The following is a 69,180-nucleotide window of genomic DNA, read 5'->3' as shown; positions in this document are numbered from 1 at the left end:
TCCGAAAATATTGCTTCTTTTGGTGGACTTAACGGAAGTATTGCGCAAGAAGGACTTTTTCTATTGCTCTCCGGTGTGGTGGTACGCTCGAAAAACTTTCTTAAATTGTAAATTATCTTCCGACTCAGATGACTATTATCTACTTTTAGCCTAAAGAAGAAAAAAAAATCTTGAAGTTCGTTAGCTTGTATGCAGACCAAATCTTAAATCACTTCAATGAAACACCTGTGAAGAAGTTTTATGGAAGCCTTATTCATAATGATGAGAAATACATCAAACCACTTGTGAAGTGTGTGCTAGCGAAAGGCCAAGATTTATTGGTAAAATATCATACTGATCAGCGGATTAAGTAACTATTTATAAATTTTGTTTTCTCACAAATTAGCAGATATCCTCGGCCATGGCTCTTTTGAATATAATAGAGAATGTCGAGCTTGCGAATTCGGAAGCGATTCTTTTACATATCATTTCCAGTTTTCAGACAATTTGCAGTGGCATTGTGCACAGAAGAATGTGCAAACTTGTTCTGAACGCAAATTTCACTTCTTCTGAATCTAAGCTTCGTTGTTTGGAAAATGTACAAAAAATCGTTCTTCAGTCAGCTAATCAAAGGTTCTTGGCACTCGCCCACCTACTATCCTACGTTTTATGACGATCTTCAATTTTCTTTTTTAGATGGTATTCCGAGATCACAGCAGTTCCAAGCGCTACCTTTGAAAATAGGTCTAGCATGTTGCGAGATATCGACAAGGCGTTTGTGCTGGATTTTGCGTTGAAAAGGTGGTTTAAAAATGATTTTCTGGTTTTATCTTGCTAAATCGTCTTCATAATTTAGGGAGTTAGAACCTTTAATGTGGAGAGAAATCGTCGCTCAGACAAACACAGACGACTTTCCGTTATTGTGCAGCAATCATAGTTTTCTTTTATATGTCCTTGGAAGTCGAATATTGAAATCTGATGCTTTTTACCATGCCAAGGCATACCTTTTAAATATGGTTACCACCGAAGCCTTCGACAACTCTAAGGTACGCCGATTTCGTATACTATTAATTTTTTGAACGATTTGATCTGTTTATGAAATGAGCATCCCATTTTTTTCCATTAGATTCTGTCAATCGCTCATATTCTCAGTGCATTGTGCAAATCCATCTCACCATCGGAGGTCAACGATATTTTCACTGCATCCGAAATCACCATATTGGCTAAAACACCGCTTACCTTAATTGGTGCGATGGATTCGCTTTCCCATTCGTTAGTTCTTCTACAGGCGTCCTCTGAGATTGTTTCCATATTTGGGCGTGAACTTGCAATTGAATGGACAGACAAAGAGAATCTACCGGCAGTTTACAAGGCAATCCATTGTTTGGAGTCTCTTTGCATTCGGATAAGAAACAATGCAACTCTAGAACAACCAACTATTACCGGTAAATATCCTAAATTGTCTTCTTTAGTTGAAGATTTGATAACAAACGAATTTTCATTTAGGCCTGGAGCAAATGATTTGTCCTGATCCAAACTTTGTTTCAAGTGCGAAACAATTAAACCGAATACTTAGATTTATCGAACAAGAATCAAACATTCCAGGAATACTTCATCAAGACTTACTGTAAATTGTATTTCTAAATATTGATAAATCAATTCATTAAGGTTTTTCTACTATTTTCAGGTCGACTGTTACTGTGTTTTGTCGAATGCCACTCTTCTATTCCTATATTTGCATTCCGCCATCCACTTGGAGCAAAGGCTGGAATCCTGAGCTAAATTTGGATGTCGAACATATCACATTGGATCTACCAATAATCCCTTCACATTTTCTGCATGATGAAGTTGTTTTAAAAGAATTCGTTTTCCGGTAATTTTGGGACATTTTCTTATGAATGGATCTTGGATCATGCTGACTGCTTACTTATTCTTAAAGAATCGAGCGAATTAGCTGGATTACCAAAAAGAAATTTGAAGAAATTTGGATGACTTTTCTTGGCATTTTGAACTTACACAATGAGGATCAAGTGAGACCCGAAGAACAAGCAAGCGTCATCCAGGTATCATAACAGAGTTGGTAATTTTTTCTTACAAGTTTTGAAAAACCATTTGAATTCAAAGGCTACATGTGAAGCTGTGCGAGCTCTTACAATGGTGCTTCAAAAAAATCTACCATTTAAGACGCCAAGATGTGTGAAAAATAATGAACTAGACAAGCCTCCTGAGTTCACGTCAACTGAGTAAAGTCAATGTGTTATTTAATCTTGCTTAATTATAGCTAATTGTCAATATTTTTAATGGATATTATAGAAGGGGCAAGAAGCTGAAAGAACTCTGCAATTTGCTAGAAGAAGATTACACGATATCATCTTCCTGCAGTTATTGGCTCAATCGTCACTCCTTCAGACACATTCAATATAATATTGATCAAGGTTCACCATCCAAAAAGAAGGCTACTAGTCCAGAAGATGTTACAGATATAGATATCCAATCCTGTGTTCGCTTCTTAGTGGATCTCTACTCACAGTGGCTTCAGAATTCGGTAACCTTAATCTTCTATGTGGAAAATAATGATATTTTTCTTCAACATTTATTTTTTTTCAAGAATACGCCGTACCCGCTGCTAGTGGACTTGTTTCAATCCCTAGTGCACATATCAAACTTCTTTGTCGATGTTCAACAGTTTGAGTGGATGCTGGATAACTCCTTAACCTTACATAGGCAACTTCTTCCTGATGATCCTGCGAGCTTAGAGTCCGCTTTAGTAGGGTGCATCTTGAAATCTGCTTCTTTTATACCCATGGTAAAAAATTTATCTGAAATCTGAAGTTTTGTAATAATGTATTGTTATTTTTTAATGTCTCAGAATATGGAATACTGGGAATTAGTAAAAAAGCACTGTGAAACCGCATTGAATTCCCAGCATATTTCCACGCGAACTAGTGGATTAAATGGTCTTTTGTATCTACTTCAAAAGTTTGCCAGAAATCCAGATCTTGCTCGTACAGGCACTCTCGTCAACCTGGCTATGGATTATGTCGGCAAATGTCTCAGGTTGGTGTGATTCATCTCTTTACGTTTAAAGAAATGTGTCTGTTTATTTATTTGAAATATCATATTAAGCCCTGAACACAATGGTCCGACCTGGCATCAGTCCTTCGTTTGGTCAATAGCGTTCTATTGCGGCGAACATTTTGCAGTATTGCCCTATCAGAATTATGCTGTCGTCGATTTTGTTGTTCAGTGCGCTCTTAGTAGGCTTGTGCAAAATGAACAACAATCAAACGAGATCCCAAAAGAAATTTTACAGGTATTTCGTGAATTTATTGAAGATCTTATGTTGTAATCTCGTTATTGATTCGTTATAGGGATTAGAACGGCTGAGCATTCTAGGCGTATTGACTCCGACTTGGCGAACGAAAGTTAAAAAAGAGGTTCTCAATTTAATACGCAATGTTGATTGTGATTGGATTCTACAGCCAGCACTACGAACTCTGCTGTCATTAGTCTATTCAGGTATAGGGTTTCATGCTGACTCTGTTTTTTCACTCCTCTAAAACCAATATTTACTTTTTCAAGATTTTGGTAGCCAATTGTATAAACCTGGAGCAGATCCTGAAACGATGCTCGCCGCTATGGAATGGGTGGGCGCCCTGTTCCAACGGTAAAGCTGAATAAGATTCTTGTTTACTTAGTTATTAATTTGTATCTGTTTCTTAATTTTCCATTTCCTCAGAATGAAGCGCGGAACAGATCTAGAGGCGGAGCTTTTGGGGCGAATTATGCCCGTCATAACCTGTGATATTTTCCCACCAGCAGACATCTTGAATCGTATTTTAAGTGAATTTATAACGGCAAGACCCACAGTTGCCTGTTGTTTAACTCCAACCATTTTCAAAGTAAGTCGTGGAACGTAGAATTTGTGTGGCATTGTCAACTGCCAAGATGTTTATTCTCTGGTTAATTCATTCAGGTTTTTGGAACGGCACGTACTCAAGGACAACAAAGTTTAGTCATGGAGTGGATTCTCTTAAGCCTCAGCAATTTTACCAGGACGCCTAGCGACACAGCGAATGATTCGATCTGGAATATTTTATGTTTTTTCACCGCAGCCTCCAACAACCCATGGTTGCAGTCAGTGTAAGTCATTCATCGTTCGTCTTAAATCTTTCACAGTTTCGGCATTCGAAAAATTTACTATGCTATTGCTGCTGATTCTTTTAGGTTTCCTCTCATAAACCGCCCGGTAAATCATAACGATTCTTTAGTGGAAGACGTATTTGTTGCATCTGCGCTGGATTTCAACTCTCAGGTATTTGACGAGCAAGAATAATTTAAATCTAATTTTAAATGATTCATCTATAGTTGCCTATTTTTTTTGTATATTTTCAGCTTGATGATCAACAGCGATCCACATTAGTTTCTATCTTTTATTCTGCGAGAGAAAAAAGTTCATTTTTTGCCGCTGTTGATGTTGCCCTAAAACGCTTGTGATTCCCATTGGGGATGCTAATATTGAGTCTCGTGTTTTCAAAACACGCATAAAATATGAACGAATGAATCACCCGATTAAATTGCATAGTTACTTAGATGTATCCTCCTGTCCTTAAAAGTTACGCTATATTCTAATATTCTATATTGTTGCAATGAAATTTTCAGTTCCTATATTCATCTAAATTTAATGTTTTCCCCCTTATAGATGGTATAAAAATTATTATTTGTGTTACAGCTCCAGTGCTCCTCCTTTTCATTATCTTCATACTTCGAGATTATATGCCATGCTGGCAAGTGGCAACCTGGCATCCCCTTGGGTTGGGTTGCGAGGTTCTCTCAAGAAATAGGAAATAATCCAACAATATAATTAACAAATACAGAGAAAAAGACGGGAAAAGATATGAATTCTAAATACTATTCTTCCTAAATCTCCTCTTCCAATTCGCCGAGTTCGAGCTGTGTTGTGTCATCGTGAATCAATCAACTTTTTTAAATTTTTATTGTTTCTCTGCTGCACGAAAGTGAAGTTACGTCACATCTAGCCTAGATGCGACGTACGATAACGGTCGTCTTAAATTAAGCTCAACGTCACTGGTCTGAATGAATGTCTAAGACTCATAGAAACTTATTACTGAGAAAAAGAAAGATTTCTCACAAGTAAAAGGCAAAGTGCAGAATGACAGGAATAAAGTTAAAAGTTGAAAAGGTGATACGTAAAAGTAGCAGTTTACGATATTTCGTCAACAATCTGGAATCACTAACAGATGCATAAGCACGTCTCCTCATTGTAGAAGGGATTTCGTCTATTGTGAAGTGTGATTGTGATGCTGTCGTGGTGGCTTTTTGGTGAAGACGAGGTATAAATTTGGAGAGGAGAATATGACGTGAGTATCAAAGTTATTTGCCTTTGTTTGTTAGTTCTTTCAAGTGAGTGTTAACGAGCTAGAGCCGACATTTTTTTCATGTTACTGTTAAACCTTTCTTTTTTCTGACGCTAGACGGCATAGCCTTCGATCATTTTCCGCTCAGTTTAGTAACATTTTTGCACATCTCAGAAGAAATTTATCGCTGCTACTATAAGGAAATTTTGGGTGATAGCTGTCAGTTTCTCTTTCAGCAACAAAGCTCATTTGTTAGATTTTTATAATGAGTTTTTTTTTCTACTTCCGGTTTTCTCTTTTCAGTCAGTAGTTCAGCAAATATTCATCTGACGAACAAAAGAACCACATATTCGTGATCCTCGTTAAATTTGTGGTAAAGTTCATGTTTTATATTGTACGAAAGCGTACTTCCGGTTTTTAGAATTTTCCTGGACTATTATGCATCAGGAAAAATCTCGATTTTGACCAAATTCTGGATTTCGCTTAAATTACACTTAATCGACCCCAAATTTCACGTAGATCACGAATATTTAGTTTATTTTTACGACAGCTTAATGGTTAAGGCGCTATCGCTTACTTCCGGTATACTTCCGGAAAATTTGCATAAAACTAGCAAGTGAGCTTTGTTCTCTGTAGAATTCTAAAGACTCCATGCTAATTTTAAGCAAAGAGAAATGGTATCATCAAGATTTGTGAGCATCTTAAGACCAGTCCTTCAAATACTGAGTTTTGAGACGTGTCAAATAGATGGCGACATGGCGTGTTGATGGTGTCAGTTAGGCTTATGATGTCAAAAGTTAAGCTATCTTTTCTTCGAAAATTATCAATGATTTAATGAATTCATAGGTAAATTCGAGTGATATTTCGTCTGTAACTTGTCGGTGATGTGTTCTATTCCGTGTATATGTTGGATAACCTCAATCTTAATGTTTCTCATCAACTTACAGGAGGAAACGTGAAAGCATAGACTCGTAGTCTATGGTGAAAGGGTCGTGCAGCCTACATCAATGTTCAAAATCATTGTATTCTACTAAATGTGCCATCGAAATGATACAGGCAACAACCAACACTAGCTTTATTACAGTATTGCTGAAACATGTATTCTTCTTGTCTTTTATTAGGACTCATCATAATATTCTGTTTGTATTCGACTTGCTAGATCACCAACCCTATTATGGATCAATCTCTCATTCCATCTTCTAAAGAACCTTGGATAACAGATCATTAGTTTCATGTGTAACTTCACTTCTCATGTCACTGAACTTTCTTCATTGCAGTCTCATATGTATTTAAAGTATTGATCTGCACTTACATCTATCTAATAATTAAGAGACAATTTCAATTGTATACTCATGCTAATATAACTGTTAAATTATTCTTCTAGATCATAGACGTCAAGCACATTGATGACACAAATTATAAACAAGGTGACTTATTTTTCTTTTTTTATTTACAGGTTCTAAACTCCAGGTTTCTAAATTTGCATGGCAGACTTAATGAGAAGTCACGTCCTTTCAAGAAAGTCATCAAGGTCCCTTGTTTACTAACCTTTTGGCTGCTATTTGAGGTATTGCTTATGCTGTCACTACAATCTTGTTTGAATATTATTGCCATCCAAATAAATGTTCATTCTGCTACAGGGTAATCCTTCGCTACTTGTCATGGCCTTCATCCACAGGTGAAAAACCGACGAGAGAATGCTGCAATCCAAGACTGATAAATTGTTTAATCGTTACATTAAATTATAAGTGCATATTTGGGCTCCCTTCTTTTCTGTGGCCCCGTTTCCCAAACTAACCACTAACCAACGCCCGCCGGTGGTCACTCACCCGCTGTGAAACCAGGAGGAGGGGAGGGCTCTGGTCGAACGGGGACTTGGAAGGCGCATGATCCGACGAAAACTTTTGGAGGGTCATGAGTCTAACCCGGAAGCCTAGTATGACTAATCGCTCCCCAGTAAAACTTGCCTCGCACTCTTCTCTCCTCTTCCATTTCCAGGTAATCTCCCTGGATCTACGCCGACACTGCATGTGCGAGTTTTAGCAAGCAATCCGTCACCCAATTTGACAAAAAGTGATAGTTTTGTTTTCACGGAAATTTCGTCAGACGGTTACAAAATTTCTAATTCAACAATCTGATGTAGAAATTTGCATCTAGTCTACTGGTGCAAATTGCGATTATTTAAGCTTGATTATTTAGGTGATGTGTTAAAAGCAATTGTGGGTTTTTTAACACATCTCCTAAATAATCAAGCTTAAAGAATCGCAATTTGCACCAGTAGACTAGATGCAAATTTCTACATGAGATTGTTGAACTAGAAATTTTGTAACCGTCTGACGCAATTTCCGTGAAAACAAACTATCGCTTTTTGTCTAATTGGGTGGCGGATTACTTGCTAAAAAGCCTCGCACAAAAAAAATTGTCTCGAACCGGACGCTCTGTTTAATGAATTGTTTATTTTGTAAGTGTTCCAGTATAAAAATGAGTTTTACATATTATATAAATGGTTTATTTATTTAACAATATCATTTACATATTACAGATATTTGCCATTTGTGGAGAAATGGGGGTTTAAGGAATGGATGTTGGTGGATGTTATGGGGTTTGAGGAATAGATATGGTTGTATAGGTAGGTATATGGATGTGATAGACAAAGGATGTTATGTCTACTTTATTAAACAAACCACGACTTCTTCTAGCTAATGAAAATCAATTTCCCCCTTCCCCCAATCTCCTCCTCGCTGGTTTCCCAATCGCGAAGGCATGTTTATTATTTGTTCAACGTAAAAATTCCCCGTATTACTATTTTTTTTTTCATTCTAAACATATAAACGGAACTTCATAGACGCAAATAGCAATTAAACAAAATACTGGATGTATCTTATGTAGCACAACACTAGCGATTCAACACCAAGGAACTTTTCTGTTCTTTTTCAACATATGAACGGTTAACTGCATAGACACAAATGACCATACACAAATAACCATTAAAACTGGATGTAACTTGTGTGCACAACACCAGCAGTCCGGCACCAAGGAACAGCAACAGCATAACTCGATGCAAAAAATCTTTCACCAGTATAGGCTGCAACAACATGCCATATTGGACAGCAACATCACTGCTACGTAAACATAAACCCATGACCAAAATGAAATTAATGTTTGATCAATGGAAATTTAGTATAAAATACAAAAAAAAAATCACTTCAAATGGAGTTCACCCAAATATTCTATGGCAACACTATCTGATAACTATAGGGCTTATTCACATCGCGAAAATCCGACTTCCAGAAATCTGGCAACGCATGATATGTCTAGTTTTTTTCGTTTACATGGCAAAGGCCATAAGAAATCTAAGTGGCTTCAATAAAAAAAATCTAGTGTTTTTAATTCGGAATATTTCTTCAAAAGAATTACACAGTGCTCTAGGTAAGATATCGGTCGTTAATTTGATGTATAATTTACTAGGACTAAAAAATTGTTTAGGGCTAAAAATTTAAATGTAAAACTTTGTTTTGGTTTTTTTGAGGGAAGAACGGGGAGAAGAGGGAGAATGGGACGAATGGGGGAGAAGAGGAAACGTGGGTCCCCTTTTTTTCGTACGCCCTCCTCCCTCCCATTCTCCCTCTTCTCCCCGTTCTTCCCTCAAAAAAACCAAAACAAAGTTTTACATTTAAATTTTTAGCTCTAAACAATTTTTTAGTCCTAGTAAATTATACATCAAATTAACGACCGATATCTTACCTAGAGCACTGTGTAATTCTTTTGAAGAAATATTCCGAATTAAAAACACTAGATTTTTTTTATTGAAGCCACTTAGATTTCTTATGGCCTTTGCCATGTAAACGAAAAAAACTAGACATATCATGCGTTGCCAGATTTCTGGAAGTCGGATTTTCGCGATGTGAATAAGCCCTATAGTATTAACAAGCGATCCACGAATCAAGTAGACCAAAATCCCGGAACGGCTTTCCAGATCTAAATCCGGAAAAGGCCTTAAAAATATAAAAAAAATATAATCATGTTCGTCTCTGCACGCCGGATTTACCTGCGTTTGCGGAAAGACGAATTTCCCACCCGTTTACGAGATATTAAGCGTTAAAGTGTGGGTTTTTTGAATTTTGTCAGAAATGGGGGGTGCTTTTACATCGCTTTTCTGAAAAGCGAAGGAGCTATAGCAAAAACTAATTGTATAAAAAGGTTTATTGCTATCTCAACTAACAAAATCCAAAAGGAATTTTCTTTCCGGATTTTATTGGTTGAGATATGGCAAATTTACTGAGAGGCTCATTTTTCCCTTTTCCCTCTCTGTCTGGCAGCCATTTTTTTGTACTCTCCGCCGCGATCCTCGCGGAAGCAAGCAGAAGGTTTTATCTGTTGGCCTTCATTTTAGACCCATAGAAGTCATATCGGCCTTCATATTTAGTGGAACCAAGCTGGCTTCCGCAAGGGGCGCGGAGGAGAGTACAATAGAAATGGCTGCCAGACAGAGAGGGAAAAGGGAAAAATGAGCCTCTCAGGAAATTAGTCACAACTCAACCAATAAAATCCGGAAAGAAAATTCCTTTTGGGTTTTGGTGGTTGACATAGCAATAAACCTTTCTATAAAATTAGTTTTTACTCTAGCTCCCCCGCTTTTCCGAAAAGCGATGTAAAAGCACCCCCCATTTCTGACAAAATTCAAAAAACCCACACTTTAACGCTTAATATCTCGTAAACGGGTGGGGAATTCGTCTTTCTGCAAACGCAGGTAAATCCGGCGTGCAGAGACGAACATGACTATATTTTTTTTATATTTTTAAGTCCTTTTCCGGATTTAGATCTGGAAAGCCGCTCCGAGATTTTGGTCTACTTGATTCGTGGATCGCTTGTTAAAAAAAATTTACGTGAAACTAGATTATTCTTTTAATTCATTTGACATTTGTAGTGCTCTGCAGCGAAACAAAAACATTCTTTTTACAGTATCTGCCTATCTTGTTAATCAATTCCCAAAAAAACAATCCGTAACTCAATTTACATATGATTGAAGGAAAGAGTTGTTGTCATGATGAAATCATCCCCAAATGTTAAAATTAAACGATGTAAGCAATTATAGTAGTCCAAGCCTTATACTTCCCAAGTTAGAACCTATAATTTCTATCAAATTACCATTTCAAGGAGTTATCTTGCAGTTCTACTGTATGTCCAACATTTTGGCAACCACAATGCAGCATGATCTAGCGTCAACTCAGATATGGCTGATCCCAGAAGACTTGAAGCATGGAACTCTCCCACACTCCAAGGACAACATCAGCACCAAAGACTGCATGCAACAGCTCAATTAAATCACACCTTTCACTGGATGACAGCAACCAATCGATGTGCACATTAGACTGCAACAAAGAAGCGCAGACTTAACCTGGCTCTTATTCCTACTTATTAAAAAAAAAAATACTACTGATCATGATCAATATCAAAGTTTCACGTTTTCGTAAAGTGTCTCGAAAACCAATGGCGGGTTTTCATTTCAGACGAAAACACGCGCGCCATCTACTGGCCATAATTTTAACCACCTAGTGAAAGCCAACACACTTTATAAATCTTCCACAACTTCCTTTATATATGTTCACTTAATCTAGCTTGAAAGATTTAAAAAAAGAAGGGAATAACTGAATAAGACTCACTTGAAAGTTGTATGACAATTTCCCAGCAGTATAGTAGGCGCGAGTAGGCGAGGGCTCTTCAAGTCTTCAACTGCATAAAGTTCACATCAAATGGTACTAATTATTAGTGATCCTCATGAAATTTACAGCAGACTTAATGTGTATCAAACGAAATCTAAAATGCGATCATATCGAAAATTTCTGAACGGTTAGGTTAGATCCAGGGAACAAGAAGAATGAAACGAAGCTTAGTTGACACCCTTCAGTTGCATCTAGTGTCGCAAGTAAAGAAGATAAAAGCGGTACGTGAGCAAAGAAAAAATAATGGATTATAGTGTACAGTGACTTGTTACAAACATTAGACCTCATATTAATTATGACATTCCTAATTTCAGATTCGAATACGAGACGGCGTAGCAGAAACGGCCTTTACCACTAAGCTACTCTACATGAAATTACGAAATCAAAACATTCCTAACCATTTTCAGCCAAGTACCCTTTAACGGATGTAATCGACATCCGGAAATAGTTAATAACGGATTGGCGACCAGAGTGTAATGGTTTATGGCATCTAGTGTTGTATCAAAAGGCCCCGGATTCGATTCCTACTCCCTCCACACTGTGTCCTATTGTTTCCCATGTCTGTCTGTACAACCTATCCCTGCATGTACAAATTTAACACACAACTACTAACTAAATCTAATTCTTACTCACACATTTACTAACACTAATCCACTGTGGCATTTAAAAGAAACAAACCTTGAGATAAACAATTCAGAGATAGATTGCCATCGTAATTTGTGCGACAATCTTGTACGTCGCTGTACTCGAACATTGATTACTGCTGTAATAGGCTGGTATGATATGGCAAAACCTGAATGCAAACCTTTTTGTTTCTCTTTCAAAAAGGAATGTTAAAATAATTCCGAAAAAATGTGACAAATGGGGGAGGGGATAAATCACATAAATAATGACGAGATGCAATTACCGCAAAAAATAACCATAAAAGTATACATGGTACTCTTACCATAACAAAAAAAAGACAATTCCAAAATTACCCTAGGTATGAGAGAAGATTCGCAAGGGCCCAGCTCTTAATACATCCGCGTTGACTAACACCATAACGTCGCAGACCATTAACGCGTGAAGATGGAATTTTTCACTGATGTGTTTCCTGTTGAAAATAACAAGGATAAGTAACTAGGTAATCAAAATGTTTTCTATTACTTAGCCGTATTTGATGAAAGGACTTCCAGATCTTTGCAAGCTGCAGAGTTGGTGCAAGACTTGACATCCGGCCAGTTCTTCACTTGAAACTATGGATTCTCTTTCGGAACGTTTAAAACTTGTCGAATAAAGCAAAATTTGATTTTCAAAAAAATTTGTGAATATCCAGGAGTTAACCACGGTGTCGTTTGATACGTTTTAAAAGATGTGGGTGGCCAACAGCATGAATTTAATAACCAAATCTGTCACGGGAGCTGCACTTTCCTAGAGCAATGAAAGGATGGACATGACCTGAGTGAGGATTGAATGAACAATGTAGATATCGTTAAAGCCACGGCAGCGAAGTAGGAGTCTCCACTTTGAGGTCACACCTTTCTGTTTTCTCCTGCTCACGGCTGAGGTGATTATTGTTGCTTCTTGGCTGATCGTCACCAGCCAGCATCCGCTCCAGCTAGTTGATTGAAGAATAAGGGAACCACCTAAAAGATTATGCACCAGCAAGATGACCGTGACGATGGAATTCTTCAAAAAATTAAAATTGTCATTCGTTAGGGAATCAAATGTAAATCAAAATATTTCTCTATTACTTGCCTTTGGTGCAATGCGCAGTATGTAGTTAATATACCTTCTAGTTCATAATTCTTCTTCCTTTCTTGTTCACCATTTTTGCTCCTCACATTCAAGTGTAAAACAAGGGGGCATATGCAAGCAACCATGATTGAGATAACATGGTCAGGTTGGTATAGTCGCTTTCACTGACGTCTTGACGATCGTTCAATAATCCTGGTCCAATCAAGATCCATGACAATGGCAGGCAATGGAGAGTAGAACTAACGGTCTGCAGCATGGTGGCATGATTGCCAAATGTACTGCACGATCATTTTAACTCGCCAGACAACCAATAATGGAGAACTTGCGCGACATTTATAATTTGCAGTGGCTCTCCTCTAACGATCGGGTCTTGTTGAGCGAAGACGTATTACTACTTGCTAGTTTAAATACGCTTGCTCTTGCACTGGCCATTCATGACCAACTTGAAAATATTGTCAGCTGTTATTGGGAATTTTGAATTTGGAGAGGGGTGCCAAGTCTGCTTTCTTCCTTGACAGTGACTCCTTCAGAAACAATAGTGCACACCACCATTATATGCCAGTCTCGGGGAGTGTAGATTAAATCTTGTTGGCTCTTCTTCAGGCTCTGCTATTGGTTCAAATTCCACCATCTGAAATAATTCTTTGCTGCCTAAAATAAAATATTAGCTCTTTTATGAGAAAATGTGTAGTTTATTTAATATACCTCTATGTTCTTTTGTCCAAAGAATATGGGAGCCACCTGACTCCTAACTGATTATGTACAGCTCTTGACAAAGGGATGTCTCACATTTCGTCTTGGCCCCAACTGCAAGCAACTGCTGTTCAAATTGATGTGACTGCTAACCCTGGCATAGACTCGAGATTAGAATTCTTGTTATTTCAGGTTAAATAGGTTCTGTCAGATCAAATAGGTAGGGAAGGGTGACACTGACTGTTTGAGTTTACTTCATTAGGTACTTGGCCCGATAAAGACACAAAGTTCAAAATTGTCTTGTATCACTCACTCTTTTTCTGCGTGGCGAGATTGCTTATCCAATTCAGGCGATACAACCATTGCCTCACTTCTGCGCCGATAGTTACAAGGGAATCCTAAGCTTTATAAAACATTTCCCTTACTTGTCTGCTTTCTCTCAACCACGTGTATGGGGAATGGACACCAGTGGATAACACAAACTGGCAAAAGAGAACTTTTTGCGAACGGACTTGGTTTTCGTAATCCTTACTACAATCATCTAACACAAGGGTTGAAACATTTCCAATACCACTCTGCGTAGGGAGCCAGTCCTCACTGTCGAATTGCCGATGATTTTAATATGCTGCTTAACATTCTTCGAAGTATCAATGGTTACATGGTCGGTTACTCAATAATTTTGTGCTCGAAACTGCGGCTGCTGCAGTCATAGCCTACTCTATATAGGAAGCCGAAAGGTTTGGCCTTTTTTTGGAAGCCAATTTGGGTTCCCTTCCTCTTATTTGGCTCCGCCCTAAGTGGGCCCACGGGAGCCAATTTATCGTCTAGTGGCGATATTTGAAAACACGGATTTGTTTACGTTTCTATCGATTTGATTGTTAAATGGCTATGAAAGGCCATTCACTAAACAATAATGTCCACCGTTCCATGTAACATTGTCATGAAATCCCTCACGGCAACATATTAATGGTGTGTTCATAAATTACAGGGTAATCCCCCCAAACCATAACATTCGAAATTTCGGAGGGCGTGTCATTATTTCGCTCACCAGATGGCCCCCCTGGGTCCACTTGGAAGATGCGAAATCGGAGGAAAGGTGAGCAAAGTAGGCTTCACTTTTCCAACACGCGAGAGATATCCTTCCTTTCGGCTTCCTATATAGAGTAGGCTATGCTGCAGTGCTGCTGCTCGAAGCATGGCGAATTGGCGACCAGTGAAGCCATCTGGGGACGGCAGTTCAATACCAAAGCAACGCCACCTATTGGGGGAAATAAATAGTACGCCATCTATTGGGAACAAATCGACAGCGTTCCACTGAAAAACATGGGAAAGGGGAACTCATTTGTGATCTGATTGCCAGATGCAGATGCGACAACTAACTAACAGGCTAACAGCTAGGACCTTTTTTTTCAGAATATTTTTCCGCGAAACAATTCTGACTTACTGTAATTTGATTTATTAATTCTCGTGGCTATTTTCTGCACAATGTTAATGGCACGAAATAGTCGGTAATATACTGAGTAATGTTAAGGCAACGGCTTTCTTTGAATGCAATGCCCGGAGTCGAATCAGCGTTTTGAGACTAAATACATACCTCCTAAACACTTTTTTAGTAATTAAGGTAATCCTGATACGGTAACTAATACGACGATCCGTACTTTAATGGAAACTATTACTTGCAGTTTCGAATAACAATTGCTTCGTAATTGCTTCAATTTTTTCGTGAAGTCGTGAACTGAGGCATAGGGAGCTTCGCTACTACGGTTTACTTTTTCGCTCGTCATAAATGATGTCACTAGTAGGTTGCCGTGGGATGAGTTGCCAAACTTCTTAAACTATACGAGGACAAAGACTAATCAACAGCTCGGATTTGTTTCTGCGCCAAGTTAGAAATTCGTCGCCTAGGATAGCGGGTATTTAATGGTGCCATTCAACTGATGGGTCAAGAGGAATTGGACGCCACCCTCGCGCTCGACACTTTTCTCGCTATCTTGATTTCCTTTGTGCTTCCCGTGACTTTTGCGAAGGAAGAAATATGCGAGAGAGCAGCAGATATCCATCGATTCACCAGGATAGTCTATAAATTCACATTTCTTTCGTCAGCGAGGAGCGCAATTTATTTCCGTTTCGGAAGATTTCTTCCAAAAAAGGGGGGTGAATGTTCCGAAGAAACTAGAGGGGCATATGTCTCTAATGCTCCGCTAGGAGAAGACTCTCTCGCTCTGCAATGAACTCTTTCGTCTGGGGGCTGATGCAAGCGTCGCGCGCAGGAAATGGTATGGTGTGTTCCAAAGCTCCTATATAGTCGCCAGCTTCCGAAAGTCGCTCGCAAACGGCGTGAATATAAGGAAAACAACCAGAAAGGAAATGGGAGAGGATGGCATTGAGGAAAATGAGGATGCTGTAAACTAGGGAACTAAGGCGGGAAGTAACGTGCATAATGTCGCGGAATTGGTAATAATATAGCTCATGGAATTTGGTGTTTTCTTTGCTAGAAAGCTGTGCTTTTCTTGCTGTACTTGAGAAAGTTTACGTCCCAAAAAAAAACGTTGGGCGAAGTAGTTTCTCCACGAAGAGCGAATAAGCCGACAAAAGATAAAATGGTAGCTTCAATGTAGATTTCTGAAAGCGAAAGAGTGGGTGTGGTTCATACGAAGAAAGAAAGGGAAAAAGGCTGCGTATATACGTAGCCGTTGTTATATACATTTGATAGTATCGATCTACCCCGTTGCCCTTCTCTCTCCTTAAGCTACACGGAGAGGTTTACAAAGTGTTTGCGCATCAAATAGTGTCAAGGTGTGGCCTTTGAATGGATTTTGATCCGCTGTATTATTTAATTCAAATTTCCCGCAGACAAGTTGATGTGATGTTCTTAACAAAAAAATTGCTGTTGGAAGAAACTTGACATCATCAAACTTTGTTGAAAAGAACAGACTCAATCGGAATCGCGTTATGCGCCAGAGAAAAAGTCTCCGCATTGAAATAATTAAAATGGCAATAAAGCAGCGTGTGCAGCACGCACACGACGAATATTGAGTTTCAGCGAGTATTTTATTAATAAAGTGATGCGGAGGTATATAGCCTAAACTACTATATGTTGATGAAGTGAGTTTTGCCGCCAAGTGCCGCTTTTAGGAACTGCCGCACGTCACGCCAACTTTGCTTGGCACCTCAAAAACTAATTCTTTGTCTGTGATGTGCGTAGAGGTATAAGGTGCAGAAAATCGATGACACGAGACACGGCCACCAACAAACAGCCAAGCGCCGTATATAAGAGTGCGTGCCACCAGCAGCAGAACTTTTGTTTGTGCCCCTTTTTCAGACGTCTCTGGAAATTCGTTGATTTTATTTCGAGCTTTTTGGCACAGTTTAAACCTTGTTTTAAACGGAAAAACGTTCACTTGTATGCAAGTAATACTGCGCAGTCATTTTCTGTCGACCGAAAATTGCTTCTGTATTATATTTATTATATTTTTTTTAATGACCGTATTACTACAGTTTAAACTTGAATTAGCGATGGGTGTGTGGTCAAGACAAGTCGTCTTCCGCAGAATATGGTAATGACAAGGGGATAAACCGACTGTAGCGTATAGAAAGTCTCCTGGGGATCGTTAGCACCGAATAAGACAGTAAACGACAGAAACATCTGGTGCCGCACATCAGCAGCAGTGGATGGTCACGTGGAAAAATTAAGCGCGATGATATTTCTTGTGTGTTCATATAACTGGTATACAGTTATGCAGTCTTACAGTTATGCTCAGAGGGAATCATTGAAATTGAGACACTTAATTCGTTCTAGTAGTATTTTGTGCAATTTTATAACTACGCCATTCATTCATCGTATATCTATTCGTTCTTTTTTTCTCTTGTTTTAAATTAAATCACTCGCTTTTTTATACAAATTATCAAAAAAAGGAGAGGAAATTGCTAATTGGAATCATCTTATAACTGGCGAGCGTGCCATTTTCCCACATTTTGCTTCGTGTCTTATCTCAGTGTCAATAACTGGGACTCGTGCTGCGTGAGTATCATCTGTCAGCTGTCATCGCCGATACATGAGCTCAAATGATACACTGACAAAATTACGCCTGTGGCACTAGCTCTGATGCCGTATACCCTACTGCTCTCTACAGGGTACGTGCGAAGGAGAGATTAATTGGCAGTGGTAAAACCCCATTAGTCTTTTCACATATGACTATAATTATTTAGAGTGGACTATTTAATTTAACGTCGCAACATAAACAAGGGCAACGTAGACGCATGTGTCTCACTCGTCGATGCACAATGTGTCTACGTCATACAGCGGTACAGCGGGTAGGACAGTAAGATCCTCGACAATGGCGGTAGGAATAGAGTCAAATAAAGAGAAACATCGTCAGTCTAAGAGTTTTCCACGAGACTTGATGGGTGCGCACATCGTCTTGCACTTCAGAGCTTTTTTCAATTTATTAAAAAGATCCGCATCGCCATTGCTCTGCTGGTTAAAGACCGGCAGCACTCACACCACGTCCTATGTGTCGTTTAATTTATGCGACAACGTTTGAAGCTTATTACGTATACTTTAAGTTTTCTTCTGCTGTCGCGAGCTGATTTGGCACACGCAGACTTATTTTGCCTAAGTGAATAATGAAAGTCCTTTCTCTCGTTCTCAGATGAGCGCACGCTGCGCTCTGAATGCTAACAACAGGAGCGAAAAAATCGACTGCGACAGCTGACAACTCGTATATTCTGTTATTGAACAACTTATTCTTTGCAGGTCGGGATTTATAGCGACACTTTACAGGCGGAATTCTAAGGAAGACTTATTCGGCTGGTAGTTATAAATTAATAATACGCCATACATACGATTTCAGTATTTTTATCAGTTGCGCCCTATGTCCGTATAATTCTAAATACCCCAACAGGCAAGCACCTCGGAGTCATTGAACATGTCCAGTTTATTTTGATACAAGTCCATCCTGCATCATCATCTTGCCATATAACGATGTATGTTCAGAATTGCCTATAGACCCGTAGAAACGGAAGTCATTTGTCTTTGTCCTAAGGCAATTCGATTCGTCGACGAGAGAGGCTAAAATTTCATTTGGGCAAAGTACTTGCTCGCCCTGCTGGCCTTGGCGATGGCCAGGACACGATTCACGTGAAGCTGGTTAATATGATAGGGGATTGGCTCGTTCCCGAAACTCTATTTGATTATTCATTCCGTGATTTATTGATTCGACATGCTATTCTTTGTTCCCTCTCGCTATACACCCTGATGGCCGGCCATGAAGCATGTCCCGAATAATACAAGCTGTTTGACGATATACAAGCTCTTTTCAGCAAGCTTTCTTTTTTGGTTTTTGCCCTATACTTAATAACGTACTGTACGTGTCAACATTTATAACGTGAGCTTTTGCTGGAGCTCCGCACGAACTGCTGGGCAAAATCTTAAATGTCCTAGGTATATTTCGGTTGAAGCCAAAGCTGAGGAAGTTATTCAGCTGCGCTTCAAAGTTCTTTCACCTTGCAAACTTTGCTGGACAAATAACATGTCAGCAAAAGCACTCTCAGCTCAAAACCGTTTGCAGCGGGAACGCAGGAAAAGCTTGTTGGTCTATAATACCTTGCCGTTTCCAAAAAGGTGGTCTATACTTGGGTCTATATATACAAATCACGATATCTTTAGCGCGGAAACCATGGCAAAAATCACAGCGACATTCCCAATTCATAATCACCATCCTATAGCGCAGCAGCCTATGTATATAAGATACAAAAGCAACGGAAATATGGATCATCGCGCGCATCCAAAGATCAAACGATGACTTGAACGAGTTGATTGATGGCAGCAGCACACGTGAGCGCCAGTTCCGGATGGAAAAGCAATCGTCCTCATCAGCATATTATGCGGACGTGCATCAACCCGAAATCTTTGATTTTCAGAGTTTCTGGCTTAGTCGAGAGATTGTAGAGAGTGGAAACAGGTGCTGGGGGCGCATAATATAGCCTAAAAGCGGAAGAAAAAGTTCAAATGATTTTATGGCTTCCGCTTCTTCCGCTATAATAACCAATCGCAAATGCTGTGAAACAAACGCAGATCGATAAATGTACGCATCAGAGTTTAGGTGCGCTTATTGCGTACACGTAGTACTCTGCGCCCTTTTAATCCTGTATGTTTTATAGTCACTTTTTTTAACAGCCAACAGCGGGGACATTAACGAGCCCTTGTATAGCTCTTCGGGAATCAGACTCATTTGGGGATGGATTTCAGCTTGAAGCGAGTGAAACTCTATCGGGAGATGTATAAGAGCTTAAGACCCCAGCATGATGCAGCAGTCGAGCGTGAGGCCGAGTCAAAGTGATTTCAATCCATGATGGGGTATATGTCTCGTGCTCTGTGCTGTTGGTATTTACCAAACTACCAATGCGATTTTTCTTTTGTCTCGATAAATGGATTGACCTTTCCTTCATTTTCAACAGTTAGGAGAAAGGCGCTGGCACAGCCAACAGACGAAAAAGGAAGAAGAACGAGGGACTAAAATCATCCGGCTGTATTAGATATAGCTTTACTTAGACGCGGATTTAGCAGGAGGAGCGGCCGAAAATGGCCGCCAACCAATTTATATCAGGCCGCATTAAGTTTGTCTGTCGTCGAGGGAAGAGATGTTAAGCCCCCCTTTTTCGTATATATATATAATAATCCCGAACCTTACGAAATCCGGTAAATCCTTGAGAGTAAATTGTTGCTATAGAGCTGTTTGGAGCCTGCAGCTTGCAGCTGGCCTCTGCTGCTGCCCATAAAAATGACCTTCCCCCTGATGAAACAATCATTCATGTAAGTTGCTGTGCGGCCGGCAGCTCCAATGTCTCCCTCTGGTATACGCTGCTGGTCAAGTCGCATCACGGCGATCGGCTTTATATTCCCAGAGTGGGAATGAAGATGAATCGTTTTGTTGCTGTGTTACGATTTCACGAGATGAGCTTTATCACGTACGCGCGGTCGCATAGTGGATCACGTCCTTCAAGTAGCCTATACTCGCCTATACTACCCTATATATTACATGTATAATGACGGCATACGCGTGACATTAGTCATTGATACATTTGGCAAGAATCGGCGGTGTAATGGCCACATTGTTGCAGTTGTCAAATCCCTTGATGGACTTTATCCTGATGTATACCATAAGTCTATAACACTAGCAGTTTAGACTATAGTCTATATTCCTTATCCCTTTTCAATCAATTTTATTCTTATTGTCTTTTTCTCTCTCGTTCTATTCTTGAAATTGACACGGCTGACTGGCGAAGGGGGCGTGTAATATAAATGGGGTTCCGTTTGCTATACCTATAATCAGGTTAATCAATATTGCGACTGCTCTGCAGCAGCAGCAGAGTGGGTTCATTCTTCTTGGCAGCAAGCAGCAGTGGCTTGATTCCTTTCTATCTATGGAACACCTATAGCTGTATATTTTTTGTCAAGTCACTAGCCCTCTCTTTGATCTGTTTCCATGACGACGCCCATGGTCGTATCACCGTCTCCCCCAACAACAGAAACGCAATTGATCAATTCGAGTTGCCGTACATATAAAGTCCAAAGTAGTACAACATGCACACTGTGGGCCAGCTCTCCCTATACACACAGAACGCGCTTCACAACGATTTCGAAACGATTATTAGAAGCCAACTGGCGTACGTTGCCTTATAGACGATGGTATATAGTAAAACATAGGCTGCACTTGCACCTATATACCATCTAATAAACGCTTGAAGCAGCACGGTGTATACAGTCGAGTATAACATAGTCCAAAAGAGCAATCACGACGTTTAGACTATGTATATACGGCTGCCGAAATTCCGGAAGAAAACGCAGTCTGGCAAATGAAGGACGGAAAATTTACGAACGTCGCAGCAGGGCGGAGGCATCAATCGTCAGGAAGTGATGCAGTGCAATCCGTCAACTGCTGCAGCACGTCGACAGAAATCGTGCGAAAAATAAAAAGAGCGGTGAAAATAGCAGGTACAACATAAGAACCAACGCGAGCGCGTTCTGTTTATACATCCATGGGAGAGGGTGGAAAGTGAATTCCTCTGGTTATGTGAAAGAACTAGCATATACAATATGTCTGGCTTGTTATATACTCTCCTGCTGTCTGGTTTGGGGTGGGGCAGCACAGGGATCCTAGTCTGAGAAGGGTTCGACGCGGCTTAGGAGTCGCCGTGCCTTCAGTCGAACGATCGGCGCTCGCTGGTACGGTTGATACTGCGCTGCGTTCTTGTCCTCACACAGTATTATTTACAAGAGGAAACAAGGCCGCCGTCCCGTCCTATACACACGCACACATAGTCCGGTGCTTCGTTCAATCTATCGTTTTCATCCAGCGTGAGTTTCTATTTATTTTCACAAGTGCTTCCGCCGGTTGGTGATCGCCCAGAGTGGAAAATCGGATCAAAATTAGTATTATTGGACGAGAGATACAATCCAATCAGCCATCATCACAATTTTTGCGGTGGGTGAAACCAAAAAGGAAGAAAGAAAAGATCGTTGCGAGGTAAGCTCTTTTGTTTAGACAGCAGCAACTATAAAGAGCCTCTCTCGTCCGCTCGCGCGTACATAGGCCGTGTAAATGCGCGTGTTTTGAATAAGTCATGAACTCGTTTAGAATGATTGCGGCGACAATGGTTGGCTACCCCACGAGCTCTGCTGGGCTGCTCTCTCCGCCCGCTCAAGTTTCACGCCAGCGCGTTTTTCTTTTTCCTACTTCCGTTCAGAGTTTGTTTCTCTACCGACCGCCATTGCTCTGCTCGGCACATTTTCTGTTTACCCGTTTCTAATTCTGATTCCCAGTTTGAATCAACAAGAAAATGGGGGTTCACATGATGTATACTCCACGTCAAAGTATAGAGTCGTATTCGATTAAAAGGCTTTTGCGATTCGTGTAACACTGCGGTTCGCCAGCTTGATTCCGGGATATTATCTTTTAATTGCATTAAATTGTCAACATGAACGGCGTAATGTAACTTGGCGCTTTTGTGGGAATGAGGAAGTGTCAGGATCCGACTAGGGAGCGACCGGAATAAGAAAGGAAAAAAAAATAAAAAGTTTCCTATTCATTTTTGGGATTCCTATATAATAAGTAGCAGTTGCTTCTAGAATGTATTCAGACATGGCATTCCGGCACTGCAATGCAATGGGAAGTGCCGAGAGGTCGAGGCGGAGAGATAGAGGACTTGAATAAGTTGCACAGGGTCGGGGGGGGGGGACGAATGGCGGGTTCAACACTACTCGTCGATTCCCCCCCTAGCTCATCAGAATCAACAATCCACTTTTAGAACGCGTTCACTCGTGTTTACTTCGGTCCAGTCGATAAAAGCGTAGGAGCAGTCGAGTATAGGCTACAACCAGCAAGCAAAACATGAACGCCGTTTCATTGGCGCGCATTTGCGTGGGCGAGAGCAACAAGAATTACAAGGAAAAGTCGAGAGTCCTCGCAGTGTTTTTTGAGCAGCACTGTCCGACATGTTTGTTGAGCTCAACTGTAGACTCCTTTTCACTTTTGACTTTTCTCGTCGTCCCGCGAGGTCCATGTCCAGTCCATTCAACGTGCAATAGCTACTAGTCAAGAGTGCTGCTGCTGATGTGTCAAAAACAAACGAGCCGAAAGGCGATGGAAAAAAAGACCGGCGCAGCGATAAGAAGCGAGCACTCGTCCCGGAAAGAGCCCCAACATTTTCATAAGAGAATGAGAAAGAAAGAAAAAGAAATAGGTGGGCCCCACCCTGAAGTGGCCCATCGAGCGCTAGGCAGGGTCCCCATAGGGATGGAAAGTGAACACGTTTCCAAATTACGTTGCAAAAGCTCTCGCGTCCGCGCTCTCTTGGCTTTATATCTGCTGGTCTATATACACTAGACTATATACTCCGTATTATATTTGTCGGGTCACTTCTGTTTTGCCTAACTGCTGCTGCTGCTCTCGACTGTTTGGCTGCATCATGTCGTCGCTTTGAAGTACCCAGAGTCATATCTCTCCCGCTGCGTGTCTGTGTGTTCAACTCCGTGCGTTTGATACCAAGTTGTGAAATAGAGAGAGTTGATGCAGCATGCGCACTCACAGCAAGAAGAGTTCTTTATTCTCCCCCATCGAAACCGTCACAAACAGAGAGATGCTGAAGATGGTATAATGACGAGGGACCGCATTGTTCTTCCACTCGGACTGCCGTCACCCCCGACGGGTACAACATCTGTTGTTTGAACCCCAGACATATTCACCAGCCAAACTTTATTCTTGTTTTTTTGTTGGAGATCGATGGCCAATTTTCAAACGCTCAAAGAAAAAAAAGAAGTTTTACAGTGAGGCAGGAGCAAGTTGGAAACCCTGTCGAAGTTGATGATCCTCTTTCTGTATACATGATGGATCATCTTATGCTGCTGGATAGATCCGGCCTGCTTATGTACGCTTGTGATCACTTGAGCTGAACAAAGTGTTGCCACTCGTTGTGGACCCCGATGGGTCTGAGGGGCGAAGAATAAGACAACACGTAACGAGAACACTCGCCATAAGGTCTTGAAGGAAAGAACATTTATGATGGCCAAAAAGAAAAAGAAGACAAAAAAAGATGAAAGCGGGTCGTCTTGGCTCTAGGCTCATACACATGCAGAGACACACACACACGCGGGACTTGCGACAAGGACTATACACACAGCAGTGTGTGGGCTGTGCTCAAAAGGACCTTTGCATAATTCCGTGAATCGAATTCAAGCTCTCTTTCCAGAAGACATTTTTTCCCCCGTCGAAACTGTATACATAGCTCTATAGCTGCATCTGACTCATTCAAAGCACTGGCTAGCCTAAAATACAATCACCTTCACAGAGTAGCAGATAGGCTATATATATATGTAAGACCAATTTTCAGTCCAGAGACATACTATAGAGAAGAGCCTTGATGCTTTTGAGTCATTGTATACTCAACATACTATAGTACATCTATTGAGAATGACGAAATAACAGAGTTCCAGGTTCGATCGATCATCTACATATATGAAACTTCCTTTTCCTTTTGGATTTCCAAAACTCTTTTCAAAGTTACCCCATCAGTTTTCTTTCTTTCCCTTTGTTCTTGATATGTCTTTTCTACCGTTTCTTTTTTCTCGGAAAACTACCCTGGTGGTTGGTCGGTCGGTCGTCGTCATTCGCTCGGTCTAACTTGTGCTCTCGACATCTTGCTTTCCATTTCCGACTCAGCGCCTGCTGCTGCTGCTGAGACTGCCATTACTTGCTCGTTGTAGCGCATCCCCTTAGCACGCCACTTTTTTTTATTCATACACTTAATCCCCAAGGGCTTGGCCGGGCTGCTGAGTAAGGCATATATATATGAATTCCACGAAAGAAATCATTTCTCGACTTGCCTACCTCAATTATAACTATTTAATGCATAGCTGCATCAGCTGTTCCTGCTGTATATTCCCGATTCTTTCAAGGCATTTAGACCAAGTGACATTGCTCAAGTTCGAATATCCTTATTACTACATGGAATATTCCAATTGAATGAACTCCGAGACTCGGCAGCAGCGCTCGGACTCGCCTTTCCTTATTGGTATTCTGCATTGGCGACTGCAGCTGGTTTCACTCCTGCCGGATGAATCCTCTGCGGGGACGCAAATCCAACAGAGAGACTTTGGACGCAATCGATAGAAGAGTAGCGCAGTACAGAAGAGCTGATTAGTCAGAATGTATACAAAATGCATTCACAGCAGTCGTCATTTCAGATGATACCCCATATGTATACTACTCCGCTGATGGTACGTCATTCCGTCCAGCTCGGCCACTGCTCCGGAGATTTCAACGACCCGTAATAACATAATCTATTGGCAGTTTCTGACTGTAACCCGTGAAAGCACGGAGCTCTAATACATGCTGGCCAACGAATGATGCCCTCCTCATGTTGAGACTTTTGATGATGGGTTTATACCGTGTCCGGTGGCCCCCCCAAGTCTCGAGCTAGCGAAATGCACGCAAAATCAGAGTGTAATAAACGCACAAGATCGTAAACGGATATCCTAGACATGCACACAGAAAAGACGGATTGTATAACGACGTATCGGCTCTCGTCTGTGCTGCTCTGGATGGTCGTCGTCTATAAAATATAACCCGGACTTGATCCGCCAGCAGAGTCACGTCACTCTTGTGCGCTCTGCATGTGTCTATAGTATCCTGATGTGCTGTGCGTCAAATACCAAAGGTATAACAGTTACAAGACAAACTTTTCTTTTTCCGCCCGGTGTTACAATCTATATAGCCTCTTTCTGTCTAGTGCTGAGGTCGCTCAAGCCGCTTCGTGCTGTAGTGGTAGTAGCCGAAAGGCACACAGCCCAAACTGTATCTATCTACACAATAGATCTATATATCGATTGTTTTGTCAAGAGGGAGACCGCCGTCGTGGTGTGGTGCAACATCACGAGAGGTTGTATATGTTTAAACGAACAGCTCTTCTCTCTCTGCTCTGCTCTCTGTCTCTCTCTCCATGTTATTATGCAGATATTTCGTGCTCGCCGAGCGTGAGCGTCTCTATACACATTTTTTTAATTTTCGGTTGCTGCTGCTGCTGATCTTTCCGCCGTCGGGCGAAAGTGGAGGGGGGGGGGAGACAATCATTTCAATCGAGTTGGATTATTTAAAACAAAAATAATAAAAAGGGGGAAAAAGAAGAGAATTTGGTTTGATTGAAATTTGCATAAAGACGTAATGCTATATTCGCGGCTGATTCTGAATTTATACACAGACAACCATTTTCTTCTTATTCTTCTTCTTTTATGTAGACGCCAGGGCGAATCAATTTGGTTGTTGACGCAGCTCGTTTGTTGATTGTTTGCGCTTCTGCCGACAATTGCCCTGGGTGGCGCTGGGTGGTCTCCCATCATCCCACCCGCGACTATTTAAAATTCACGGAAACATTTTTGTGGCTTTGATGATGGGAATCGATCGACATTTTCTTTCCTTTTTGAAAATCTCGGTCGACAAGTCTAAGGGTCACACAAAAAATGAAAAGTGGCCGATAAACGCGCGATAAAGGCGACTGAAAAAAAAAATCGATCGTCAATTACCTGTCGATTCTAACGATGTCAAAACGGATGAGCAGCCACCGTTTGTTAAACGCCATAATGGGCGAACCACCCGCTCAAAATCGATGTGAGCGACCAACGACGTCGATGGTAGATAATAATTGAACGTCTACCGCTGCTGCTGTCCGTTTAGACGGTCTAGCGGAGCGGAAGAAGAACGACAACTCATCAAACGGTTGTTGAATATGTACAACTAGCAATTTGCAGTTGATGATGGGACGACTCTCTCGAGTTGACGATCGCTCAGCGCGCGGATGCAATCAAGCAGCTTATCTCTCTCGCTGTGGCATTAAAGACATGCTGAGCCATCTGTTATTATTTCGTACACAGTATGTTGCGTCATTGATCTGGAATGAATCCCGACGTTCGATCACTGTTGCTCCGAATTATAAGATTCTCTCTTTTCTTTATTTTTGCGATGCTGTCGCTGTAAATAACCAGTGCCCGGGGTAATCCATAGCGTCGCTAGTTACACGACGTGTGTATCATCATTACCGCAACGTCTATAACATATAGAGAGAGTACTAACTAGATATAGTGCATACACACAGCATGTCCCCCCCCCCCCCCGCCCACCCCCCAGCGAAAAAGGGCCTTCGTAACGAGATATAGTTGCCCTTAATGTCACGGATGTTACTAATCTGATTTGACGGCCTTTCCTCTCCCGTGATAGATGATCCGTGCAGTCGACTCTAGCTAGAGCTAGGCCCTGTTGTCTATATAGCCTAAAACATATACAGGAACAAGAGACGGACAAAAAACGCAACGATAACAAGAGAAATTATTTCGCTTACATTGGCCAGGCTGTATATGTGTGTGTATGTATTCCGGTCGTCGCGGTTCAGGGCCATCTGCACAGCTGCTTATACTTATATTCTTGGCATCAGCGTTGTTTGCTTAGACAAAAACTGCCTTTTTATTGCGTAATCCTAACTTCTTTCTTTTTTCACTTCATCAGGAACTGCAGCTGCTGGAGAGGGAAGAAAACAACCAGAAGGTTTTATTTTTATTTTCGTCCAAACTGCTGCATCAAATTTCATTCCCGAGTTTGACGTCATGAATTTACCACATCACCATCCGCCGCCGTCGCACTCGTCGTCGGTTACCTCATTCCAAACTTTTCGACTGTTGACGACCCTCTTCTTGGTGCTGGTCGTCTCGCAGTTTTTCCTGTCGACAGGTATAATTTCAGAATCAAAGTTCATTTGATGAAATTACCTTTTTTACACATTATTACATAAACCTTTGGCGCTGGCGGGTCCAACAGCAGTGAGCGCTATCGATTGCTTCAAGTGCGTGTCGGTGAACGGCGAGAATCCGGCCTGCGAAGATCCGTTCCACAATAACTTCACCAGTGATCTGCTCGAGTCGCCCTGTTTGGGCGGACGTAAAGGACGCAACGGCCTCTTTCCGGCCACGGCTTGTCTGAAGCTCGCCGGTCGTTACGGTATACACTATTATCATAATAAATTACACGCATCATCAGATAAAACGCTGCGCTGGACTTTGGGGCTTCCGCCACGAGCCCCAGGACCCGCCGCTTTCATTTCTATATTATATAAAATAATATAGACCCCGCCTTTTTTATGGGCACGCATCATTGACTGTATGTGTACGTAGGCGCGTTCGGATATATGGCGGGAGCGAGCCTATCTCCTCTTCTACGTGAAAAGAAGAAGGAAAAACGTTTAAGTTGAGGTTGCATATTGGAAAGTATATGGTGCGGATGCCAATTCGATCATTTCGGATCAAAGGCAAGGATGAAGGGGGAAATGCTCACTCATCCGTGCCGCACCTGACCCGCCACCACACACACACACACATATCGAACGACCGCCCCAACGTTTACTCTTGTGTGTTGCAGTCACCGGAAATGTGTGTGTGTGTACTATAGCCTACTATCATATCTATATGCGGCGATAAGAAAGGCAGGATCAATTGAAGATGACGTCCGCGTGATAGATGTTTTTTTGTTTGCTTTTTTATAGGATACTATATACGTGTACATATAGCTCAGAGGCAGCAATAATCTGATTTTTTTGTGTTGTGATAAAGTTTTATGACGATTTTTTCTTGTTAAAAAGAAAAGAAATAAGGCGTTTGACGTGATGGCAATAGCCGTTCCTTTGGCCGTATCATGTGGGCTACACGTAACCATAGTGGCTGTATATTTCGCCATCCCACACTTTTATATTTCCATAGATATCAAAGAAAAGGGCGTAGTCTGTGTGTACCTTCTTTAGTATTCAGTTTTTACCAAGAAACGCGATGCTCGCCGCCGTCGACCCTCCACTCCTGGAGGGTGGATTTATGAGAGTGTGTGCTGCTGCCCCTGTATATATAATATGCGCACCGCACACTGTATTGCAGTAAAGTGTCAGAATTAATCAAGACGAAGGGAAACGTACCGCGCGCGAATATACCCCCGGAAAAAAAATGATGACGTAAAAAGAAAAAGGAACCGGGAAGAAGGACATCTGGGGTCCCTTGTAAGTTTGATCAAATATCAACTATAAGGCGAGATTTATGCAGTATTTAGTTAGACGCGAACTCGTTCTATAAACTAATATTTATGGATAAAATATGAAGCGCTCTAAATTGAATAGTCGTGAGATTAAATTTCAGTATTTTTTTCTTTCCACTCTGCTGTGTCTTTTATAAGATTGGGTTGAATTTTTCATTTCTTGACGTTGATGCGATATTGCGGAGAGAGAGTCCCAAGAACAGCTGAGCTCAACCGTGGACCCGGCGGGATCGATCCAGAGTTACACGGAAGTGGCGGCCTTTTCTATAAACGCGGAGAGAAGAAGAATAGAAAAGATCCGCGCTGTTTACGCATGCAAATGCTGTTGGAAAATGAAGTGGGCTCTACAGCTTTCGTTAACCAAATCTTGACAGTCGAACAACAGAAAAACAAAAGGGGCCTTTCTACCGCGAGTCCGTTTCGTCTCTTCTTCCGCTTTTTAATTCCCCGAACGGGCTCCTTCATTCACCAAGGTGAAGGAACTTATGAATTAATCAGCTTCAATCTTAAGTGGCTTTTCCTATTCGTCCTATCCGTCAGGTGCAGTCACGACGGGGCTCCAAGGACGCGCATTAATGGCGCATCATTCAAAATCTTATCCGATTATTTATTTTTTTACCGTGGTCGTTGTTGTACAATTTTGGATTATCTAATCTGAATGAAGATGTGAATCTGCTCAGATAAAAAAATGTAGACATACTTTTTTTTTTCATTTTTATATACTTACGCATCGTTACGTCTTTCCGTTCGCCGGGGCGGGTGAAATATATTGGAGAGAGTAAAAAAAAAAGCGGAATTGCCGGAATCCGGAGCTCATAAATTCTATTCCATTCTGACGTGGAAGCGGCACCAATCCAGAAGAGACTATAGCAAATGCAGAAAAAGGGATTATCAGCCATTCGTAGGGAAATGTAAGAAGAAACGGAGGGGAAAGATATCAAAAGGCGGATCGTTAGTTGTATAATAAAACATATTCAACAGATTGGTGACGTATGTTATCGTATGTTATTAACCGGTGGATTCTATTTTTTAATTTTTTTTAATTTTCAAATCTAATCGAAAAGTGAAATTGAGGATGTAACGTTTAAGCCACTTTTGATTTAATATGCATAAAGTAATTGTACTTGTGCAGCGTACACACCCACGAAATGAGCATATGAAATTGTACTTTAGCTATCTTTATACTATCTCATTACTATACCTTTCTTCTTCCTAGAACTAAAAGCCTTGCAAGTTTCAGGAGAAGAAAACTTTTGTGAATCGTCAGCGTCCAACTTGGTGGTGGTAGCTCTCCATCGCAGGAGCCGAGCCTCAGCTGCAGACTCGCAAAGCCTTTACCTTTTCATATTGAACTTGCATGTGAGCTTCAATAACCTCCCTTATAGATCAAAGAATATAAGGGACTATACTCTTTACTTCTTTAGCTCTTTTCTTTCCCATATGGAGTAGTTGCACGGTGGTTTCCCAACTCTATTGTTACAATAAGGGCAGACGTCGTCAACTGCGCGCACCATTTATTATATATCTCTCGGTGCAAGGAAATAATGGATGGAATATATAGTATAGTATATCGACTAAAATCAAGTTGCCAAAAGTCTTTGACAAAGATCGAAGAGAAAATGAAGAAACTTTTCGCTTTGATGGGCTTATACTTCTGACTTGACTTCTGACGGCATCGAAACTTGAGTTGTTTTCTTTCGTTATTAACGTACGAGTCTAAATTCATGTTGGGGCGGCAGGTAACCAGGGCACTGTTTCTTGAATGGCTTTTATCAAATCGAATCTTTTCATTTTCATTTCAAAATGGCCGAATATAAGGTTGAAACCTAAACAAACTGTCTAATCAAATTGAACCTGCTGTTTATTTTATTTTGTTTTTTTCACATCGATTTCACGTCGACCAACGCCCCGCGTCCATCCAACAAATCATCAGCCGACGGTAATTACGAGAAGATGGTGATTCGTACCTGCGCCCTGGACTCTGGTACACTGACACTTGACACGGAATTGGTCCGAATGTCCCATTGTGGCAGTTTCGTTCTGGATGGAAGGTCAGACTGATAGCCATCCAAGTCTAGCTCTTTCCCACATACATGCAATTCAACGCGATCAATATTATCATACGCTGTAGCAACACACACATATATATATAAAGTGTGTTTTAACAGAGAGAGTCAATCCCCTCCCCCTCCAAAAAAACCGGACCGTTTTCCCCAGTATAATAGTCCCCCCAGCCCCAGTGATGAATCCACCATTTTCCCGGCCAGCAATTCATCTTGTGGATACAAAAAGGCCTTGCGTGAGCAGCGCGAAAGAGAAGAATGGATTGAACACACAATAACTTTCTTCGCTCGTCTATGTATATCCACCCACAAGCCCTACCCCCCCACGGCCCTCCTCCCATATTAAATGGAGGAAAAAGAAAGTGAGTGTATATATGGCGGCGGCGGCGGCCGGTAATCGAAAGAACTTAGACGAATAGCAGCTGTCGTGGTCCGTCTGCTGGGCCAGTAGCTATTAGGCGCAGTTGAGGTTTTCCCGTGATATTGGCCCGATATCGACCTGTCGCTGGGCATTTCATTCCATCGATCAATCGCATGCGAAACCGAATTCATTTCGGATCTAAATGATCTACAGCAAAAATATCTATCTAGCTATACAAATAATAACAATACAATCTAACTGGTTATATTATACTATACATGTCTTTTTTCGTAGAGAGGCCAATGTTATCATAATCTAGATTTGATTAGAGAGAGATGGTTGTTTGGTTATATTTTGATACGCATCAGCAGAGAGCTGGTCATAGCCTTTTTGTCATCATTTGATTATATTCTGATCTTTCTAAGTTGTGTCTCGTGTTTTTCTTTCTCTCTTTCTCTAATTTTGGTCTTCTTCGATCAACACTTCGTCCACACACCCGATCGTTACGCCCGGCACCTTGTCTTTTTATATTTCGTTCTCTATATAGACGATACGGGCGAAACGATTGTAGGTACGTTCCACAATTTCGATACTTGCTCATTTTCTATTCATATTTGATTATTATTACAACATCTCTAAGCGTCGATCTAATATGTCTGTTCATTAAATGATGCGCCGTTAGTTAGAGGTTGTGCGTTGGACTCTGGGACGACGACAATAGATACAGAAATCATTCGCATGTCTCACTGTGGAGGATTGTACTTCGACGACAGGTAAAAAAACGACCACCGAAAACCTTTCATCTTGACTGTTTGTTTGTTTCATATTGGCAAATCGTGTCGTTTATAGTTTTGGGCATCCTCGGAATGGGTTGTGTGTGTGTATGGAAGCATGCGGGAAGAGAATGCCGGAATGCGCATGATATATGTGGCGGTGTCACACATATCTGAGAGGTCCGTGTTAAGCGCATCTCAAATGGCTGTGCCTGTTGTAGAGGGGAAACGTGTTGTGTGTCTGTCTGTTGGTTGTCTTGTTTGTGTTTGAGATGCGCATAATGTTGGCAGCAGCACACTGGTGGTGATGTGGGGTGGTACTCGCTGGATGTGGTTGTTTTTTTTTTTGTTTTTATCCGGCGGATGTTGAGGCTATATACACTCAGCAGCCCGGGCGTACTCGGGATGTTGTCTAACCCATACTAATAATATAAGCTCTGCAGCTATATAGAGTTACACGACCCATCAATTTATTTATTTGACACGAAGAAAAGAAGCCGAGAGCAACAGACAACCAAACAAAACAATTGGGAGAGAGAGGAAACTTTTACTGTCATCTTATATTGTCGGCTGTTTTCGTTTTTTTCCGGATTTCCCAACGATATATAGACTATGCGTCGTCTAGCAACACATCGGGATCGTGCTCCTCGTACTCGTGTTCCAGCTTATAACAGCCTCTCACTCCCGCGTCTATTATACCAGTATAGTGGGCGGGTGGAATATAAAAAGTCTCGTCGGCCGTGCTCTGCTGGATGCCGAGTTATCCAGCTTCGCCAGTAGTACTATACATCCGGCCATTGAAATTCAATACGCGGGGGTTTGAAATGCTCGTTGAAGCAATTGATTGAGCCTGGGCGTCGTCCTTTCTATAAACGAAAGAGATTGCCAGCATGAAGTTTTGAGACTATATCCTCCTCGTCGGCATGGCTTGATGGATTACAGCTAAGCATCGCACATCATCACTCTATACTATAACAGACACTCTTATATTTCTTTGCTCCCAGGCAGTGCACAACCCCATTCTGCATTATTATTCTACACCGTGCACATTTCACTTTCTATTCCTTACATCACTCCGCCTCTATACACCCTTTCACTCTTCATTTGCCTTCAAATTGTATACTTTCAACTGGATCCCATATTTTTCTCACCTTAGATTTGTGTTTTGACAGAGAGACCGGTGGTCTATTTTTCACGACACCTAATGGAGTTTTGACTGTTCCGAATTTGATTTTATAAAAATAAATTCGAAGGAATATTTGATTTATACCTTGTCCCGTTATATAACGAAGAAGAAACTCTCTCTGTTTCCCTCCTTAATAATAATTCAAGTGCGTGTTTGCATATGCGTCTGAAATCACAGAGTGATATGTTTGGTTTGATGTGTTTGTTGGTTTTGTTGGAACGATGGCTCTGATGCTGGCCAATTGCTGATGCGTCTCCGTATGCTATATTCAGGTACGTTAATGGCTGCCTTCAAAGCTGCGACGACGGCGACGGTTGCAACAGTGCGCCATCAGATCGACCCGGCTGGCTGCGGATAGTTACGGCGGCCGCATCGGTCATCACGATATCCCTCATTTGGGCTAACGCGATGCCCAGCTATCACGTTTTCCGATAATCCATCGAAGAAGACAAAACAAAAAATATTTAAAAAAAAAATTAATTTTTAAAAATGCCGCCGAATATTTATTTACTGCTAATTCGTTTCTGAAATTATATTCTTCAAAATAATATTCCGCTCGCGTGTAATTCTCTCGACGTTTTGATCATTTTTTTTTCCAGTTAATTCTATCCTCTTTTGATCAATTTCCGCTTCGTCTTCTTTCTTTTCTACCTACCAGTCCAATTTGATTGGATTCTGTCTTTTCTCTGCTCTGCTCCCGATTCCTTCTTGGCGAAACTTATTAATTTCTCTCTCCCTCTTGTCAGATGAAAATGGTATAGATATATTATACATGCCGTCGGTATTATACTGTGTTTGTGAACTTTGAAAGTTAATTATTTCGTTTTTTTTTTTATTTTTTTTCGTTTCGCCGATGAGAAAAAAAACTAAAATAAAATCTAAATGTGTGGTTTATAATTTATCAAAAATATATCCAACCAAGCTTATTACCGGTACATAAGTAAATGTAAAAGCTGTATAGCGTTCTATATGATGTATAAGGACATAGCATCGACATATTCTTATTTACCTAAAAAAGTTATAGCATATTAGTTGTATAACATTGATTTATTTGTTCGTCTGTTGGCATTGTTTCTTATCATTTTATCTTTTTTGAAAGAAAACTCACGTCGAAGAGGCCATTCACGAACGTTATATTTCAAATAAAACTGCACACTTTTGAAGGAAAAAAAAAGAAAATTTCAATTTGGGCAATGCTCCTTATATATATATTTTACATCTCCTTTTGCTCCCGCAATAGACGAGAGAGAGAGAGTCAGATGGCTCCATTATCTTGATGGATTTATTCCTCGTCAATTCCTTTCCAGTTATTGTTATTGGTATTTTCCACGATCGACAAAAAAAAAAAAAAAAAACCCAATAAGTATAGTAAAAACACTCTAGTTGGCTGTGTCGGTTGTCACACATACTGTACATGGCCCGTGCGGCAGCAGTAGCAGCTGGGCAGCCCAGAATTCGATATCCCAAATGTCTATCTACACATGCTGGTATTACCAGCAGGATATGGCCTCAACAACATAATATATCCGATGCAAAATAACATAACCAAAAACAGACAGACACAAAAAAGAAAAAGAATAATCGATGGCTCTTTATTATTCTTGGCTCATAAAATTCTTGTTTGTCAAGTCCCCACCGGGACTCTCTCTCTTTCTCTCTCTGGGTCGACTGTCTTCAAGTTTTATTTCATTTGGTTCTTTCTCTCTCTCGGTTCTGATCGAATCACGTTGTTGAACATCAGGTTCCCCACACAAGCCAACGACCGGTTCTCCCTGTTTGATCGAATCAGGTTCCACCTTGCGCACCTGACTGTATATACAAACACACGAGTCTTACTAGGCAATAGCCGACGGGGGTCATATATATATAAAGAAAAGAGAGAAAGGGGGGGGGAAATAAAAAGAGGCCAAGTGGACTGTGTAATAGTTTGACGTTGTAGGAAAACAAAATAATTTTCATGAAAATACAACATTGCACAGCAAATGAAATATTATTTCCAGGGAATATAAGGCTTCGTATGTTATACGCAGAGTGTTGGTGAATTATTTGTATGGGGTCCGGCGTTGTAGCGTACAGTACCCACCAAACTATTAGGTACACCCCCCTATTTTCAATGCATTCTTATGGCACTACGTGTCCTAGAAAAAATGCAATAACTCTTGAACCGCTTGGGCTAGATTTTTTTCCTTTTGGCCCTGAGTAGATCTAATGATGATCTACATTTTTTCTACACATGAAGTTGTCGTAGGATTAACCCCCACGGCGCTACGGTATCGTTCAGTTTATTAGGTACACCCGTTTTCCCCCCATATGCGCCGTGTTAAATACGGCGTTTTCCAAAATTTACAAAAAATACTAAAAATCAAGCTAAAATCTTTTTCTTTGTGCCAAAAGATGCAGAATTCTTCACTCTATACGAATATAAAGAATAATTTACAATCAAACCAACTCAGAGAACCCTCCCCTATACCTCAAAGTTTTCCACTTCAAAATTTGGCGAAATTGGGCGCCCTCTGCTGGCGAAAGTGCAAGTTTGTTGAAAAAAGTACAAATTTTGAAGTGGAAAACTTTGAGGTATAGGGGAGGGTTCTCTGAGTTGGTTTGATTGTAAATTATTCTTTATATTCGTATAGAGTGAAGAATTCTGCATCTTTTGGCACAAAGAAAAAGATTTTAGCTTGATTTTTAGTATTTTTTGTAAATTTTGGAAAACGCCGTATTTAACACGGCGCATATGGGGGGGAAAACGGGTGTACCTAATAAACTGAACGATACCGTAGCGCCGTGGGGGTTAATCCTACGACAATTTCATGTGTAGAAAAAATGTAGATCATCATTAGATCTACTCAGGGCCAAAAGGAAAAAAATCTAGCCCAAGCGGTTCAAGAGTTATTGCATTTTTTCTAGGACACGTAGTGCCATAAGAATGCATTGAAAATAGGGGGGTGTACCTAATAGTTTGGTGGGTACTGTATATCTGATGATTGGAGTCAACGGGTACGAAACGATTTAACAGCGGGGACGAGGCAACCCAGCATGTGTGTCTCCCGCGTTCAGCTTCCAAACCATTTCTTTTTTTGTGTGTGCTGCATACAACGTACCGTACGGCACGTTATTTGATTATAGATTGGATCATCACTGGCGAGGACTTGCCTGGTGCTTTGAGAGATATTCCATCGTCATCGCCAGGCAACCGCTTTGTCTATTTGAAAGCTGGTCGAGCATAACGACGAATAATAACAGCACACACACACACACAAAGTACATAACAGTTAACAAGGCTTCTTCTTCTTCCCACCTATACACCCAGCAGCAGCATATTCACACCAAAAGAAATGCAGAGAGAAACAAGCAAGCACAAAAGCAGCGTCGAGTGGCTCATTAGTTGAAGACGCGACTCGGATGATTACATTCGCTCATTCACCCGAGTGTGTAGCAGCGCAGCATGTGTGTCGTTGCCAGTTTTCGCTCCTGCAGCTTCGAAAAGGGACGGGGAGAAGACGATTATCAAATGGAAAGAAGAAGGAAATAAAAGAGGAACTTCAGTTTCAGCAACCAATTACGCTGAACAGGTTACCCCCTCACTCTGTTTCTGCGCTCTTGGAAATTGTTCGTTATTAGATGACGTGATTTTCAATCTAGCGCATCGACCCGAGCCATTCATTATCAATGGAATTAACCGACGAGGATTTTCGCCATTGGTTCTTGTTCAAAAATTGGTGTTTCCCGTTGCGCAATAACAAAACGAGTCGAAGAGGGACGGCTAAGAGCACACAGAAAAAATGGGAGCGAATTTCTGAGGATTCCCGGAACGATCGTGCCATCTGGCGAGCGCCAATGGCAGCAGGATCGTCCCGAACAACAAATTCTTGACGATAGCAGGGAGAAGAATCCAGAAAAGGTATTTTTTAAAAAAGGTAATCCAAGATCAGTTCGAGGTGCACACTCATCTCCCACTCGAATGGAAAAAGGGTCATTTCTCCTTTTCCATTTGGATCAATGGGAATAAAGGATGATGACGTAACAGTCAATCCCTCGCAGCTCGGGGGAGGGGATTTATAGTGTGCCTCCAAACAGAGTGGACACGCGCGCGTATGTATTTATATCCTTAAAGTTTCTGTTTGGTGACCCAGAAATGATCGATCCGTCCAAGAGTAAGTATAAGACTGTAAGAGAGTCGTCCCACATGACTCAACTGAGCTCCTTCGATTCAAACTCCTCCTTCTTTTGTTGTCCGTACTATTCCCGTTTGGCGGACTCGCCAAACATAGTGTACACACATTGATTGTGTGGGTGGTGTGTTTACTGTACACAGACACACAGACGTTGATGTGAGATGGCGGAGTTTGATCTCCATCTCGACGGTCGGGTGATGTCGGCCAGCTTCCCCAAACTTCGTCGTCTTGGAGTAGGAAAAACAAAACAAAAAATATATACCGACGACAGAATCGCAGAGTTCAGTTGTTTGGACGGAGAGCAAAAGAAAAAAAAGAAGTCAACAAGTTCTCTCGCTGTGATAAGATGTTGATAGCACCAAACCGTCGGGCGATTGCAAAATCAAATAAATATTTTTTTCCCGTTGCAAACTTTTTCCGTCGTTTAAACTTCTTCTTCTTCGTTTGCCCTGCTACTGTTTATAATAATAAACACAATCAATGATGTTGGGCCCCTGTTGTTGAGTCGGCCAATGACGTCAGAATGCGCCCGATAAAAGGATAGACTAGAAAAAAGAAGAAGAACCTTGATGATGACGATAATAAAAAAGAAGCGCTCGGCGACATCACACACATTTCTATTTTGTGATTCAGCTGATGTGACATTGCGATGACGTCGTTTGCCTTTTGGTTGCTCGGGAAACGGCCAGGGGGGTTTTATTCGCTACTGCTGCTGTGCCGAAAGTGGTGTGGCCATGCCAAACGTTCATTTCCTTTTACCATTCGGGCCCTCCTTTTTGGCTCCGCCCAGCATTTACGATGAGATTCACCTGTGCGATCCAATTTACTTTTTTTTTTTTCCCTTTATTTAGATTCAAAGAAGTTGGGCCCCGTGTTTTTCCTTTCTTTCTCTTCCAGCTCTCTGCCGATCCACTTTATTCCTTTAGACCGCGGTACAATCCTGCGTCTAGACTTGGCCATGTCTTTGATTCATTATTCAATTTGCTTAGCGCTTATACATATAGCGTACGCTAATGGAATAAGCGCAACTTTTCCCCAAATTTCTATCAAAGTTGGCCCTTTCTTTTTATTCTTTTCTTCATTCAATGTCGATTTTCATTCGCCGAAATGTGCATACACCGTATACGTTTAGACAGTCTTTTATATCGGTAACTAACCCCACCCTTGCCAGCCCAGTCCAACCTTTCGTTGGTTTGATTTGGTTGGTGCCGTGGGCTGGCAGAGTGCGCTGGCGTCGTCGTGTCGTGAGCCCGCGCACCGCGCGCCGTCGCCGCCCGAGTCCGCGGGTGGGCGCTCCGCCGTGTTTGGTCGTCCAACTTGCCCATTTTCCAACAGTTGGTCCCGGTCGGGCATCAAGACAAGCTTTGTTCTATCTGCGTGTCCCGCGCGCCCTACTTCAAACAACAAAACAAAATAACAAGCTGCCGTTCGTTGTTTTTGTTTCTCCCGCCCGCCCGCCCCCCCCCCTTCTTTCCTTATTCAAATTCAAAACAACAACCTCTTTTCACGAAGAAGAAGAGACCCTCGTCGTCCGTTCTATAGCTCTTTAGTCATATCACGCGTCGTTCATCATCATCATCATCATCATCAGACGTGATAATCTCAAGTTCATCCGGTGTTGCGTCGACCGAAATCCGGGGTTATACGGATCGTTATCATTAGACACCCGTGCCCGGGAGGGAGGGAGGAAGGAGAGAGAGACTTGAAAGGAGAGAAGGAGGAAGTCGTTTTCACCGGAGAAATATTTTTCTTTCGTTCGATCAAAATTCCCATCACGCCGGGCTCGGCATTTGATATAGCCCCCTGCCTTATCTATTCCTTATTGGACAACGCCATGCTACTCCCGTTCCTGCGGATTTGTCACCACCTCAAATCCATCGCCACGTCCATCAGTACCACCACCTCGCCAGCAACAGCAGTAGCCGATGCAAAGTTATTCCCATTCCCGGAGTCGATCCATTGCTGACCGCCGAGCGCGTTCACCTTTTCCTTTTTTTTCTTTTTATTTTGGTTGTTTGTTCGGGTTCTTCCCGATTGAGTTTATTTAATATTTTCCCGTTCACTCGGTTGACGTTCAACGACAGTGACGCAAAGTGAAGGCGAACTCCCGCGTGCAATCGTCACGAAACAAATTATTATTTTCTGTTTTTGTTTTTGAATTGGTTGGAATATTTCCACCGGCGGCTGTTGATTCGCCCGCCATCGTAAATCAAAAGGGCGTCCGCCTCTTATCGACGAGTGTGTGGATACACGCACAGCAGCAGCAGCAGCACAGCACTTATTTCTTTACCAGACCTAATCATCGGTCGGTGTGGCTGTCGTTTTTAATCACCAGACGCCGTCGCCGACGACAGTTTGACGCTCGTCGCAACTGCCCAAAAATCAAACGAATTTTTTCTCTCCCGTGTGCGTAGTGCGCGAGTTGTTTCATTCACGCACTTACATCATCTCCTTGTGACAATCTCTAGTGGACAAGAAAAATAAAAAATAAAGTTACTCCACCGTCTCGCCTCGGCGACATTTTCCTAATCGAATTTCGGCTGGGATTTTTATGACTACGTTTCTTACATCACAGACGAGAGGTAATGGCCGACACGATTTCATTTTTTTCTTTTTCCTTTTTTATTTCTTAATGTTTCTAAGTTTTCCCTTTCTTTTGTTTTGTCAATGGTGTAGTACATATATCGGTTATGCACATAACTTCCCTCCCCCCCCCCACCCCACCCCTAACGGCTATTATCCGCTTGAGTGGCCGTCTCTACCTACTATACTTCCCCTTTCTCTCTACTAATTCCGGCCTCCCCCGGCGCTAGACATTCGTAATCATCTAGACGATGAAGGCAATTAGCTAATTAAACTCTGATTCAGGCGAAAAGAAACAACAACAAAAAACACTCTCAAGCAAAGGTTCTCTTATTGCCGTCATGCACACACACACACGGCAGTTATTAGATATTCGGCGTGTGCCGTCATTTCCGTTATTCGAGGCTTCGTGTAAACGCTAATGCGCATTTTGTTGACACACACGCTTGTCCGTTCGAGACGATGCTGCCGGACAAAAGGTGGTGCCGTTTCAGCTCTCGTGTATATAGCACTAGCACAGCAGCAGCTATACTCTGCGTCTTTCTTCGACGACAACAACAGGCCGGGCCCAGCTGTTTTTCTCTCTCTCAGCGCTTTGTGTTGTTTTCTTCTTCTTCTGTTTGAGTCTGTCTGTCTGTCGTCGCTTATTCCCTGGAAAAGTTGAACGAAAATCATTTCCAATTCGATTGGCGCAGCAGCAGCGCCCCTTTTTTTTATTATTGGCTTGGCTTTTTTTTCCGTTTCAAGCTGTTGGATTCACGTTACAATTGTTTCTTCATCGCCTTCATAATAATAATTTTAAAAGAAAACGAGCGCACGCGCCGGCAGACTCAGCCGAGCGCAGCAATCACGACCGAAAGAAAAGGCATCCAGTTCTCCTCGTTCCACTTAAAGTTGAAACTTCTTCTTCTCGTCTCACATATACAGACACACCGGGCGCGCTCGAACCATTGTTTTTATTTCGTTTTGGATTTTCAATGATGAAATCAAAAAAGAAAAAAAGGACACAAATAAATAAAAAACAAACAAATTTGGAAATAACAAAAAAGAGAAACGGTTGAACCGCGTGAGCGTTCCGTGTCGCCGTATCACGCGGGACTTTGAACTGTCTTTTCCAACCAGCGCACATCTAAGCAAAGAAGTATAAAAGTATAGATTCAAGCGACTCACATAAGGGAGCGTGAGAGACAGTCACGCTGTTGTACAGAGCCATAGGGGAAAGAGAGAAATAAAGGCAACAACAACAACAAGAATTTGTGTTTTTCTTTTTGCCTTTTTCGGGAGAGAGAGAGAGAATGAACGACATGCAATCCCCCTTCTTTTTCTTCGTGTTTTTTTTATTCTTGTTATCCAAATTTTCGTCTCGACATTTGAATGAATAAGAGAGAGAGTTGTTTTTTTTGTTTTTTGGGGGTTTCGGTTTCCAGGTGATACTGCTATATTGCATTATACGTTGGGACGTGATAAGAAAAAGTTTTCCCGTTATTAATCTAGACCTCGTTTGTAATACTAGTAATAGTTGCGCGGGAACCCCTTTCTCTCTCTCGTCCTGGACTCGACTGGCCCTTTTTTTCCTATATCATATCAGAATCTATTACTATTCTTTCTCTACTATACATGGGGTTTGAGCTGGTGCCCATTTTCTGTCGTCGTGGATGCAATTCAATTTCCCTGCGGTATTTATTGTTATTACGTGCATCGCCGCTCCTTGTTAACTTCGTCAAAGTTGAAACAAAAGACCCGTTATTGCATTATAAGGACGGCTCGATAATGTGATCACCATCCAGCAGCACATAGAGCCTTGCGGTATTATATCTGAAAGGGTCGACTGCTGAATAACGATATAGTAGTCCGTCAGGTAGAAAATGCATGATCAAATCAACTCAATGCAGACCGAAACCTGTGACTTTTCTGATGGGAAGCCAATTGAAAAAGAAGAAGAAATCTAATGATGTCATGTGTGTGCCAAACTATTAACAGGGAAAAGAACCGAAGAGGTGAAGAAGCCCCTTTGCCATATTCTCCGTGTCCTACTTGTCCTTATTATCTTTCCTTCACGTCGTCGAGGATCCACACACACAAAGCCTAAAGGAGAAGGAAAGAATATATAAGGAAGCCTGTTGTACAATAATGACGACTTTATTATCTGGAGGGAATCTACATGTATGGATTAGTCGACCTTTTGTCCTATCGAGTGGAAACATTTTACGAGCGGCTAACGGCATAGAATTTAAGACCCGTCAGATTAAATGTCCGCTAGGCAAATATTGTGTAAAATTTTGGTCAGTCGACTCTTTTTATTCAATCTTTCCTTTTTTTATTTCAATTTTCTTTTATATTATACGATCGAGACGTTTTTGCGTTTGACAACTCGAGCTTTTTTTTTAATATATTGCCGCCCTATCTAGTGACTTGACAAGTGTCACGGCAAACATCTCTGTGCATAACACACTTGGCCTGCAACCAATGATTATGCAAGCCTAGTATATCTTTATATGGCTTGCCTAGACCGTTTGATAAAGAAGCTAACTTTTTATTTTATGGCCATATTAACCTCGACACTTTGATTACGCAAAGGATGACCCACTTAAAAAAAAACAAAAAATGTGTTTGTCTGTTTTGGCGGTAGTTTCGAATTGCGTCAATCGCCGAATTTTAATCAATTGAAATTCAAGTTGGAATAAAAAGAAAATCTGAAAGGGAGCGATATAGAAACCTGTTGTCACGAATGTCGCAATCAATGCGAGCAGACAGCCAAAGTGAAACAAAAGTTCTCAGCAGAGAAAAAGACTGAATCGAAATGCTCCAAAAATAAAAGACAGGAGCTTATAGACGTAAAGTCTTTGTATTGCATCGTGAATTCAATCGCACAATTCCGAACGAGCAAACAACAACAAAATAAAATGGCACACACATGTAGTATAGGTATTGAAATGCGAATAGTTTTATTTCAAAATAACTCGATCGTTCGTGACAACGTCAGATCCGGAGCTCGCCGAAAAAAGAAAAGAAATGGGGAGGGGGGATCCAATCAAATCAAACATGAATTCAAGTCACAGCACAGGAACACACATAACCATAACAACCACACACAGCAATATAGAAATATTGAACGTGCCCATATCAAAATGAAAGTGACTGACATATTGAGTGAACTTCGGGAGAAGCCTTCCTTAAACTATTAGGTATGCGCATCCCGGTGCGCTAAGCCGAAACCATCGAAGCGGAAACCAAAATAAAAGGGAAATATATATACCTACAGTAAACGAACGAAAAACTTTGTCTCAATTTTCGACGTCTAGGAAATAGAAAGAACGGCAGCAGCGCAACAACTTATATAATACAGAGCAGCGACGTAGTATATACTATAATACACACAGACAAAGTCGTAACTACGCCGGGAAACAAAATCTATACGGCGGAACTTGTATATTCTTAGATATATATACTATCGGTTATTGTGTAAGTGTTTGTTTAGACAAGTTCTGCGAGAGAGAGTAGCCAAAGAAATCAATTTCTTTGCGACAGAGAGAGAGAGAAATAAGAGAGAGGATGATGGATCACCTCATTTCTCTTTTATTTGTCTTTTCATCTTATTTAGACTATTGCCCCCCGCTTGTAAAAGTTTTCGAGACCGTAGCAGGGCGCGGCTTTACAAAAATGAAACCTCAGCAACTCTCTCTTTATTTGATTTGATTTGATTTTCTTCTTCCACTCTTGTGGAAGTCTGCACCTTGTTTGAAGATCTCTCTCTTATTCTGCCGCGACGGTGGCTCTCCACAACGGGACAATCCACTTGGAGTCTGAGGAAAAGAAGAACGTCATCCGAAATTGTCAACAGCGAGTCAACAGTGTGCCGAGAGTTCGGTTTCTTTTTATTGACAACTTGGGCACTTGGCTGAGGAGTGTGTTTGCCATTTGTCATTTCTTTTTGAGTAGAGTCCGATGACTTAAACTTCTTACTTTCGACAGATTATTATTATACTGACGGCTCAAAATAATCAGGCAGCAGAACAAATAACGTCATTTTGAAATGGATGTCGTTTGGGTTTTTTTCGGTGGAAGATTTTGAATTTCAGTTTTTTTCCGCATCTAAACACGGGGCTCACAAGTCGTAACATGCGACGCTAGACAACGAGAGAGAGAAGTACGTATGTACACTATAGTGTTTACACGGAAGAATCCAAGTCGTGAGCATCCAAGTGGGACAGGGAGACGAATAATGGGGCAAAGAAACTTGATAGCTAATGCGTTTCAGACGAACGTCAACTTCTTTTTCAACCATTATTGACGCAGCTAGAGTGGAATGACGTAGTATTGTCGTCCCGATTCACCTCCTCCCCCTTCCGGCAAGAGAGAGAACAGCAGTCAACACTATACACACATCAAGAGGACGAGGATGATGACCTTTCATTCAGATTGGCAGTTTTCGATTGATGGGCGAAACACGTAATCTCGAACGTATCGATCTCTGATTTATTCGAGAAATAAAATTGAGCCGAAGAGGTTCTTCCCCCCCCCTCTCCACTATAGCAACGATGGCAAACAAAAAAAAAATGGAACGATACACAATAGGAAGATAGGAAAAGATGATTGAAAGATGGAAGAGATGGATGTCTTATATCGATAGAAAGTCTATCTATCGGGAGAAAAGCCTTGTTAGATTTTCCGAGGGGAGGGTTTCATTTCGATCCTGTCTCTCGTTCATCATCGAGGAAGTCTCCGTTATTTGCCTCAATTTGATGATCTCTTCATCTCCCAATGTGTACCAGCTCCGGAGTATAGAAAGTCTTATTTGCGTTTTGTCTTCCTTCCTTCCATATTCCTCCGGGTTGGAGCTGCTGTATATAGTATCCGGGTAGTAGTAGTATATCCTCTTTCGCTTTTGCCGTTCATCTAGTAAATGCTGTTTTTTCGCCTGCATGTACTCACCAAGACAACCGAGGTTACTTATTATCTTGCCCACCTTGACAAGAGGAGCGCGATATATCCTTTCCTGGCGAGATATGATATACAGGATTTACCCGAGGTTGATTGCCGGCCTGGCCTCCACTCAGTGTGTGTGTCTATAGTAAATATTGATCGGCCGATGGATATATGTCTCTTGACTGAAACGATTTTGCACCTCTCTATATATATATATGTATTATGGGTCGTTGCCAACCCAAACAAGCGAGATCCTCCCCCGTGAAGCGATCCTTCCTCTCTCTGTCATTGAGTATATATAGTTGAGATCTTGGTGGTTGATCGCTTCTCTGATCCAATTGTCTCATTCGAGTGGTTGGGCTGGTGTCACTCAGCTGTCACCATCAACGTCTTTTGTTAGATCCTCACGGCTAGTCTGCAAATGATGACTGGGACCTGATCCAACTCCGTCCAACTCTCGTCTCGGGCTTTGATCTCTCCGCGAACGCTTAGACAAGAAAATAGCGGGAAAGAATTTTATCGAACCTGCGCCTCCTATAAAGGGTGGCTCCTAAATGAGTTTAACTTTAACTTTTGAGTTCCTTCATATAGAAAATCGCAGGAGCAACAACCCAAAAAAAAGTTCCGTAGAGACGCAGTCGGTGGTGTGTCCATTGGGAAAGAAAAGGGGCGATCGATCCCGGCCGTGAAGAAAAAGAAAAATGGCCGAACGATCGGACAAAAATGAAAAGTCTAAAAGTGAACGGAAATGAAAGAAAAGGTGCCGAGAATTTAATTTAAAAATAAAAGAATGCCGAATAATAGCCAACCCGGGAGAGAGAGAGAGGTACAGACAAGAGTCCGATAAGTGCGCTGGCATGAATAACCCAACAAGGGCGGAATAATTTGTAATCAATTGAGATATTGTGCCGGTATTAAGATGCACGGGCAGGAAACGAACTTTACAGCATCAACTATTAAAAGTGCGGAGATTGTCGTTCCGCTGCTGTTCTGTGCTGTCCACCTGGCCGACAGCACACAAGTCGAGTCTTGGCATCGATCCTTGGCTGGTTGGCGCATTGGCTTCAAAGGTCATACGTGTATAGCTCTCTCTCTCGTCGCTCCGTGTCTCCTAGCTGGTTGCAATCTTTTATAGTATATATGCCTCCTGGAAGCAGTTTTCATTCATCGATTTCTTTCAAGGGAAAACTGTTTGAATTTTTCGGCTGGGATTTTCCAGGCCCAGCAGCAGCAACTTCTTGGTATTCTGTGCCGTATACATAATCTTCATTTGAGGCCCCACCGCCTACTACTGCTGCTGTGCGGCCATTAGGAGCCCGCGTTGTTTAATCTATTAGCTAAAGCACTCAAAGCCTTAAACCGGTACCGAACACAAAGTACACATTGGGGCCATATAGACTCGGCTGTTGTAAGCTTCTCCTCTACACACAATGACGTAAGAGAGAGCCAGGGGTTGGTTGCTTTTTTATCTTCCCTATTTTTTCTTTGGGGTTTATTCTTTTTATAAAAATGCTCTGCGGCGCGTAGTATATATCCTATCGAACTGAAACTTATCAGCACATCCTTTTCGTTGCCCGTTACATGTTTCATGTTTTTCTACCTTTACTTCCCTTTCCTCACACTTACCGAAACTTGAACCCCCGCCACACTAGTTTTATCTATACGCTTATTCTCTCCTTAAAAGTTAAAACTAATACCAAAAGATTTATTTCTGTTTTTTTTTTAATAGTTTGTTAACTTTTGTGGTTCTTTGAAAAAAAGAAATCATATCAACGGAGCACTTTGCACTGCTGGTGTCTAAAGTAGTTTTGTATTATTCTATTTTGTGTGTGTGCTGTGCCATTCTTCTTTGTGTAATATAGAGAGAACCTCACTTAATGTTTAATCTTCTAATATGGAGCATCCAGCATTCAAGCCATTGATGATCCGCCAGTCCAGCCTCACCCGCTTGGGCTCCATGCTGAACACGGCCGTTGGAAACAGCAAAAAACCAGGTGAAACAATTATTTTAATGACCCCCCCCCCCCCATTTTCTTAATTAATAATTATAGAGCCTTTCGCCGTAGCTAATAATTTTTGGGGGTCTCCATCATACGCCAACCGAATTAAAAACACATTATGCTAATCGTCGGCAGCAGCAGCTCCAGCACCTGTATGCATATACGACGACTGATCATAGAATAGCTAGTATACATTCACTCCCGCAGTTCTTGTAATATCACGCTAACATTTAAGCGCATCCCATAGCAAAAAGTCAGTTCACCATTTTCCTTTCATAGTAGTTCTCGACCGTAAAGGACGGGTCATAATTTAATGAATGCGGGAAGAATGACAACCGTCGGGATCCACACCGTCACGCAGCGTAACTGTCTTGTGTGTACATTATTTAAAGCTATGGCCGTATAGATCGATCACACACACACACACGCGCACCGTTTTATTAACCACCAATGTATTACGTGCGGTGTCTCCTTTCGCCATGTCCTATTCCTCCCACCCATTTCCGTTTTGCGTTCACGTCGGCTGCTATGCCCAGCGTCTATACACAGCACCGGTTCGGCGTCGGCAGCCCTGGCAAATCTAATTGTTTGGGAGAGTGAAGCGCCATGGCGATGACATTTCCCCCCATCACAAGGAGGTCGACCGTGCTGGCCAGCTGTACAGTACACGTATATGTCTTGTATTATTCAGTTTGTGGGAATCTATCTACTGCTGGTATGTAGGCAGTCACGGGTGGTGGCATACATCTCCGTACCGTCGTTGGCTCTGGCCAGCAAGCGGGATTGGATTCCTAATATAGTATAAGCTCTCTGCATCTAACCTGCTGTCTTTATATCCTGCTGGACGAGAACCAGGAGCCAAGGAGCCGTGTTTGTCCCCGTAGGGGAAAAAAACAGAAAAATTCAAACCGCAGGACACGCAATGGCCAGCGCCAGCCAGACACGCAGACATCAGGACAATCGAATTTCATTTGGGGATTGATTCGATTCTTCCATGTTTGGTCATTATTCTTTGTTATATATATTATTTGTTTGTTATTATATATAGTAGATATATATTTCCTGTCTGCCCGGTTCGAAACGAGGAATCCGGTTTTTTATTTCGATGTTTATAGCGCAGAGAGTCCCCCACCAGTGCTCACATATCTTTATTGATTTCGGTGGTTCATGTGTTGTGTGCCGATCTATATAGCTTGGCAGTTGTTGGTAGACTACATCTAATATGTGTAGGCCTATTATTGTGTATTTACTCTGGCACGGACGGATCGACTATACACTCAACAGAGAGCCCGTCTGAATGTATTATTGTACGTACATATAGTCCCCCCATTCCATAAGATATTCCCAAGCCGTAAATGGGGAGGACGGGGACCTGATTAAAAATTCTCACGCTCTCTGCTCTCTTTCGCTTATAAGATATCGTCTTTCACGGCGGCCATTATCTCCCTCTCTCTCTCGTCTGTTTGCCTTTTAACAACTTCACTGGAAAAGAAAAAAAGGAAAACCTTGCATTCCAAATCGCGTATCTCCGTGTCTGAGACGGCCGACGATGACAAAGCGAATTTCGTAAAAATCCAATTGCCAAGCGAAAGAAAGTCACACGCAAAGATAAAAAACTAAACCAGAGTGAAATCGACTAGATATTTTCCGCAGTTTCCTTTTCTCTCTCTGTGTAGACGTTCCAGAAATGAGTGAGACGCATTTTGTATATGTAGATGTGGGTGGAGAGCGACGATTGGATCATTTCCCGCATAGTTTGAACGCAGATTCCAACAACGGCTGACCACGATTTCCTTCTTTCCTCTCTAGCGGCTTTTCCCGATCAATCGTATTATCCGGTACACACAAAAAAGGCACTGCTGGCGGCACATTTTTATTGACTAGCCGCAAGTTTGATGCGCTTGTCATGTTCTCGGCCGTCTTACACGACAACGCTCTTTATTTTTTCCACGCACTCACTATAGAGATATAGTGCTCTCATTCTTCTCTATACTTTTTCCTTTCTCTCATTTTCCTCTGGGCTCTTTTGGCACATTTCACCCGAGTTATTGGAGAGGCCGACAACTAACACACTAGCACAGTTATACAGTCTACACGTCTCAATATATTGAGTCATCGAGTAGCTCTATACTATACTACACAGCGCACATCAGAAAAATACTAGATCTGAAAAAGAGAAAAGAATAAAAAGGACACACACGATGTTGATGGAGAAAGAGAGCGAGAGAGAGAGCGCTTGAGCGCACTCTCTGTCCGATCGATACCTGCCGTGCGAAGAGCGCGAGTGATCGATATTATTTCTATTCTGTTAGCGAGATGTGTATTTTCCCAGGATCTTCTTTCATTACCAGGAGGTGTTAGTCTCTCCCGACTTCGACTCCATTTTTAAAATAATGGCTCCTGGTAGACTAGATCCATGTTTTATTGTCATCCGCCTTATTCCCAAGGACACACAGCCAGCCAGTGAGAGAGAGGAATGATTTACATCTCTGTTTTATTGGTTGAACGTGCCGAAACAAACTTTCCACCCTCCATAAGTGTCGACTTCGAAAATGCGACGAACGTATGTCGGGGTGGCGGATGAAAGTCATGTGTGTGTGTGTGTGGGCGGGGTACCGTTCAACAAGTCGTATCTTGTTTTCGTTTTTTCTTTCACCGCGGGAAAAAAATAAAAAAAAAGCGACGTGGAAGGGAGGGGGGTCCCGACGTCAAACGCAGTTACGTCTATCGATTGAGTGCGCGCTCTCTTCGTCGTGTAATCATGATGCCCAGTTCTCGTTTGCGCTGACGGACAGACAGTTTTCTGAAGAGGCAAGCTCTCGGCAATATTATATCACAACTTTAGGTCAGAAGTCTATAAACTTATACTCTTTTATCCTGTTTGAAATCTATTTTTTTGAATTGCGAGATTTTTCTTCTATCTACCTTTTCTTTCCGCTTTTTTAAAACCAGGAATTCCCAGCATTTCTGTTTAGTTTTTTTCTCTTCAAACCAACTCGTTTTATCTTCTTCCTCTCGGGATCGGGAGCCTTTTAGAAATTGTCCAGGCACATTTAGTGCTGTCGTTTCTTTATATTCGTCTCGCCGGTTGTCCGACGACTCGTCAATGAACAGTCAGACGTTATGTATAGAGATTACACGTTAGAGGAAAATTGGATGGATCGGCTCTGGACGACAGCAGTCATCAAATTATTCCGCCAGCCGGAGAAAAAGGGCCTCCTGACGGTATAGCTACCTACTACTATAACGCTTTTTTCTTTTGTGATGTACTAGTAGAGCATATGTACATGTATGAATCAAGCGGCATTTGAGCACATATACTTGTGGCGCAGTTCCGATGGACGTCATCCACACAAGTCTGTTAGATTGACGGACGAAAAATATAGTCCCATTGTGTAATAATATCTAGAGCTGAGCCTCGTTTTGTGTGTGTGTTCGCTACAGCTCGTTAAACACAATCAGACATGAATATCGTCTTCTTTTTTCTTTTTCAACAATTTTCATGAGCCTCATCATCGTCTTTATTCGATGAGCCTCTTCAGTTTTTCCGCTCTACTGCGGATGCCGGTTAAGACTCGGCAAGAAAATGTTTCCGCGAAAGAATACATTTAAATATCTAGCGTGTACGTATACACGCAATCGTTGTCGTTATTTTTTTTTATTTTAATGAGACGCAGGCGCAATCATAGTGGCAACAGGAAGTACCACAATCTCCAAATGAGAATCACAACTTTGATATTGCTGTTTATTTGGACGTGTCATTTTTCTTTTCTTAATTTATTTAAACTACGCGCTTCGAGAGAAAAAATAAAGTTTCGCTCCAACTCGCCGCCAAGTAATTACTAGCGCTCGATACGCTGCTACTACACTAAAAAAAGAGAAAAGGGAAAAAAAAGGAGGGATTGTTGATATTTGGCGCAGTGAGGTTCACGGTGTTACTCGGATAGAAAGGGCAGAGCTTACTAGTCATCTGGCAATGCTGCACCGTGTTACTCTTTTTTGGAATAAATCGGGCGCCCGCCATTGGACGACACTGGAATTTTAGAGAAAATTTGTTTATTCCCTCTCGAAGTTATCCGTTTTCATCCAGTTGTGTTTAGCTCTTGACGGCTAATTACTATCAAATCTGGAGGACGAAGAATTTTGTGATTCCAGTGAGAGGGGTGAGGTGGATGAAATGGCAGGTACAAAAAAGTTGGAAAAGAATTTCACCCGAAACTTTTTCGTGTTTTTTTTTTGGTTGTATTTCACTCATTACCACTGATGCAAAACTGCTTCCGTGTTAACGGATATGTCTAGATAACACTGGTTTACTTCCGTTTTGAAATACGTGTTGAGGCGTAATTTATCACTGACAACCGTCTTGTTGACTTCTTTTACAGCTAATGGCGAAATTCAGTGGTGCTTCTCTCAAGTTAAAGGCACACTAGATGATGAAATCACAGAAGGTAAAAAACAGCATTTCTGTGCTATTCCATGTAGAATGCTTTCTTGACTGATAATGCCATATTGCTGTATCTGAATTTTCAGCTGACATCATTTCCTGTGTCGAATTCAATCATGATGGGGATTTGCTGGCCACTGGTGATAAGGGTGGACGGGTTGTCATCTTTCAGAGAGATCCAGTGGTGAGTTTGACATGACAATTTCATTTAATTGTTTCATCAAGTATACCTTTGTCTAATACTCCTTGTGGTCCATTGCAGTCGAAAACATCAGTACCTAAACGAGGAGAGTACAATGTCTACAGTACTTTCCAGAGTCATGAACCTGAGTTTGATTACCTCAAGTCATTGGAAATTGAAGAAAAGATCAACAAAATCAGGTGGCTAAGACGGAAGAACCCAGCTCATTTTCTCCTTTCAACCAATGACAAGACAATCAAACTCTGGAAAGTATCTGAACGAGACAAGAGAGCAGAAGGTTACAATCTGAAAGATGAGGCAGGTGAAATGAAGGACAGGGGAGTTCTAACAGGACTAAGGGTAAGATTCACTCACAATTTTATATAAATTGACTTAAGCTGGAAAGAAGTTTTCTTTGAGAAAGTTCTGAAATTCAACTTTTCTCTTCCCATCACTAGGTTCCAGTGTTAAAGCCAATGGAACTAATGGTTGAAGCATCACCACGTCGCATCTATGCGAACGCACACACGTATCACATCAATTCGATCTCCGTCAACTCAGATGCCGAAACGTATTTATCTGCTGACGATTTGCGTATCAATCTGTGGCATCTAGATATCACGGATCAGAGTTTCAACATAGTCGACATAAAGCCGGCCAACATGGAAGAGCTGACTGAAGTCATCACGGCTGCCGAATTCCATCCGACCGACTGCAACCATTTTGTGTACAGCTCCAGCAAGGGCCTCATCAGACTCTGTGACATGAGGATGGCCGCTTTGTGCGACAGACACGCTAAACGTAATGCACTCTTGTTTATTATCCTTTAGTTAATTAGGTTTAAGGTGTACAATTTTGTGGGTTACAATGTGAAGGCGGGTCAGGACCCTGCTCTACCGGACTTGAGATTAAATTCATTAATATATCTTATCGGGGATGAAGGAGAGATTTCGAACCGAAGCATTTTGGTCCATAACGTTACTTTGACAGATTAGTTGGGCGGCATTTCAAGTGATCTCAAAGTCTAGCCAGCCGTATGTCTTTTATGGGATCTTGGGAAGCTTGACTTCAAAAGTTATAAAGATTGGGAATGCTGAAACGACCCAATCTAGGAAATTTTATTATTTTTTCGAGAGCTCTGTGTGGTCATAAATTTTTAACAACTTTGTATTTACAGGTGGTCGTACTAGTCTTTATTTGTCTTTTAAAGTTAAAATTTCATTTGTATTTATGTTATTTCTTTTTTTCTAAATATTTAGTGTTTGAAGAGGCGGAAGACCCAGCCAACCGCAGTTTCTTCTCTGAAATTATTTCTAGCATTTCCGATGTGAAGTTCTCCCGCTCTGGCCGTTACATGCTATCTCGAGATTATCTTAGTGTTAAAGTGTGGGACTTGCACATGGAGACGAAACCGATTGAGACATATCCAGTGCACGAGTACCTCCGTTCCAAACTCTGCTCACTCTACGAGAACGATTGCATCTTTGATAAGTTCGAGTGTTGCTGGGGCAATAACGACCAAGCCGTTTTGACGGGGTCGTATAACAATTTCTTTCGCATGTTTGACCGTACTTCCAAACGCGATGTCACATTGGAGGCTTCGAGAGAAATTGCCCGGCCCAAGACGACACTCAAAGCCAAGAAGATTTGCTCGGGAGGCAAACGAAAAAAGGATGAGGTCAGTGTCGACAGTCTGGATTTCAACAAGAAAATTCTCCACACGGCCTGGCACCCGACTGAGAACATCATTGCCGTCGCGGCCACCAACAACCTGTTCATATTCCAAGACAAGTTTTGAAGAATTACGGGGGAAAGAAGGAGGAAAGAGTCCAGCCGGAAGTGTTCAGAGATTATTAAAAACGAGACTTAAAAAAAAAAAAAAAAAACTAAATTGAAAGAACAAAAACAAAAAAAAAAACAAACAACAAAAACAAACAAAATAACAAGTAATAATTTGAAAACAAAGAGAGGAGTTGGCTCGTCTTGTTTGTTGCCTGAGAAACGCTTCCGAATGACAATTCTTCATTTTGTGTTCGATGATTGATGGCGCAGTCGTGCCAGCAGCAAAAGAATACTGTAAAGCAACACAGCCAAATCGTTCATCTTTTGCCATTGGACGACTTTGCCCTCGTCATGTCTTTCTTTTTGTTTGTTTTTTTTTTTCCTTTTTTTTTTTTTAAATTTCGTGTCGGAACAAAAATGGAAACGGCTGACTATAGCGACTATACACCTTTCCCGTCTTAAATAACTTCTAAGGCTCTTCTTCTTCCACTTCGTCTTGAAACGCTGCGATAGCGTCCGTCTATGAATGTTCTCCACGGCCCCTGAAAAACCTGACTGACCGACGGTCAAACTATGTCAATGGTCCCAATTTTTCTTTATCTTTTTTTCTTGCAGCGTGTCAAAATGTTTTATTTATTTATTTTGCCTCCCTCCATTGGCCTAGAATTCCGTCTCTCTTGCCCCCTCCCAGCTCTCGGCCATTTTTGCTCCTTGCTCGAGTCGCTATAGTCGAGCAATCTACCACGCAGATCTGACAGTTTCTTTCGTCGTAGGACATCATCGTCTTCCCCGAAGAGTTTATATCGAGAGTGAGGTTTAAAGCGAATGTGAGAGATCGTGAATAGATGTGATCAAAAAGGCTACAAATGGTTCAATTCCCGCCCTGATGCACGAGATTTGATTCTTCCCACGAGGCGTCCATTTAAAGCCTAGTCAGCTCAAGAGACTTCTTTTTTTTTTTGTCTTCAGCGTGCGGTGGTTACGTGTTGGGAAATGGGAGATGGAAATTGGAATTTGCTAAAGGAGAAAGAGGAGCCAAGATATTAATTTCACGAGGAAAAAAAAGAAAGATATCAAAACAAAAAGAGAGTGGCGAATGCTAATTGTGCTCGACTGTCATGCCAAGAAATTTTGCTTCAGTGCATCCCTTTTACCGTGTTTTCTTCTACACTCCTTCCAACCTCTTTGTGTGATTGGAGGGACTGTCCGAAACATCGTTCAAGGTTCTTCTTTTAAAGAGCTGGATTCGAGAGAACGTTCATAACTGGAACAACAAATCACGTCATTTTCCGATATTGAAATTCAGTTCCCTCCATCAGACAAAAATGTATCCATCACCTTTTTTTTTCTCTACCACACACCGGCACTTAACCTTTCGCCATCTCCCCGCGGTGTTACACCGACATGCCCTCGTGTAATTTCCCCTTCACCCCCTCTTCGTCTTATTTTTCCAATTTCTTCATTATTATTTTCTAGAAATGGCCCCCAATCCATTTCTTTATTGTAATTTTTTCGATATTTAGATTCACTTGAAATCCAATCTTGCGTTGATGAAATGATTTTCTTCTTTTCACTTCTTCCCCTTCTTCCTCTCATACGTGTGAAGTCGGCCACGTTGTACGTTGTACAGATGTGTCTTTTTTTGGTAGCATGTGGAACAATACACTGACCTTTTATGATCGGGTGTTACTCGTGCTCTTGCCTGCCTACTAAACCTACACTACAGCAAGGGCCAGGGTTCATTGGGTACGTTTGCTTTCACCTGGATATTGTTTCTGCTGTTGGATGGTCTTCAGTTAAAAGGTCCAGTATTACGAAATTGCGATTGTTAAAAATGTGTTGGCGAGAAATTGAAATCACCAACTTGTTCATGGTTGATTAGGTGTCTGAACTCGAAATCGATATTCTCCATTTGGAATATTGGCTTACAAACGCGGATGTAACCTCGTATAGGTTATAACCAGTTTGGCAGAAGGATAAAAAGCCATAAAAATTTGCTTTGTTTCTTTGGAGGGGGTGTGACTTGACAATGTTTGAAATATTGGGCTCCATTAAAATAAGAAATCAACTGTTGTGTATTCAATTTTCCGAACATTGATTTCAAGGTTTTCGGTTTATCTCTAATTTTGTTGGAGTCCATTTGGCTATTTCCAAAGAGTCTTACAAAATTACAAAGTCACATTTAATGAGAGGAATTTCAGAGGTAATTGGTATGTTGAAACTACTTTTTATCGCTTTTTATTTAATTCGCGACCTTTTTTAATTTTCACATTTAGAACTCTCTCCTTTGCTTGACTTGCTATGCGACCATGGTCTTATTGTAGTGGGTCAGTTTTTAAGGAGGACAAGGAATCCAACCCGGTTTAGAGGACTTTTTGACTTGATTAAGGTAACATCAATTTTACTTTAAGCCCTGAACTCATTTGAGTAACACACAATAAGACACGTATACCTAAAAGGGTGCGAATTTCAGTCAATGCCATAAGAAGAAGGGAAGACATAAAGGAACATCATTGTAAGGCATCCGGCTGAGAATAGCTGATTGTGCAATGGGAAGGAGAAACAAACTCCCCGGATTGGCATGACGTCATTCGCTGACGGCCCAAAGGCATCGAGCTAGAAGAGAATAAGACGAACTACGTAAGTTGGGAAGAAGAAGAAAGCTCTATGGCAGCAGGGCCCTCATTAAGAGGCTCGCTTGTATTATTAAATGCGTCTGTGTGTTGGTAACGTTGTATAGTCGTGTGCTCTTCAGAGAAATCACTAGGATAGCAACTCGTTGTTCAGAAGATGAGAAATGGGACGATGCAATAAGATCGTACTGCGCTATTACGGAGGCGAGCAATACCTTAGAGCTTCTCATTAGAATGCAAACCATGCACGTAGACAAATTCAAAAGACGTGCGACTATCTAAACATCAACACAGAGTTTCCACGAAACGTTCGTTTGAATATTATTCGTGAAGCCCGCGAGCAATAATGGAGTGCTGAGGCTGTCTGTTGAACAGGCACGCAGCCATCACGTGATGCGTTTATCGTCCGTTAGGCTTTGAATCCGTTTCTGCGGGGAAAACCAAGAGGCAGTGTAATCACGATCGCTTCCTTCCCTTTTCAAGCTCGAAGAACGTCAAAGTGTAAACTAATTGTAGCGTTTAAACGATTAAAAGCCTTTGCATATGGGAGAAAGCGTTCCTGAGAAATAGCAATGCTAAATGATAAGTAGCAAGTCATGCACGGAAGTCGAAAAAAAAAATGCGAGTTTTGTGTTGAAGGAGTTAGACATTAGAACCCCCCATGACAAAACTACTTTGACTAACATGGAGGACAAGGACAAATGCCGAATTTGCTTTCGGTTGCTTAAAATAAGAGACTTTTTAAAATAACTCGTGAGCCAGATTTCCTTTCCACTTTCATTTCTGTTAAAATCCCCCTCTAGATTTGTTTAAGTTAACCTATAGAAATAAGTGGATCGAATGACGACGTTACACAGCCATCAAGGCTATCCAGCGAATTTCAACCGTACAATAGGATGCCAGCCCATATAGAGGATTTGTTTATCGTCGAACTAGTAGTAACTGGATCTATCTGGTCTAGATTGCCGTCCGCGATCAAATGTTGCTATAAAACTTGTGTTGCTGTTGGCTGCAGACATGGCCATATGGCGAACATGTCGTCTAACTCGGCAGCGCAGTTTAAACAGCAAAATTTGTGATTAGACATGATGAAGTGGGTTAAGGCTGGAGGATGTCGGGAGTTGAGGCAAGGTCAGCTTTTGCGCATAACTAAAGAGTCTGTTTCTTTTTTCGAACAAGGAGAACGCTTTTGCAAAGAAAGAAAGAGGAAGCTTGTTAGGATAATAAAGGCCATTTTAAAATCTCACTCTGCAAGGCTAGTCACGTGGACGGTGAAAAGACTTGTATATATAAAGCGCCATCCGAAGTTTGTCTTCGTGAACGGTGAAAGACACGCGTTCGTGGAATAACGTTTTCACGCCCAATGAGCTTCCAAATATGAACGTCGGCTTTCTCCAATGCGGCAAGAGCAGCAGATCTACTAGCGAATCAATACTTAATTTCAATCGCTTTTAAGTGGATTAAAAGTAGCTTTCTTGAATCGTGAAATTGGCAGCAAAAACCCAGAATTATGTAACTTGTACGTGATCTTTTGCACGTGTAGTACACTATATCTTCAGGGGGATAGCAACAGCTGGTCAGATGACCTTTTATTTTTATTTTTATTTTCAGAATATAACCATTCCCTGTACCTTTGTTTTCCAGTTACTGAGACACACAGGGGCGTTTTCCTTAAAAAAAAAGTCCTCTGCTGGTCTCTCCCCATCCTATTAAACCACCTGGTTTCTATCCTCCTCCTCCTCCACCACACTAGGAGCTTTAAGTCACAGCACACCTTTTTAGAGTGAACGGCTGCCCACCGCTGGGTTCGGCGTGGGGGTATAAATGGCCGAGCCTTCCCTCTGTTCCAGCACAGTCAACTTCCCGACATTGTTTAGCACCGGTCAGTCAACTTGATTCACCTCTTTCACGAGATTTTCGCTGATCACCGACGAAAGCTTTTTACTTGACAATCATCACTGAATTATGATTTATTAGTACAAAGCATTCGTGTTAATGAAGAACTTTCCCCTATCAAGTCACGACTTGTTGCTGCTACTTAACGCCAAGTAAGATACACTTTTATCTATATTCTTTGTCACGAATCGATTTTATTTAAAAATGAACACTCATTTCCGATTTATTTGGTTAAATTTTTGTTTGATTTTCTTTAAAGTTTACACCTTAACCTCCAATCCCTCCTGGGCAGTCGTCTGGGAAACTCAGGCAATCAGAAAGAATTGAGAGTAAGTCCGCTATTAAAGTAAAAACTTTTATGTAAGCAGAATAGAAATTTCAACTCTCGCTTTCTTTTTTTTCGCAGGTATTGACGCTGCTTCACTACGTCCCTTGAGGTAAGCTACCAATTCAATTTTTATTTTCAATGTTGCTACGTTCTTGTGCGTCGTTGCTGAGACCAAAAATGGCAGGTTCAAACAACCGATAAGAAAAACTGGAAAAATAAGAGAACTCATCTGATTCGTTAGCCGAGCTTTTTACCTTTTTGAGGTCACTCGAAAGCCTCAAGCGATTTGCTGTTTTAAAAGTTATGTTTCACACATTTTTCACGGGGAAAGGTAGGAATGGGAAACGATAACCAAATGTAGCTGCTGTCGGTTATTTTGGCTCGCTGATGACCGTCCTCGGCCGGTTTCGCTATCACGTGCACATTTCGTGTTCGTTTGGTTCGAAAGTCTTTTCCTTTTTTTTCTAGCTTTGTTATCGCTTTAAAATATACGCCTTCAACGCTTTGCGATATGTTGCGACACCGTAAACTTCCCATGGTAACTCTGAACAAGGAAGGAAATGGGGAAATGGAGAAAACCCTGTTAGCAAGTGAAACCGCGGAAGCACTGAGGTTGAACTGAGACCTTGTTCCGCTCGAGAGGATTTCCGTTTCGACTCGTGTTTTTGCCAAAGCGGTCCAAGGCCCACTAATAGGTGAAAAAAGCGGGGATGGGCTTACATATAAAAGACATGCTCGTCCTACATCTCGAAAGTCAGATCTTGCTGGTTGCTAGTCAAGACTCGATGCAAACTTAGTTCCTCTCCTGTACAATAACTATCACTTAATTTAATTCTTCACGTCCTACTTATGCGTATTTCAGTTTTGCTAAACAACTACATACTGAAAATGGTGCAAGAATCTGGATCAAAGTCTTTCATGAACGTCAACACTGCCGTCTCCCGCAAAGACACTGGATACGTGAGTGATCCAATGGCTGGCAGGTAATCTGAGAAACCCTTTAGTGGCTGCCCTGATTCGCTTTACTACTCGATTTGTTCTGTGTGTCAAACATTTACAGGACCCACAGCCAGGTTGGCGTTAAGCAGCAGTACGGATCGTCGAGCAGCAGCTCTTCATCAAGCCAGAAGATGGACTCGCAAAAATACGGAGCATGGGGCCCGGTCTACAAGAACAAAGATCATTTTGCCAACATGCATCTCTTTTAATGAATTCTTCGTTTCAGTTTTCATATTAATTCCCTTGTTCACACCATCCATAATTTAAAAAAAGAAAAACATTGTAGTATTCATAAACAACTTCACAAAATAGAAGGTTTTTTTAAACATGGGCAATCTTAAATAGTAGAATAAATAAACGATAAAGATGAAATTCTTAAATACAATTGTTTCAATTTGCGATTAGTTACAAGGGTAAACAACCAAATCTTTGATTGGCTTACGGATGCCGCCACTAAAATCGAAACCTAAAACGGAGCTGTCGAGGGCTACATACAATTCTGATGAGTCAAAATCCAAGCAATACACGGGCGAACGCAATTCCGGCTTGACAAAATAAAGCTGAACACAGCGGGTTTGTCTTTTATCCCAAAGGCGAACTCCTCCATGTGCGGCTGTTCCAGTCAAAATGGTCATATTGTTGTCGGTTGCGATACAGTTGATGGCAGAATCATGAGGGTCGTCCCACACAGAGACGTTGCTTTGCGTTCTAGAATATTTATGCAACAAGATGACTATCAAATAACAATGCCAAACAAATCGTGAACAAAGGTAGTCACCTCAAGTCCCAAAGACGTAATGCAGAATTGAAATCGCCCGTCAATAACTCGTTGGGGGATTCAAAGTGCATGTCGTAAACACCTTCACCGTCTCGAAAATTGTCTCGCAAAGGACAAATTAAGGCACCGCTAAAATGGAAAGCCATGGTTATAAAAGTAATTCAGTGATGAAAATGTTTAGAAGAATCTCATATTCCCGTGAGTTACGTACGTTGCCAAATCAAACAAATGAGATGGTGGAACACCGCCATGTCCGGCAGTCCCCGTGCAAAATAACGTACCGGAAGGATCGATATCAAGGGACAAGATTCTGTCATCTAAATAAATCTCTTCTATTGCACACTGATTTTTCCAACTATGATTCAATACTGAATTTGAGTTGTCAAATCGAAATATCTAGTGAAACCGCACATCATCTAATCAATAAACGAATACAATAATGCGATAACAAGTCTAATTGATAATACCTTGACGAATTTGTCTCTTCCTCCAGACACAATCACGTTTTTGAACAATTTAACAGAAGCAACATCAGACGAGTGGCAATTGGTTTCTTTAAACTGTAATCTTCCTGTAGATGCCTTCCAAACAAAAACAGATCCATTTCTACATAAATGAATGATTTTATAAATTAGTAGTTTGAATAAGATTACGTTTCAATGAAACTTACGTGTCGCCTGCCACAACTACATCTTCGCCGTCATCCTTGACGACAAATCGACCCATGTCTCCTCTTGAACCGGAGAGGTTCAGCTTTGGTTTAACTCTTCCTGAGAATGGTTTATTGTGATGAAATGCAGCTGCTGGGACCCTAGGGTATGCTCTGATATGATTTCCTATATTTTTAAAGAATTATTATGTATGGAAATTGACTAGAATATGTAATTTCAGTCTATTTACCTGTTCCAACCCAAAGAACATCTGAGTTAAGTACCAGCCAAGGAAGTACATGCCTGGAATTTAAAATATGCAAATTTCATGAGCAAAAATTATATCTGCTTCTAATAAAATCTGATTTCACTTTTCACGAATGGATGCAATTGGTTTGACCAAGCAAACCCCTTTTTCCCAATGCTTGTGAACTCTGAACCTGAGTTGAGCAGACAAATAAGTGTGAATCCTGCAAAACGATGCTAGATTAATGATAGGAGATTAGAAAACATGATATATATTTAGCTCACTTCAACTGAAAAATTGATGAGGACTGATTGACAAACAGGAGTTGTTTAGCTATCTGTTCCCACAGAAAACTATCTGGTCCTAGAATGGCATAAAATCTGTGGCAGACTTGGGCAATCGCTGGCCACCAGTCTTGTCCACAAATAGCAAAAATATGTAACAGAATATCAGTTGGCAGATTGGTCAACATTAAGATATTTCCTTCAATGTCTTTCAATGAGTCCTTAACCAAGGAACCGTTGTCGACATCCAATTTCGAAGAATAACTCATTCTTACAAACCAAATAACAAGTTATTATTGAGTAGAGACGACAACACATGATCTAAGTATCCTCTGAATTGATGGCTTTAATTTGAAATTCAATCGGTAAAATCTCAAAATTATTGAAAAACCAACACGAAATATTACTAGAAAAAATAAAAATAAGAAAAACACTGAACAAGTCTACTCTAGATAAATGTTGATATTTTCGAACTTAAAGTTCGTCTGATCCATGTTTTCTTTTTTAGAGAAACAAATGACGATCAATTTGAATTGCCCACCAAGGCCATCAGATGGCGATACTTGTTAGTTATATTGTTATTCTTGCATAGAAATCCTAATGCCAAATGCGCAGATCAGTCGATAATCAGCAGCTGGAGATTGGCAATCAAAAGCCAGCTTAATAGTTAATACTTAATGGCTGATAACATTCCTGAATCATTTGTTGAAGATACGACTTTCTGAAGCATACCGAGTCATTTTAAAGTAAAACCCAGACACAATTGTTCAACTCCTTTCTTGCCTACTCATTTCGATGCAAAACTTGTTGTGTGTATGTCATATAATGAGTACAGTTTCGTTGTACTCGACGTGAATGAACTGAATCGTATCGGTCACGACATTGCCACCATGCATTGTTCTTCCGACGTGTTTAGATAGGCAGTGAATTGTTCTTGTAACTGGAAAAAAAAGCATTGACTGGAGAAAGGCAATTTCGAACTTTGTTGTTGTTCAGTTTCCACCCGTCAGCAGTGTCCACGGAGCTGCAGTGCGTCAGTGGAGGCGCTTCGATCGTTTGAGAATCAGAACTTTGGCATCGTTTCAGTCTACGCGACCTGTGTATTGTGTGCTCAAGTCGCAGTTACATCAACCCTCTCACGAGTGCTCCTTCTTCGCCTGGCCATACCATCAATTGACTAAATTAACCTTCGTCTTTTCCAAGGACACTCAACATGTTGAACGTCCGTTTCATCCGAGATGTCGTCTAAGTCTTCCGGTTGTCAGGTAAGGAAGTGACAATTGGCAATATTCCTTGTATGTACCACGTACTTTTAAGAGCTCTAGCAGCTTAAGGGTCAAGGGTTTGGTCAGAAGCTGCTGTCAAGTGGAAGCTGGCAATTGTCCCAAGAATTTCAAGGTTAAAGCTAGACGTGGAACAGGAAATTATAGATGTGTTGCCTAACGAAGTTTTGCCCCTGGATCGATATTCGCACATTTTCTTGGAGGCCAATGGCAAGGTCGGTACGCTGGCTGATTGTTGAAGTCAATTGTTTACAAATTTAGTTATCGTAACTGCCGCTAGATGACAGTCTCACCATTTGTCGCGACATAACTTCCCGCGGGAATTCGTGAGGATTTTTATTTTCCCTGTTCAAGTTTGCTCACACGACGACGACGACGAGGTAAATCTTTAAGTTAAAATTCCCCGTTCAACTATGACGGAAAGCATTTAAGCTGACCTAGGCCGAAATAAACAGAATTGCGACGAAGAACATGTAATGAACGACGCGGATTTGGCGTTCAGCAAACAGCAGCGGTTTATCAATCCGGAGACCGAACAATAGAGCTAGGTTTGCAGATCGATGGCGTTGACGTCACGTCAGACAAGCCTGCCGATTACGTATATATATATTACTCTCAGTTCGCCACAGTGTTGTCAAAGCGACTCGTTTCATCTTTTTGTACGACATTATTTCTTTTTCTTTGCGATGAATCGGCAAAACATTGAATGACATTCCTTCTTTCACATCCTCCATCTCCTCTTGAAAGCCAGAGAAGGGTAGTTTCGATTGTAATCAAATTCTCGATGGGGTTAATGATCTTAAATTCTGGAATGGTTTCAATAGGAATGGCCGATTTTAGTGAAACGTGATTCACTAAAGATTTTGGGTGGGCACTGATTTAGTCAATTTCATTATCCCCATCTTATAACATATCAGATTGATACCGATAGAAGAAAGAAACATATCAATCCCAGTTAAAAAAAAGGAAAGAAAATGGAAAAAGCTAGGAGGATCTGGCGACGCAGACTCTCTGCAGTTCTTGCTTAGGTCTCCGCCCACCTTTGCGTGAAACGACGCCAGCAACAACTTTGCACGTGCGTGGCTCACCCCGAAAAGCAGCGCCGTGGGGAGAGTGAGAGAGAGAGAGAAGGCGGACACACGCACACAAAAAAGATAAATGTATGTGTATGAAGATCAGTGCTGGTTGATCCAGCCGGAGCTTCCGAACGTCATCAAATTGAGCTCGTCGCCCAATTTTTTGGGGGTTTGTTTTTGGTTTTCCATCGTTTCATCGATTGCGTAACTTTCGAGAAATTCTCGTTATCGTGTGGTACGTGTTTCATCTGCGATTGGGGAGGTACAAACAGGAGCACCAATCACGGTAAATAATCGGCATTGCAAATCGAATGGCAACGACAAAATTTCGTTTGTTTTAGAGCGTAGAATTAAATTTTGTATCCCGTCAGTTTTAAATGTCTGTCTGAGCTTTTGATCTGATTTCAATAATAATGATCCCTCCTTCTGTTTGTACATGACGACGTCGACGCCAAATCTGTGCACGAGGTATGAATGAGTGTTCTCACGCACGGAACGAACCATCTTGACAAGTCGCGACCCAGCCTTTACCTTAGAATCACAACCAAAATGAGTGAGAGAGGAATAAACTTCAACTTTAAAAAAAGAAGGGGGCTGGAATAGAAAGTCGTAAAGTTCCTGGTTTGATCAATACTCTTCGCAAACTTTTGGCACAGGCCAGCGCCCGAGCGAAATTTTTTCTAACTCTAGTAGAACTGGATGTTGATTGAATCGTGGCGAAATTCGCACAATCCTCCATACGGATAAATTTTTGCGTGTCGGCCGCTATCCGTATTTAAAGTTGCTCGAATTTTAACATTAAGGCTCGGCATTGTAGAGCACTTAAAAGGTAACCTTCCTTCTCGTAGTAGTAGTATTGACCCGCTTGTGTTCATCGGACTGTCGATTGGCATGCCTAATGAGAGAACCTCCTCTTGTCCTTGTCGACCTGCTCCTCCCTCGATATGCAGATTAGAGAGTCTCTCTCATACATGGCCGCTAGTCCTTCATCAAAATGCTGACAGTTCACGCTGGGCATGTTGCCATGATTCAATATTCGTCTGCTCTTTTTTCCTCCTCCTTCTTCTATATGGCATATAGAAGAGCTCTATCTGGAGAGATCTCATTTTTATTTCTTTACTATTCCTTTTCTTTTCCTTTATTCTTTCTGAACACGTTTTGCGAGAAAAACGAATGACGTGGCTCATCAATTCGAAGGCCTTCTTTTATTTGAAAAAATATATTTCCTGGGCATTTATAGGCCTTCAAAAATGATCTAGACTGATCTCTGCGCCCCGCCCTTTTGCAGTGGTCACTGACAAACGGCGTTATCTTTCGCCAATGTAGGAAGGAACAAATGATGAACAACAATATCAAAAATGGATGCCATATTATCAAGCTCCCCCCCCCCCCCCATTGCCGTTGGTCATTAATGTTCGATGAGTTCCGCTTCAAAGCTCAAAGCTGTTCCCGCATGAGAAGCAGGGTGAATAACCATTCGACCTTTAAGTGCGTCCCGCCGTCTTGAACTTGATCATGAAATTTATATGATCAAGTTTCCTCTTCCTTGTCATACGTATTCCATAGTCCTCTGGAAGTCAACCGCAGCTTTGATGGTTACGGTCCCTCTCCGTGTTATTCCCCTTTCCAAAAACAAACAGAAGGAATAACAAATAACTTTTGCTGCTTCCGAACGATGACGTCGCGTCCAGTGTCATATATTTTTAGAAGCAGGGAAGAATAGCGAGAGCAAAATAACCGAACAATTCATAATAAATAAAAACAGTCTGGATGAAACAGGTCAGCAGATGCCTTTGCCCCGCACACCCAAAGTGCTGCGTCTCGCAGCTGGACGCCGGCCAGCAACAGTAATTTCTTTAGCGAGAGAACGAAACTGAGATTTTCTCTTCTTTTTTTGTCGTGTCAAGAACAATTTGCGGGCTAATTGCGGTTCCTAATGGACTACAACGGCGACCGGACATTAATGAAGCCAAGTGATTTCGATTGGCAGCAGCCCGGCGTCCGAATCGAATTAAAATAGAAAGGGCAGGAAAGACAGACTATCATTGTTGATCACTCTCGATTGCACAAGGATTGGCTTTCATTTTTGCCTTTGGCTCAGTGATGAAGGTCTAATTGATAACATCAAATGGGGAGTGAGCAGCATTGCTACGTGATTACGTATTCCGTTGGTAGGCAATTCGGTAACAATATAGACTCGCATAGAAATTGCGTCGAAGCTCTAGCTCCTATTGTGAAAGATATGGCAAACGTTTTGGGTTGAAATAGAGTTACATGGTTCAAAACGGTCGGCGTCCGTCCTCCTTTTTGCGTTCAATATCCAATATATCAGTCAGCAGCAATTGATAATATGGAAATTGGGAATTTTCAAGTTTTGGCGGTGACGTGTGCAACTTTAGAGAGCGACAGCAAGCATCTCTCTACAAATAGATAAAAGTGGATAAATAGTACCAGTCGCGAGGCGACTGGGTTTCCTTTGTTGAACTGGTTACATGCCAATCCGATTTCTGCTTCAGTCGAGAGGTTAAAGGGAAAAAAAGTACTTGCAGAAGCGTTTGGAATATCTACATGTATCGATAAAGAGTTATTGGTTGAAAAGCTCAGTCTTGACAATGTCTACACTTCTCGACTGTATTACACTTTATAGCGAGACCCCTTTTTTCCTAGATTTGATTTACGTCGAAAAATTCCAAGATCTTTATTGTTGTCATGGGAATAAACGACGTGCATCGCCGTACTCTGGAGGTAAACAAAGCATAGGGGAAAAGTGGGCAGGCCGACTTCACTGGATGTGTGTACGTACGTACTCCGAGACTTGGGAGTGAGAGAGAGAGCTATATACGACACACAAGGACTCCCACCCCGTGTTTTTCGATTGGTGGTCGTTACCCTGTCTTCTCTCTCCTCATGGATGGATCAATATCAGAACATGGCGAAAAAGACGAGTCTCAAGCCAAAGTAAAAAAATATAAAAATAAAATAAAAAACAAGGAGAAAAAAGACGATGGTGGGATGTGAACCAACAAACAAAAGAGACGGACTAGGCCAGCTGGCAGGATGAATGGCCCTCCCCAACACATGCAAACCCTGTCCATCGTGGAAAGATAGGGTTATCTGTTTGACTAAGACTCGCCTCCCCCCCGACTAAACCTCCTTGTACGTCCAACATGCTCTACATGGTTGTCGTCGCAGTCCTCCGTCAGTCGTCAAATATAGACTAGTAGCAGTTGGATTGAATGCGATGTTAGTTGCACCATCCGCTTAGCGCATACAACCAACTTGAGAGAGTGGCCGTCTTGCTCCGTCTATAATCCCCCGCCTCGCATCGCAGACTCTGTGTGTATTCAGAGACGAAGTTGCGAATGATGAGCATTGCGACGTAGACTGTGTGTATATATAGAGGGGGGCCACAGTCAGTGATTGAAAAGAAGAACTCTTAATCCAATCGTGTTTCAGAGATGGGGGGGGGGGACGGCGTCCTTATTAGGTTATCAGGTGCAGTTCAGCCGCGGAACCCAATGCGTCGCAACTTCTCGGATGCCTTTGATTTATTTCCGGCTGGACGCAAACTCGAACTAGCAAGACTCGCTAAGGTTTGATAGCCCGGGATTTTCAATGATTAAAGACAACACATTCCGCTGTAACTAAGGGGCTCTAGTCGAGATTAATTCTTATTTGCATACCTTTTTTTGGGGGGTGGGGAAATGCCAAACTTTGAGCTCTTTCCTATTTATTTTATCGTTTAAAAAAAATGTGTTTGGATTGAGCAGCCTCTGATAACGGGTCAGACAATATTTGGATAATCAAATCAGCGTCAGAGTCGTGAAAAAAAAAGCAAGAAAATGAAATTGACTTTCTGAGATGACGTTTGGCTGAGTGGGAACATCAAAAGACGTGATGGATGAGAGACCTGTTTAATCGTCAATTTCCGATTTGTTGACTCGGTTCTCAACTTCCCAATTTGATATGGAAAACCGGTGCTGCTGCTGGTGGTTTCTGCGGTGTAGAATTCTCGATGGCATCAATAAACGATATGACCTTGAAACGAAAGTATTCGGCGTTGCGTGAGTTTTATCACGTATACCATCAATTCGAATGTTCTCCATTCCCATGACGAAGAGAAAAAATAAATTAAATAAATAAAAAGAAAAAACAAACAAACATTAAAGTCAAATGCAATAGTGTGCAAAGTGCAGGTGGTGGTGATGGCCTAGCCAGCCGTGTATATGCAATTCAACCGGAACATGACATCAGCCATTTGACGTCACGGGAGAGACGAAGGCGCGGTTCGTTTCTCCTCCTTCCGACCGTTCAATCCACCCTCGCTCTGTACGAATGCAATATTATGCAACCATTCGTACCTACCGGATGTACGTAAACGTTTATCTTTTCTGGTCGGGGTAAAAACACATTTATTAAAAAATGTCTTTTTTTGTTTTGTTTAAAAACAAATATCTGCGTCGTCGAACCACTTCCTTTTCTTTCCCCGGCATCGTTTGTTGACCTCAAACCTCCAAAAATGTTGGATGAATCCTATGGTCTTGTGACCAGCCGAGTGGAAATGTTCTCAGTTCTTATCTCTCTTTTTTCTTCTCCGCCCCTCCGTTCGTGTTTGTGGGAGCGGCTGCGATACACACTATAATGCTGTGTGCCGCGTGTGTGTGTGTGTGTGTGTGTGTGTGTGTTTGTACGTATATCAGCTGCTCAATTGGCCCGCACGGAGTTCAGTCGTTCCCTCGGGTCTGTCCTTAAAAATACTCGCGCAACAACTTTTCTTTTCTCGCCTTCAATTTTTCCGCGTTCCCCACCACCACCACCATAGTGTCGCGGTTGTTCTTTGTTTTTCTATTTCTGGCGGATCTTTTTTTTATAATTATTTGGTGAAATCGAGTTTGAAATTCTAAAAAAGGAAAAATAGAAGTATATAAGTTCCGCTTCTTCTTAATTTTTCGTCTCGAGTGGCACACCAAAGTCGCTCATTTTGGATGAATCCTTCCGGCCATCGTCGTATTCTCCCCAGCAAAATTTCCGGGAGAACTACTACTACTCCACCGACCATCAACAGGTGCCATTGGGTGCAGTTGTGCAGTACGAATAGTTTGTTCTCGGTTCGCTGTTGGCCGACCTGAATTCGAATTTGTTTCCCCCAATTTCGTTCGCTGATTGGTCCCGATGGCCGCAGCCGATGCTTGTGAATCCAAGACCCATCTGGGCAAACGCGGGGTAAGGATCGAACTGTGACAGGTCGATCTGCTTTCATTTTATTTTTTGTTGCCGATGACAGGATCCCACAAACGGCAAATTGTGGATTCCGCACGTTTAGATTTTTGTTCTCTATTTAGATTTTGTCTTGTTGAAAAATGTTTTGCTATTTATCATTTTGCCTGTTGTCGTGTGGTCAA

At 41.6% G+C, this 69,180-nt stretch overlaps 5 protein-coding genes and 2 long non-coding RNA genes across 37 annotated transcripts in view; 5 read left to right on the top strand and 2 right to left on the bottom strand.

The window, feature by feature from the left end:
* LOC124340770 (huntingtin-like) overlaps window positions 1-4,710 on the top strand; it is a 10,738-nt gene extending 6,028 nt beyond the window's left edge. The window contains exons 21-40 of one of the 2 annotated variants that reach the window (XM_046793394.1): window positions 1-81; window positions 150-320; window positions 389-612; window positions 676-780; window positions 836-1,025; window positions 1,106-1,424; window positions 1,486-1,606; window positions 1,667-1,852; window positions 1,919-2,042; window positions 2,104-2,222; window positions 2,293-2,524; window positions 2,588-2,785; window positions 2,849-3,036; window positions 3,106-3,292; window positions 3,351-3,498; window positions 3,562-3,646; window positions 3,719-3,881; window positions 3,956-4,122; window positions 4,207-4,294; window positions 4,375-4,710. The exon at window positions 1-81 is cut by the window's left edge and continues 158 nt beyond it. In XM_046793394.1, the coding sequence (XP_046649350.1) occupies window positions 1-81; window positions 150-320; window positions 389-612; window positions 676-780; window positions 836-1,025; window positions 1,106-1,424; window positions 1,486-1,606; window positions 1,667-1,852; window positions 1,919-2,042; window positions 2,104-2,222; window positions 2,293-2,524; window positions 2,588-2,785; window positions 2,849-3,036; window positions 3,106-3,292; window positions 3,351-3,498; window positions 3,562-3,646; window positions 3,719-3,881; window positions 3,956-4,122; window positions 4,207-4,294; window positions 4,375-4,476 (3,198 nt within the window). In that variant the 3' untranslated portion in view covers window positions 4,477-4,710. Of the gene's footprint in view, window positions 82-149; window positions 321-385; window positions 613-675; window positions 781-835; window positions 1,026-1,105; window positions 1,425-1,485; window positions 1,607-1,666; window positions 1,853-1,918; window positions 2,043-2,103; window positions 2,223-2,292; window positions 2,525-2,587; window positions 2,786-2,848; window positions 3,037-3,105; window positions 3,293-3,350; window positions 3,499-3,561; window positions 3,647-3,718; window positions 3,882-3,955; window positions 4,123-4,206; window positions 4,295-4,374 lie in introns of both variants that reach the window. The other variant, XM_046793393.1, reaches the window with a different exon arrangement.
* A 995-nt stretch (window positions 4,711-5,705) lies between these two features.
* On the top strand, window positions 5,706-7,216 carry LOC124341536. 2 transcript variants are annotated; one of them, XR_006918431.1, is made up of 5 exons: window positions 5,706-6,238; window positions 6,305-6,440; window positions 6,517-6,593; window positions 6,814-6,924; window positions 6,998-7,216. It is a non-coding gene; the product is annotated as an uncharacterized LOC124341536 (long non-coding RNA). The 2 variants fall into 2 exon arrangements; XR_006918430.1 differs by having other exon boundaries at window positions 5,708-6,203.
* Window positions 7,217-10,509: 3,293 nt separating this feature from the next.
* LOC124341489 lies at window positions 10,510-14,211 on the bottom strand. Of its 9 annotated transcripts, none has more exons than XR_006918341.1 (9): window positions 13,824-14,211; window positions 13,523-13,664; window positions 12,814-13,468; window positions 12,598-12,748; window positions 12,227-12,517; window positions 12,058-12,173; window positions 11,759-11,897; window positions 11,021-11,090; window positions 10,510-10,909 (listed from the first exon to the last, which is right to left on the bottom strand). It is a non-coding gene; the product is annotated as an uncharacterized LOC124341489 (long non-coding RNA). The 9 variants fall into 9 exon arrangements; XR_006918343.1 differs by having other exon boundaries at window positions 11,759-12,173; window positions 13,824-13,913; window positions 14,082-14,211; XR_006918340.1 differs by having other exon boundaries at window positions 11,759-12,173; window positions 13,523-13,674.
* Window positions 14,212-21,709: 7,498 nt separating this feature from the next.
* Window positions 21,710-34,307, top strand: LOC124341349. 4 transcript variants are annotated; one of them, XM_046794425.1, is made up of 6 exons: window positions 21,710-22,038; window positions 27,565-27,786; window positions 27,874-28,053; window positions 32,102-32,125; window positions 32,237-32,327; window positions 33,786-34,307. In XM_046794425.1, exons 2-6 carry the CDS (start codon window positions 27,663-27,665, stop codon window positions 33,946-33,948), a joined length of 582 nt encoding a protein of 193 aa, XP_046650381.1. In that variant the 5' UTR covers window positions 21,710-22,038; window positions 27,565-27,662; the 3' UTR covers window positions 33,949-34,307. The 4 variants fall into 4 exon arrangements, with proteins under 4 accessions (XP_046650381.1, XP_046650380.1, XP_046650382.1 ...); XM_046794424.1 differs by lacking the exons at window positions 32,102-32,125; window positions 32,237-32,327 and adding an exon at window positions 31,064-31,181 and having other exon boundaries at window positions 21,710-21,996; XM_046794426.1 differs by lacking the exons at window positions 32,102-32,125; window positions 32,237-32,327 and adding an exon at window positions 31,064-31,181 and having other exon boundaries at window positions 27,877-28,053.
* Window positions 34,308-39,028: 4,721 nt separating this feature from the next.
* LOC124341067 (protein phosphatase PP2A 55 kDa regulatory subunit-like) lies at window positions 39,029-55,283 on the top strand. 4 transcript variants are annotated; one of them, XM_046793976.1, is made up of 7 exons: window positions 39,029-40,270; window positions 47,105-47,191; window positions 51,580-51,645; window positions 51,728-51,825; window positions 51,904-52,182; window positions 52,281-52,623; window positions 53,082-55,283. In XM_046793976.1, exons 1-7 carry the CDS (start codon window positions 40,240-40,242, stop codon window positions 53,618-53,620), a joined length of 1,443 nt encoding a protein of 480 aa, XP_046649932.1. In that variant the 5' UTR covers window positions 39,029-40,239; the 3' UTR covers window positions 53,621-55,283. The 4 variants fall into 4 exon arrangements, with proteins under 4 accessions (XP_046649932.1, XP_046649933.1, XP_046649934.1 ...); XM_046793977.1 differs by having other exon boundaries at window positions 47,060-47,191; XM_046793978.1 differs by having other exon boundaries at window positions 39,030-40,270; window positions 47,098-47,191.
* A 4,361-nt stretch (window positions 55,284-59,644) lies between these two features.
* Window positions 59,645-61,906, bottom strand: LOC124341093 (F-box/WD repeat-containing protein 4-like). 2 transcript variants are annotated; one of them, XM_046794024.1, is made up of 9 exons: window positions 61,647-61,906; window positions 61,420-61,549; window positions 61,260-61,358; window positions 61,139-61,191; window positions 60,909-61,074; window positions 60,706-60,844; window positions 60,450-60,634; window positions 60,239-60,367; window positions 59,645-60,168 (listed from the first exon to the last, which is right to left on the bottom strand). In XM_046794024.1, exons 1-9 carry the CDS (start codon window positions 61,735-61,737, stop codon window positions 59,862-59,864), a joined length of 1,299 nt encoding a protein of 432 aa, XP_046649980.1. In that variant the 5' UTR covers window positions 61,738-61,906; the 3' UTR covers window positions 59,645-59,861. The 2 variants fall into 2 exon arrangements, with proteins under 2 accessions (XP_046649980.1, XP_046649979.1); XM_046794023.1 differs by having other exon boundaries at window positions 61,420-61,906.
* A 151-nt stretch (window positions 61,907-62,057) lies between these two features.
* The window catches only part of LOC124340920 (rho-related BTB domain-containing protein 1-like), a 17,143-nt gene continuing 10,020 nt past the window's right edge, over window positions 62,058-69,180 (top strand). For 5 of the 14 annotated variants that reach the window (XM_046793728.1, XM_046793740.1, XM_046793729.1 and 2 more), the window contains exon 1: window positions 68,495-69,001. In XM_046793728.1, coding sequence (XP_046649684.1) covers window positions 68,951-69,001 — 51 coding nt within the window. In that variant the 5' untranslated portion in view covers window positions 68,495-68,950. Of the gene's footprint in view, window positions 62,685-63,903; window positions 64,065-68,493; window positions 69,002-69,025 lie in introns of those variants that run through there. The other 9 variants (XM_046793739.1, XM_046793731.1, XM_046793734.1 and 6 more) reach the window with 7 other exon arrangements.

This window comes from Daphnia pulicaria, chromosome 5 (assembly GCF_021234035.1).
Source record: "Daphnia pulicaria isolate SC F1-1A chromosome 5, SC_F0-13Bv2, whole genome shotgun sequence".
Classification (NCBI taxonomy): Eukaryota; Metazoa; Arthropoda; class Branchiopoda; order Diplostraca; family Daphniidae; genus Daphnia; species Daphnia pulicaria.
Note: the sequence above shows the minus strand (reverse complement) of the source record. Positions and strands in the feature narration are given on the sequence as shown.

Coding starts and splice junctions, on each gene's coding strand:
- LOC124341093 (XM_046794023.1), bottom strand. CDS start 61,688: ATGAGTTATTCTTCGAAATTGGATGTCGACAACGGTTCCTTGGTTAAG. Junction 60,845..60,908: donor GTAGTTGTGGCAGGCGACAC/GTAAGTTTCATT, acceptor TCATTTATGTAG/AAATGGATCTGTTTTTGTTT. Junction 60,635..60,705: donor GAAGAGACAAATTCGTCAAG/GTATTATCAATT, acceptor CGGTTTCACTAG/ATATTTCGATTTGACAACTC.
- LOC124341349 (XM_046794424.1), top strand. CDS start 27,663: ATGAATTTACCACATCACCATCCGCCGCCGTCGCACTCGTCGTCGGTT. Junction 27,787..27,873: donor GCAGTTTTTCCTGTCGACAG/GTATAATTTCAG, acceptor CGGGTCCAACAG/CAGTGAGCGCTATCGATTGC. Junction 31,182..33,785: donor AGTTTCGTTCTGGATGGAAG/GTCAGACTGATA, acceptor TGCTATATTCAG/GTACGTTAATGGCTGCCTTC.
- LOC124341067 (XM_046793976.1), top strand. CDS start 40,240: ATGACTACGTTTCTTACATCACAGACGAGAG. Junction 51,646..51,727: donor AGATGATGAAATCACAGAAG/GTAAAAAACAGC, acceptor CTGAATTTTCAG/CTGACATCATTTCCTGTGTC. Junction 52,624..53,081: donor GTGCGACAGACACGCTAAAC/GTAATGCACTCT, acceptor CTAAATATTTAG/TGTTTGAAGAGGCGGAAGAC.